At 43.6% G+C, this 72,089-nt stretch overlaps 3 protein-coding genes, 1 long non-coding RNA gene and 1 pseudogene across 5 annotated transcripts; 4 read left to right on the forward strand and 1 right to left on the reverse strand.

Moving 5' to 3' along the window:
- Positions 1-2,842: 2,842 nt before the first annotated feature.
- LOC128310556 (uncharacterized) lies at positions 2,843-4,340 on the forward strand. 2 transcript variants are annotated; one of them, XR_008288880.1, is made up of 4 exons: positions 2,843-3,044; positions 3,148-3,252; positions 3,778-3,902; positions 4,152-4,340. It is a non-coding gene; the product is annotated as an uncharacterized LOC128310556 (long non-coding RNA). The 2 variants fall into 2 exon arrangements; XR_008288879.1 differs by having other exon boundaries at positions 3,781-3,902.
- A 6,346-nt stretch (positions 4,341-10,686) lies between these two features.
- LOC128297897 (uncharacterized) lies at positions 10,687-25,281 on the forward strand. The gene is made up of 4 exons (XM_053033617.1): positions 10,687-10,941; positions 11,009-11,086; positions 12,212-12,632; positions 25,181-25,281. Exons 1-4 carry the CDS (start codon positions 10,687-10,689, stop codon positions 25,279-25,281), a joined length of 855 nt encoding a protein of 284 aa, XP_052889577.1.
- Positions 25,282-30,798: 5,517 nt separating this feature from the next.
- LOC128297908 (uncharacterized) lies at positions 30,799-31,505 on the reverse strand (annotated as a pseudogene).
- Positions 31,506-34,812: 3,307 nt separating this feature from the next.
- On the forward strand, positions 34,813-36,073 carry LOC128298829 (uncharacterized). Its single transcript, XM_053034628.1, has 4 exons — positions 34,813-34,836; positions 35,153-35,393; positions 35,473-35,568; positions 35,631-36,073. Exons 1-4 carry the CDS (start codon positions 34,813-34,815, stop codon positions 36,071-36,073), a joined length of 804 nt encoding a protein of 267 aa, XP_052890588.1.
- A 10,860-nt stretch (positions 36,074-46,933) lies between these two features.
- On the forward strand, positions 46,934-56,076 carry LOC128297918 (putative uncharacterized protein DDB_G0271606). The gene is made up of 5 exons (XM_053033637.1): positions 46,934-47,107; positions 47,288-47,417; positions 50,959-51,527; positions 51,675-51,773; positions 55,918-56,076. The coding sequence occupies exons 1-5, from the start codon at positions 46,934-46,936 to the stop codon at positions 56,074-56,076; spliced, it is 1,131 nt and encodes a 376-aa protein (XP_052889597.1).
- Positions 56,077-72,089: the final 16,013 nt, after the last annotated feature.

Here is a 72,089-nt window from a genome sequence, read left to right on the forward strand (position 1 = left end):
ACGCATGCACCAACCTTCACGCATGCCGGAGGGTACCCTAAATTAGAACACCCCTCAAAGTTCGACAGTTATGGAGCCCTCTTCAAATATATTTTTTTCATTTCATCTCATTCGAGGAGTCCCTTAGTTCGTTAAGCTGAAATAAAGTGTCTTTAGGCCTCACTCTGCCTCCGAGGGGCTTGATCCGTTACTAATACATCCGAGCAGATTAAGTATTTGATTCAGCCAACTAGCCAAGCAGGACGAGCACCTTTTCATTGATTACGACTCCTGGATAGTCAACACGCGGTGCAACTATCGTATTCTTCCGATCAATGTAATCAAATAACAAACAGAAATATTAATAAAGTGAACTCACCTTTACAAAATCTTCCAGTACTTCTATAAGAGCATCGCAAACCTCCGACACAATCCTTGATATTGCTTGCTTAGACACCTAGAACGATTGATTTTTTTGTATAATGTCTTCGTCATTGAGTTACAATTTTGCTTTTTACTTACGTGAAATAGCAAATGAAGACTCCCAAATGAATCTCCTGTGGCTAAAAACCGTAGTGTTATTGCCAACCGTTCTTTTGTTGTAATTGCCTTGCGCATCACCGTATCCATACGATATATTTTATCCTCCAGCAGCGAAAGCAGATAATAGAAATCTGCTTCTGTCATCCTTATATACTGTTTTATAGTTTTATAAAGATTTTCCTTTGCTAAAAGCTCGAACAATTTGTTCCCATCCTCGTCTCGGTCCAAATGAATTGGGTGCATCCAAATTCTTGATCGCATTTTGTTTTTTTGTTTCTGTCGAATCGCTTGTATAACTTTCACAAATGTTGCGTTATATAACGGCAGTTGATTGGCAATAGCTAAATCCATACTAAATAAACGCAAGAAACAATAATTAATACTGTTACTAAAATTGTACCCAACATTTTCACGGATAGTCTACCTTGCGTTTTTATAAATTCAAACAATATAAACAAATGAACTGTCAAAATCCACCCATTTCCCCCTAGACATTTCGAGTAGTTTTTCACACGTTCCTCAACCCGCGCACCTCTCTTGGTCCACACATTTCTGGTCGCACACAAGATTTCATATTGACCTCTCTTTCTCGAATATGTCGGTCCTACTCTAAAGACGACCAACGACCAGTTTCGATCCACCCGAACGTGTCTGTACACAGTGATTTCACGTGTATGTTTGTGTTGGTGCATATGAAACGCGAGTTGCTGAAAATTTGACAAGTCCAAGGAAGCCGGTAAGCAAAACAATAACAATCGCGAATCCGCACTTAAATTTTATATCTTTTTAGCAAAACAATTGTTCCGCACGGATTAAAATGTAAGTCGGAACCATCCCAGCATCTGCGCCGTCGCCGAAGATACAAGAAACGCCGTAAAACTCTACGCATTGGCGTGTTCCGGTACAGTTTCAGTGCCGGCATCGACGGATATGATCTTGGGTAAGTTAAATCGTTTTTATATGGTAAATATAGTTAATTAATTAGTGGAAGTGTTATACAATGTGTTCCAGAATGTGTTGTGGATAGTTTTAAGCTATTGTGGGTGGAAAAGTGGGGTTATCGAGATCATTGTGCTGCAAACGCGCACTCGCACACACAGAAGATGAATCCCCTAATTTTGCTTTCAGTCCATACAAAAATCCCCTAATTTGAATCTGGTTCTATTTTGATACCATTATCGCTGAAAATAGTGTAAAATCAAGTGGGAAGTGATTTACTAGTGTTATATCAACACAGTTGTGCATTAATTTGCGGTTTTAACCGCAATAAATCTATTATATTATCAACGCTTAGTTTGGTGTTGTGGGTGCAAAGTGAGGTTAGGTGAACGATTCCTCGACCGAGTGAGATGATTCTAATTCGGGAACCACAGCAAATATTGTCTCCTCCATGACCTTTCTGAATGATAGAGAAGACGCTGTTCTTCAATATCCGTGTGTGGATTGGATAGTGAGTTTCCGTGACTTGATAGTGAGCTTTTTGTACGTTTGCTTTGTTATGTTCGCTTTCCGAATTGCTATCCGCGACGCTCCGTTTTCAGAATTCGGATTGCGGTTCCGTCGTGTGTGATCCGTGGTTAAACTTTCTTTTAGCGTGGGTCAATTATCGTTCAATCCCTTGCCAAATTACCATTGGTTTATTGTAGTCTGTAAAAGCACTGTGGTTAAAGTGTTACTCATTGTACATGGCATCAACCGTGTGAAGGGTTGTTTCAACCACATAGTATTAGGTTGCTTGCATATATACCCACTTTTTAAACATGATTATTATTCCTACCAGCACCACATTATCTAAATTCTGCCTTTTCTTTCAACAGGGGATTTCCGGTAGTACGATAATTGCTCCGGACTCTGGAGCTCCTGTCGGGTTGCGGCAAAACGCGTACAATGATAGACAGCGTGTTCCACCGACTCCACCACCCCAGGGCATCGGCGACAGACCGGGGACGACGTGAAACCCAATCGGCACAGGTACTCACGGAATAATCCGTGCCCAGAGAGCACCTGCAACAGCTGGAAAGTCACGTCTCCGTGATTCCGGGACTGCCATGCCCTAACGTCCGGAATGGTGCGGTGCGCCCATCTGGTGAAGCGGCTGGCGTCGCTGCACGATGCATCCGCATCCCACCGCTCCTGCCACAGCTGCAACGTCCGCTCCCGTTCCTCGCGGCGCACCTCACTGCTGCTCACTGTTGCTGCTCCGTCGGCTCCTCGAAGGCGCTGGTAGACGCGGTGGTCTTCGTCCACCAGTAAGCAGATCGGCAGAAAACCCGACAGCATCACCGCCGTCTCGTTCCGCGTGGTCCGGAACGATCGCGACACCCGCAATGCCGTCTTCCGCTGCACTCGTTGCAGCAACCGGCGACACTCCTGGATCTCCAGTCCATCGCGCCAGATTGGCGCAGCATAGCGGATCGCGAACTCACAGCCCAAAGGGTTGGACTAGCCCACATACCCAACATTGGACATACGGAAGCATATGCTTCAGCTGCGTACAACGAGGACAGAAGCATAGCTTAAAAGTAAGTAAATATCATTTTACTTTTACTTAATGTGTAATTAATATATTATTATAAATTATCTATTTAATTATCTTATCCTCTTATAATTTCATCCTATTTACAGAACACGAAATCTGTTGTTTGAACTAATCCAACGGCTGTTTGATCTAATACCTCTGGCTGTTTGATCTAATACAACGAATAAATTCATCGTTGCAGATCGTAAAAGGTAAATATGATAACTAAATAAATCTTTGCATCACAGTGGTGGAAGTGTGAAATAATTTTGATTCGGGAACCAAAGCGGAATTGCAACTATTCCTAACTATTCTAACTTTTCCCTGGCCGTTCGGAATGAAAGATAAGACACTGTTCTTAATTATTATTGTGTAAACAGTACGTTTCCGTGACCCGAGGATGAGCTTACGGCATGTTTGTGGTGTTATGTTCACTTTCCGGATCGCTATCTGCGACACTCCGTGAAATGCATTTGGATTGCGATTCTGTCGTATGTGATCTGGAGTTCAACCTATTTTAAGGTTGGATTGATTATTGTACAATCCGTTGCAAAATGTCCTTTTGGTTTACCGTAATCTGGAAAAACACTGTAGTGCTCATTGTACGTGGCATCCACCGTGTGATGGATTGGGACTATTGAATAGTTTAATGTTGTTAGCATAGATAAGCAAATTTATAATATAATTATTATTTCTACCATTAAAACAATAATTAATTCTACCTAATCTTTCGACAGCAGATGTTCATCATGCGCTCATCGTTGTCCGACCGACGCTTCCAAGGAGGTACTGGACAGTTGTGTGAACAAACTGAATTTTTGAAACGAATTCGCAATATGAAGCTCGTCTCGTCATACAAGGAGTAAGTATATAATAATGAGTATTTTATTCAACTATCAATACCAGACTAACTTAGGTTTATGGATCTATCGAGATGTATAACACGGGAGCATCCGTCTGCTGTCGTTGCGGAACATTGAGTTATGATATTATTGTTGTAGTGTCTGATGTCCACGTGTTGTATTGGATCGTGTTGTAGTCCGGCATGGCGTTGCGTAATTACATATCATTTAATTCTAATGTTCATTTTATCATTTTATCTTATTTACAGAATACGGATTCAATTTGCTCTGCGCTGAAGTCCCTATGTTCCTCTGGAGGGTCTCAAGCTGACGGCTTGGTAGCTCTGAAACCTGGAGTATCCACTCCGTCCTGTTTTGCGTCCTGTCCGCCCAAGGGTTTCGGATTACCTCGTACACCCACATTCGAACAATACATTCGAATCCAGACCCCATTGCAGAGCAGTGTAAGTATTTATCGTTTAAATTGAATTGATATCTAACTAATTTTCGTTTAACAATCATCATTTTAATTAATCCATCTCATCCTATTTACAGAATGCGGGATCAATTCATCGATCTAATTCAACGGATAATTTCATCGATGCAGATTGTAAAAGGTAAATGTTATAACAACGTAAATCGTTGTAACACAGTGCTTGAAAGTGTGTATAGAGAATTTATCTTTTTTTCCGTCGTACAGTTATCCGATAATTGTAGTATTTTTTTTATTCAAAAAGAACGGCCAGGCCGTATTACTTGGTAGTTACAGTATTATAATTATGCAATTCGTTTCACCATTGAAACCTTTTCTTACCATTCTATACATTACGTTTTCATGCGTCGTTGCAATGATAGCACATAATTTATCACATTCGTTGTACTAATATATTACGATGTTTTCTTTTCTATTTTAGTGAAACCATCCTGGGCAATGAAGAACAACGAATCGTAATAATTTAAGAAGAATGTTTCTCCTAGAAGATAGATTCAGATAGTACATATCATGCGAGATATTTAAAAGCTGTTCGGTGGTATCTGTTGCAAAGAGAGTGCTACGAGGCGTTGGATAATCGTTGATTAGGATACAACTTCGTTTTATTTAGGCTAGGAGATCGTAATGTAGGGTTTAACGAAAAAGATTATTGTACAGAATTATTAATGCATATTTCAGTAAGGGATAACATCTATATTATTGCCTAACATTCAAAACAATCATCTGCGCTACGTTAGGGTTTCATCTGCGCTACGTAGAATGTTTAATCAAAATTGAAAGAGCAACGAAAGCTTAGGATTGTTGGCTTAAATCGTCTTTCTTAGTAAAATAGGTACGTTAATATATTTCATTAGGAAAAGGTTGTGCGTAATTGTATCCTTTGCAGCATTGCAGGATTATTGTAATTATTTATTTTTTCAATATTTTTTATCTCACATGTTTGTAAAAACAAAATGTAAAAATCGTATCAATAAAAAATAATCATCTTTTTTTATTAAACTGACAAATAAAATTTAATCAGCTGGGCGAAAGAAAACGAAAATCACCACTACATACACATTCCGAGCGATCTCACACACACATGCATACCCCTGGGCTGCAAACGCTCACTCACACACCCTCAGAAGCACGTAGCAGAATCCCCTAATTTTCCCCTATTTTCATATAACGAATCCCCTAATTTTGCAAGAGGCTGAAGCCATGTGAACCGAAATTAGGGGGTTGCATACAGGTTCGAGCGCTTGTTTGACCAGGGGGTTGAAACGGCGATCAAATGAAGGTGTTCACACGTACGTTGAACGATTCGGAGCGTGAACGGCCCGTTTGACAGCGTTCGCGCCTAGTTCACGTCTGTTTCTACATACGTTTGAAAACCGCTATTAAAATTGACAAAGACGTTAAACGGAATAAAAATAAACTAAATCGATTAAGAAATTAGGAAATAGGTTGTAGATTTTTCTTTTAGTTAAATAGGGATAGCGGATTGGATTAATTAGATAGGTTATGCGAATTTTATAATTAGTTAGGAAATTTGAAAAAAATGTAAACATTGTAAACACCACGGAACGACAGCCGCTTTTCTACTCGGCGAGAGTTTATTGTCCTCACTTAACACGAACGAGGACGTCCGTCTTTTTGCCCCGGAAGAGTTATAGGATTGGACCTCATCCTATTAACACCCGTACGCACAAGCGCGTTAGCTACTTACACCGCGAGGGAGGCCACATGCGTGCTGCCAACTAAGAGCGTTCCTCTTTTACGTTCCGGCTTTCGAGGTGTACACTTGTCTGCGATAGAATAAATCCTCTCGAGATTTTTCGCAAAATTTGTAATTGTTCGGATGTCGTCATTGCTTTGTTATTAATTATAACATTATTGATATTGAGTGATATTTTATTGTATTGTTATCGCTAACCGTGTATCACCATGGGACTTGGTACGCTAGCGGGTACGATAGGAGTTTCTCATAAATTGTGGTGGACCAAAAAGCAGGGTACCCTGACTAACGAAGCTGGAATGACTGCTAGGTGTAGATGTACGGTAAGGCGAAACTTCCACCATTAACACATTAGTATCACCATTAGTACTGAAACCTGGAGGCGCAATCAGAGAAACATTTCCTACGACAGAATCCAACACACAAAATCACATCATTTTGCACATATGTAATGTTCAATATAACGTGAATGTTGCGTTAGAAGCCTGTAGGCACTGGTAGAGGTGGTGTATGCTGGTAGAGGACCCCAATACGATTACCGTTTGCCATACACCACAGCCACGAAAGATTACTATACCGCGTTGCATACTTACTGAGAACATTTAATTGTTCTCCGATCTCATCCCACGCTGCTTTCTTTAGCCGGTTGTCCTTGTATTTCGGATCACTTAAGTCCCAAATTAGCCGGCATTCTTGCACCACGCTAATCAGTCGCTCTTCGTTTATTTTGCTGCTCAATCTTTTAAGCAATCGCTAATATTGCGGTGGTTTCTACAGTTATGAGCAGTCGTACATTCGCCAATAACATTTTCATTGTCGCTATCAGAGGAAAGGTTACTCGCGTAATCGTCCTCTTCGACAATTTCTAAACTAATATTCCCACCACCTTCTTGATCTACGCTATAACTAAGTCATCTAGAACTGCATCCCCATGAACACCACCAGCAGAAAGATTAAAACTAATTTCGCTTGTGACGGCAGGGTTTGCAGTCTGCGACGAATCTTCTATCTCTTGGGACTGCCTGCGACGTTCAATCTGTAAAACGGATTGAGTTTATTAGTTACCCTTTATTGCAATAAAATGATATTAACAAAACTTAGCGGCTAATCGTAATAAGGTTTCTGTTATTTAATTTTTTTAATTTATTTATTTATAATTCAATATTGTTGGCCCTATAGGTTAAACAGTTTAATGTCTTATGAACTTATTCACAGCTAGCGCGGGTGGGGATTAAAATAAGGGACAGTGAGCGAGGGAAATGGTTCTGTGATGGCAGGGTTAAGGAAAGAATTACGAAGGCTGAGTCTAAAGGAGGAGGGAGATAGGTGGAAGTCGAACAAATGGGAAGCCGAATTGAAGCGTCTCATCGCTCTCACAACCGGGTCGTTATGTCCGATAGGAGTTCGCCGCTTTGGTAAAACGAGAAGTGGACGAGGACGTAGGAAGTGCAGCGGGATGTGAAAGAGGATACCGGAGAGTAGGGCTGGCGAGTCGATCAGGTTGTGAAGCAATGCCCCGATAAAATATGCTTGAGCGATAGCTCTGCGCCTCTCTAGGGATTCTAGGCCTAAGAGTTGGCACCTGACGGCATAGGGAGGAAGTGAGGAGTGCCTAAGGAATTTGGAAACAGCGAACCGCGTGAAGGATTTTTGCACCCTTTCAACTCGCGCTACTGTGGTTTGGTAGGTGGGTGACCAAACTATAGAGCAATACTCCATAGTCGGTCTGACCAGAGCACAATAGAGCGACTTTAGTGCCAATGGATCCGAAAAATCTACTGCTGTTCGTTTTAATAGACCGAGGGATCTCCTAGCCTTGGAAACGGTAGCGTCAATATGCTCCTTAAGAGACAAATTGCAGTCTAGCCATACCCCAAGGTCTTTTACAACATTTACCCTATTGAGGCGATCACCGTCTAACACATAATGAAACAAAATCGGAGAACGCGAACGGGAAAAGGAGATGGTGCAACCTTTAGTGGTACAGAGGAGGAGGTGATTCTGGGAACACCAGTGGGAGAAGCTATCGAGGATTTGTTGAAATAGGGAGCAGTCTGAACGAGTGTTGACAGGGAAAAAGATTTTCAGGTCATCTGCGTAGCATAAAAAGCTATCGGCAGGAAGCACTGAAAGGACATCATTTACGAATAACACAAACAGGAGAGGACTGAGGACACTACCTTGCGGTACACCGAATTCGGAGGAGAAGGGGGACGAAAGAGTGGAGCCTAATTTGATACGACAGGAACGCTCAGTCAGAAAAGCGAGCACCCAAGATACCACTTTTCTGTGGAAGCCTAGTTTCTCAAGTTTGGCTAGAAGAAGGGAATGGGACAGACGATCGAACGCGGCCTGAAAATCGGTGTATACACAGTCGACTTGTGCGCCAGCATCGAGTTTACAGGACAGATAGGACATAAAACACATAAGGTTTGAGGTAGTGGAGCGGTTTGGTACAAAGCCATGCTGTTGGGGATTGATGTAGCGGCGTGAGTGGGGAAGCATGAAGGAATGGACGACGGACTCAAGGACTTTAGCACATGCACATAATATAGAGATTCCTCTGTAATTAGGTACCTCCGATGGATTACCTTTTTTAAATATGGGAACTATCCACGAAGATTTCCAAATAGAGGGAAATGAGGAAGAGGAAATTGAGAATTGGAATAGTTTTTGAAGGAGAGGTGCAAGAATACCGCTACACTTTTTTAATACCGAGGATGGGATGCCGTCAGGGCCGGGGGCGTAGGATAACTTAAGATTTTTAATTGCCTTAAGTATAGAGCAATCGATCTCAACGCCGATATTTGATGTAGAGTCGGAGGAAAAGGAGAAGCTTGCAGGCGTAGCTACTGAGGTAGCGGGCGCAGAAACAATACTCAAGAAATGTTTCGCGAATAAGGAGCAGGATGAGGATGGAGTAGAGGCTGTGTCAGACCCAAGCCGGACCGATGAAGGGATGACCCGGGTCTTGCGTCGCTTATTAATGAAGCCCCACCAAGATTTAGGATTTAAGCGAAAGCGGAACTGCAGTCGGAGAACATAGCTTTTGTAACGTGCCCGATTGTAAGAGCGATATGCTTTTGCGGCAGCTTGGTATAAGCTGCGATTAAATAGTGTACGTGATCCACTATACAGACGTTGGTACCGATTTCTGTCTCGTCTCAGCGCTCTTAGAGTGTTGTTCGACCAAGGAGGGGAAGTTTAGGGCTATAGGGCGGGGAGCATAAGGGGAAAGCTGTAGTGATGGTATCGATAAAGTAGGATACCGCATTTTCTAAAGAAACCGGGTGATCGAGAGGTGACCAGTCCGCAAGCTCGATCAGACAAGATAGCTTGTTGTAATCCAAACGGTGGAAGTTAACGTAACTCGGCGCGGTTGTACGATGTCTTCGAGCATAAGGCAACGTGAGCGATAATTCCAAGGATGGATGATGACTGTCTAGCTGCAGCAGCGAGAAGGACGATGGAGCGATGATAGGCGATGCATCAATCGTGGCGAGGTTACCGAACACAAGGTCAAGTTGACGGTTGTTTGAGTTTTTCACGTTCGAAAGCTGGAACAGACCACTTTCAGCCATAACGTCACAGAATAAGGAGTTGGACGGAGAAACATTTTCCGGAACAAGGAAGGCATCATGTTTTACCCAGGAAAGTGCAGGAATGTTGAAATCGCCAAACAACATAATTAAATCGTTTTGTTTCATGCGATTTTGAACAGTCGAGATGTAGTCGGACAATGACAGCCATACATCTGCATGCGAGCTACGATCGGGCGGTACGTATATGTTTTCGATAAAGAGCGAGAAACCCTGTAATAGAATTTGAGTCCATACCATCTCGAGGGCCGTATGGGTATCCGGTATTTGCGATGACGTGTAAGTGTTAGTACAGGCAATTAAAACGCCTCCGCCGCGCTTCGTAGTACTTGTAACGGCAGAGCGATCGCAACGGTACACATTGTAACTCTTATCGGCGAACAGGGATGACGGGATATCGACGTCTAACCAAGTTTCGGTGAACATAATTATGTCGTGAGATGATTCCGTAAGAGCTAGGGAGAGATCGAGGAGTTTGGTTCGTAAACCGCGGACGTTTTGATAGTACAAAGAGACCGATGTATCACGATCACGAGCAGTGCTGTGTGCGTTCTGATTTTGGCTTGTGGACGGTAAACACGAAGGTAAGCGTAACCGTGCGTTTACACGACGATTATAATTAATTTTTTTGACAGATTGAATTAATTTTTTCCTCCGAAAAATTAATTTTTTGACAGATTGAATTAATTTTTGCTCCGACAAATTAATTTTTTGATGGACAGATAGTCCTCTACTCGCGATCTTGAACTGAATGTATAAACGCAATTTTTGTCAATTTTATCTTTGTTGTGTGAACTTGCGCGCGTAATCCAAACAAAAACCAACGGTGTTTATTGCATAGTGACTCGAGAAACGGTGTGAAACATGTTTAACTGCTCTCTAAGCTATCTAAGCTCTGTGAAAAAATGAATGAAGACGGTGTTGTACCGGTCACTGATAATGACCATACATACGGACGACGAGAGCGTAAAGCACGTCGATGGTGGGCAATCGAAATGTTCCATCGAAGAGATCAGGCTGGGAACCGATTGATGGACACCATCATGTCAGAACAAGTGAATGAGACGATTAAAACATTCCTACGGATGACGAAGGAAGATTTTGATCAACTTTTGTCGTTTGTTGGGCCGAGAATTCAGTGGATGGACACAAATATGCGTGAAGCAGTCACGGCCCAAGAAAGGTTAATGATAACTTTGCGCTTTTTGGCAACTGGAGAAACATTCACTAGCCTGCAGTTTATATTTCGTGTAAGTAACAAACGTTTAATAATATTAATAAACAAAATTATTAAAAGTAATGCGGTTATTTTTTTAGGTTTCCAAGTCGTTAATCAGTAGCATTGTGAAGGATGTGTGTGCGGTTCTCAACGAACAACTACGGAGCTATGTAAAAGTAAGTATTGTTTTTTGTTCTTCTAAAGAACGTACATGTAGAGTAACTTATGAATTTTTACATCACTCCGTTACATGGTTTTAGTTTCTTAAAAGTATCATCAAATATGTCATCAAAAGAAAAGATAATGTTATTGCAATGATTGCTTATTAGTTAACAAAAATATTTCTTTATTTAAACAGCGTATAAACTCATAACAGCCTTTTTGCGATAGAATAATTATAATCACAAAGTTATAAAAACAAAATAATTAAAAGTTAACGTTTGCTGTAAAGTTGTTTTGATCACTTATAAAAATATCATACGTATGTGAGGAACTTAAAATTTTCAAGACTCGAACACGACGGGCAGGCCGTTCTGACAAAAGGAAAACAATCGTCCATAGTCATGGAACTTTACCGGACATGTTAAAGTCTATTGGTACAGTTTTCTGTGTCGTTCGACTTCCAGCTGCTCGACCTGAGGCCTAAATGGAACAAAAAAAAAAAGTATTTTCGTATTATTGATTAATATTTGCTTACTAAATATATATTTTACCTCTGCTCAGTTGTTGCGATTGCGATAGTACTCTTCGATTGCCAGCTTTGCCTTCTCCACGTAATTTATTGCCAGCAGCTGATCGGCACCTTCGTAAGACTTCAGCCATGCGGTGATGTACTGACCGAAAGTGTTGGCACGATCACTATCTATTGCGGAGGAAGAAAGTGGTTGGGAGTAGGATGTTGATGTTGTTGGTTGGGTAGTTGGTGGTGTTGGTGTTGGGTGGATGGTTGGTGGTGATGGTTGGTGGTGTTGGATGGGTGATGGGGTAAGTGGATATTGCGAAATTGAAATGGGAAGAGGACGGTTCGGGAGCTGAGAAAAATGAGGATGGTTGAGAATGTGATGAGGAGTCAAAGGATATTTGAGATGATGTTGGGATACTTTGGGAGGAGTGCTGTTCCGATTGGTCATCGTCGTAGAACTGAAATTAAATAAAACAAATACATTTAATCTTAAGGTATGTTAGTATTGTTTAAATATGAAATTATAAAATACATATCATTAAATAACGGGGTAGTGGTTTGCTAATCAATAAATATCCAAATAAATAAACTAATGTTAAATGTTATGTTCTTCTTTTAGATGCCGTCAAATACACAGCAATGGCGAGAAGTATCTAAAAAATTTGAAGACCGATGGAATTTCCCCCATGCCATAGGTGCCATCGATGGCAAGCATGTTCGAATTCGGGCACCAAGCCACAGTGGATCGGAGTATTACAACTACAAAAATTTGTTCAGCATCGTACTACTTGCGGTAGTCGACGCTGACTACAATTTCTTGCATGCCGATGTTGGAGGAAAAGGAGGCATTTCAGACGGAGGTGTATTCAAGAATAGTTGTTTCTACCAGCGTTTGGAAAACAACAGTCTTAATATCCCAGAACCTGAGCCATTGTGGATTCCCTACACCATCCGCGTTCCATACTTCCTGTTAGGAGACAAGGCGTTTGCCTTTACTTCATACTGCATACGTCCCTTCGCAGGTGAACATCCTACAGGAAGTATGGAGCGAGTATTTAATACTCGTCACTCTCGAGCTCGAGTGGTAGTTGAAAATGCGTTCGTGATTTTAGCAAACCATTTCCGCATTTATAAAGGAACGATTCCACTAAAACCCGAGAAAATAAAGACCATCGTAATGACTACGATTTACTTACATAACTTAATAAGAAAACGTGGTTCAAGCTCCATTGACACTCCTCCACCATTGGCCAACAGACTGGACAATGGAAGAGTGGAAGGCGAAAGATCGACGGGACGAATGATTGGCTTGCAGAACTTTTCGACCAGAACGTCCATCCGTTTGCTGGAAATTCGGAAGCATATAGCATCCGATTTTGTTCGCAACAATCGTCGGACTCGTTAGACGGTACAAACTTTAAAAGGGAAACCTGCACGGCCTTGAACACAAATCAGTGACTTACTTACAGTAAGCAAAAACCAATGGGCTCTTTTTACAGTCACCACCAAATTAATTTAAAGAATTACATACTAAATCTGCAAACCAAACCCCGTAAATAAATTCATATTTTTAATATATGCAAGATGGTTACATACCGTATTCAGATGCTCATCGTCGGTCATGGTGTCGTCTAAAAACATCATTGCTTCGTAGGCGAACCACTTCGGCCGGAAAACATCCGCAGAAGCTAAAATAAACGAATGTTTCGTAAATTAATCAGTTTTTAATTACGACCCACTATCAATCACCTGATCCAGTTTGCTGGCTTCTTTTTATCTTCGCCTTGTTTACCCGGTAAATGGCAACCAGCTTCTTCCAACACCTCTCCGCCACCTCCTTTGTGAGGTTTAGAGCTTCGCCCACCTCTGACCAGGCATCTCCTCGTAGCGTACTATTTTTATACGGAGGGCTACGTTTCGACCACAGGATATGTCTGGTCTCGACCTCATTCACCAGCCGTAGTAAACGCCCCATAAGGTATCGAGAGAGCTGATCGATGCGGTGTGGTGTGCGTGTAGTGAAGAACAGCTGTCGTTAGGCGTCCTGCGGATTAATCGGTGCTTTTGACAAGTGCGGGGTGACTGGAGATTAGTGTTGGGCGGATCAGATCGGATCGGATTCTGGGATTGGATCCTTCAGTGGATCAATCCGGATTCGATCCCAAATCCAGGATCCTCTGGATTGGAATCCCAAACAATCCTTTTCGATCCGGATCTGTCATGACGGGAATCCGGGATCGAAATCCAAAACAAGAGTCCGGATTCGGATCCTTCAGGATCCGGATTTGTCAATACGAGAATCCGGATCGAAATCCAAAACAAAAGTCCAGATCCCGAATCCGGATCTGTCATGATTGAAATCTGGGATAGTGGTAGGGATTGTTTTCGGATGCGGATATTTTGTGATTTATTGCTTTTTTATTATTAGCACGTACAACGCCGTGTCAACCTCATGCAAGACGATTTTCATAAACAACAAATGCGGGTGATGTGGAGATGAAAATGTTATGGTTTATATGAAGTTTGAAGGCAGAAGATATTAATAACTTGATTATTATATTAATACGGTGAGAGCCGTCATCATGGAATAAATAAATAAATAAATAATTATATTTTTTTGTTATTCATTAGAGCACTGTTGGAATTTGTATCATAATACAAAAAAAAGACTTGAAAAGGGTTACACAAAAACAAACAAAATTTGATTCATGTTGTTTTTCTTCACTAAAACCACAGTTGAAAAAATAATATCATATAATACTTAAGCATTGCTAAGCGTTATGTATTATTTTTATTTAAGTTAAACAAAATAAAAGAAAGAACTGTGTATAACAACGTTTTATATGATATTTATTACACACGTTTTAAAAAACACGAACCATAATGACAGCGTTAAGAATCTTATCATAACTCGACCGCATCCGCATCTACCGGATACGGATCATATAAGGTCCATATCAAACTTTTTTATGTTGCCGAACGGTAAATGAAATTATGAACGTATCATTCCATACAAAGGCATGCCGCAGATGCCGAGGCGGCAAAACTATGATCAATCCCCAAGAAACAAATACCATAACTAGATAGAAATAGAACTAGATCAGTAATACAAAAATACCATAAAAATATGGAAATTTACAATTTTATATATAAATACATGAATTGTACGTATATAAATATATACATATAAGTAGTGGTAAAGAGGCTTTGGCGATATTGAAGTTACATATCACCGCATTGGAAAAAGGATATAAATAATCCAAACTTTCAACTGTGAGGAAGACGTTTCGCGTTGTTGAACATAGTGAATCCATGTGACTGTGAGGTGATCCTGCGACAAAAACGTTACGCACTGTTGAACATCCGTGAATATTGCTGCATCCGTTTGACTGTGAGGTAATCCTGTTTTATATAATTTTGAGAATTCTAGTGAAGTTCAATTATTTTTTCGTTGAAAGGTATGTAGCGACAAGTTAGCTAGGACACGAAAACGCGACACCTAGGGAGAATTGGATGAACTAATAATATGATAGTTGGGAAGTTTGTCAGGTCAACGTGAGAACAATAAGATCCTTGTTTGTAGGAGAATCACCAAACTAGTACAAAGGGATAGCGAAATACGTATTTCGTGGAATAGGAGAACAAACGAAAACACAGACAGGATCGAGCACGAATTATGCGGTGATAGGAAAGTTCGAGACATGGCCAGCACAATATAAAAGCGGTGGCATGTCCGAACAAAATTAGTTATCGTTCCGCACTCCGACGAGCAGTTATCGTTCTACACTCCGACGAGGAGCTATCGTTCTACACTCCGACGGGGAGGTTCCATCCAATCCAATTCGAAAGTCCAAGTCGTGTAAGTTGGTTAAAAAAGTGTGGCACTCAACGCAACAACCAGGAAGGGTCAATAAAAGTAGGATCGAACTTCGGTTCGAGAGAACCACAATATCCTAAAGGTATGTACTTATTAGTCCAACAAATAATAAATTAAATCCACACTGAGAGTTGATGTTCGAGAAAGGTCAAATTTCCCACTTTTTCAAATTTCAGTATGAAATATAATTTGGTTTTCTCTTGCAGTTTGAATTTAAAGGCTCTGGATTTGATAAATGAAAACCAGTATGTTTATTTCGTTTGAAATTAATCACCCCACTGACACTTGAGTCTTTAATAGCTCTGACAAAACAAAGCTCTGAGAAGAGCTATACGCTTACTATTGCCTGGTTTGAAAGCAATTCTGTTTTGTTCTTTGTCAACTCTCAATGTGGATGGATAAAGAGTGAATAACGCGACTAAACTGTTTGTGTTGAAACAGTGAAACGAACATATGAATGTTATAGTAACATGAACGCGACAATTTCCATTTCAGAAATACAAACATTGAAACATCTTAGCATCGTAATACTGAAGCATCGTAGCTTAGTCCAACGTTTTTTCCGGAAGTGAATAGCGAACAACTACTGTAAGTAAAAGAAAAATGTTCCGATGTTTCTCGACAGTTCAATTCGATACATTCAACATGGTTGGGGTTTTGTGTCTTTATAGATTGTGTCATTTTCCAAAATGGCCGGCGATTCTGAGGTTTGGCGACACTTCACGGCCGAAGGGAAAGCGGCTAAATGTAAGCATTGTTCTGCTAAAATAACTAATAGTATTACATCGAACATGTGGCGACACGTAAAACGTGTACATTGCCAATATATTGTTAAAAAAAAATTACCTGTGTCCATCCCCCCTACGATGGAAGCAGCTGAATATGATACTTCCCAAAGATTAAATATTCCTGCACCTACTCAAGCACAGATAAACAAATACTTTCCAGTCAGCATCCCAGTTTCTGCTCATTTAAAAAAGGAACTAGATAAATTGCTACTAGTTATGATTTGTAAGGAATATTTTCCATTTGCAATAGGCCAATAGGCCATTTTTTTCAGTTATTTTTAAAAAAACTAAACCCGAACTACGCTACACCAAGCAGAAAATCACTTAGTAATAGCCTTCTGCCAGGAATTTATCAGGATTCATTAGCCGTAATCAAAAGTAAACTTTCGGCAGCCACAGTAATTTCTTTAACCGCAGACGGTTGGACTAATTTGAACAATACTTCTTTTTATGCCGTTACCGCACATTTCATAGATAACAATTTTCATCTTTCGTCTTTCATGTTAGAGTGCGAAGAGTTTACTGTACAACACACAGGCAGTAATATCGCAGAATGGCTTAAATCGGGTATCCAAAGATTCGAAATTTTTAATAAAATAACGGCTATAACAACAGACAATGCGTCTAACATGAAATCGGCAGCATCCATATTAAAAATTCAACACTTCTCTTGCTTTGCACATTCGCTCAATTTAGTAGTACAAAATGCAATTATGAAAAGTATAAAACTAGTAGTAGAGGATGTAAAACAAATTGTCATGCATTTCAAAAAAAAGCGCTATGGCAACGGAAAAACTAGCTGAAGTTCAAAAAAACTTTAACATGGAAATATTAAAACTTAAACAAGACAATCCAACGCGATGGAATTCCACATACGATATGCTTAAGCGTTTTTTAATAAATAAGGTTGCGTTAGGAGTAGTCATGGATACCATTAAATTACCAAATAATTTACAGACTCAGCATTGGAAAACAATAGAACAATCCATTACCATTCTGCATCCTTTTTATGAAGCAACTAATACAATATCAGCCGAAAAATCAGTTACGTTCTCAAAGGTAGGATTGCTAATTAAAACTTTAAAAGATAAAATGAAAAACTTAAGCTCTCACGAATTAAATGAGGACTCAAAAAAATTAGTTGCTAATTTGATTGACGGTCTAGAGGAAAGGTTTCCAGCCACTAGCAATAATGACATAATAAGAGAAGCTATGCTTCTAGATCCAAGAATAAAAAATATTCCTTTCAAAAATGAGGAAACTGTATATAAAATGTTAAAAGAAGCAACTATTTCCAAAATAACTCGTCTTTATGCCCAAGATATTGAATTCACTACCAGAGAAAGAGAAAGAGAAACAGAAACAAGTATTCCTAATGAAAGTTCGATATTTTCAGAATTTATTGCTGAAGTGAATCAGTCAAGAGAGAGACAAAATCCTAGGGCAGCAGCAATAACTGATTATGATTTGTATATAAAAGCAGCTATATTACCATTTGAAGGAAATCCCTTAGATTGGTGGAAGCAGGAACACCAGCGTTATCCAAAACTTTATAAAATAGCTCTTAAGCATCTAACTGTGCAAGCTTCATCTGTTCCATGTGAACGCATTTTCTCCTAGGCAGGGCAAATTTACACGGACAGAAGAAATAGGCTGCTCCCCAAAATATTAAATGAAATTTTATTCCTAAAGCATAATTTAAGCGAGGAAGATATAGAAATAATAGGGTAATTATTATGAATTAAAATTCATAAATAAATAGTATAATAAATTATTATCAACTAAGAAAACTCGAGTACTTAATTTAGTTTCCTGTTTGAGAAAACTAAAACGTACAATTTTAGATGTCCATTCCTATATAAAATTGTAATATGCTGATAATCTTCTGATGCTGATAAATGATTATGAATGTTGAGTAGCACAGAAATCGATACACTATTCACAAAATAATGCATTTAATAAATGAATTTTAAATAATGAATAAAAACAAATAAATTTAATTTCCTTTTATTTATTTTACAAAACTTCAACTGTCAACCCACTTTTTACATTAAGCAAAAAAATGTCGTATTAGCATGCCCACGATGCATTTTCTTTGTTTACACAGCGAAGAGTTTTTTTGTGGTCATAAAAAAATCTAATAGGATTCGGAGGATCGATCCCAAGGCGGATCCGGATCGTTCGGATCGAATCCCACATGGGAGCGATTTTTCCCATCACTACTGGAGATGGCCCGATCGTTTCTGATGTGGTGCATGCAGGGTTTGGTGCTATTATTGTGGCAGCAGTGTTCGTCCGATGATCCACAGATTCGCGGAAAACGATCCCTTGAGGCCAAGTGGAAGGCGAAAGAGCAAGGCTCTTTATGGTTGGCGACATACCGATTTTGTATGAAACAAAAGTCACTGTTATGCCTGTTATGCTAAACCTTAGCAATAACTCAGCGGTCAAGCTTTTATTCGTTTCTCTGCGTTTCTCCCACTTCCAACCCTCGTTGGCCTATACTTTTCCGCATCGACACATGCTATCTCTGTTTTTTTGTTCGTCAAGTATGTACTGTCTCGCTCTTTTCGAACTTTACGAAAGTTTCGCACCGTCCGCGATGTGTATGTACACGTTGAACTTATGGAATATCCATGAGTGTGTGTTAAAAATTATTTTGACAGGACCGGCCTTCTGTGGCAGCCATACTTTGTTTTGATTGCTATCGAAGTAAACTTATTTTTGCCAAATCACGACGAAATAGAATTTTATTTCTTTGCGATAAAATGAATTCAGATCAAAACAGCCAACAGAATGACAGATTGAGAAATTTAGTACTAAATCAATCACATCTTCAATCTTCCGTTTACAAATTTTGTTTTACATTTTAGATTATGCTGCTTCCAATTTTGCTAACGTTAGTGATGGGAATTTTAATTCACACAGTTGTGGGGAATGTAGTGCAGACAATGTGATTATTAATAGTACAACCATCGGTTGTGGAAATGTAGGTTGTTTTAACACAAATAACTTAAAAGGAGAGGTTAATGTAGAGGAAGTGCAGTTTAGAGTAGATGATAATTACGAAGATTTAGTTGAGGATCCTGATACTGATAATAATGCATTACCTGAGGAGTTAAATAAGTACAATTATTTGGATAGCTACGTTCGAAGAAACGTTGAAATACTTTTTTGTAGTAAGCCACCTCTCCCGTGAAAATGGGAATTTGCTTTTGGCAATCTTGAGGAAGTTTTTAAATTTAAATCTTACGAAGGATTACAGAACTACGGTTAAGACACCCACCACGATTAGCACAGTTAGTCCCTGTTTCAGCTGGTTCACTGTGGTACCAGGAGTGCAAACTGTGCTTAAAAATTATTTGAAAGAAGTCGAAACTGAAATAACAGCAGACCATTTTACTATTCAAGTGTCTGTTGACGGTCCTCCTCTCCACAAGAGTTCTTCCACTCAGTTCCGGCCAATACTAATTAAGGTGTTGGAATTGAAAAGTGCTCCAGTTATGCCCGTTGCAATATTTTGCGGGCAAACAAAACCGGGAAATGTTCAACGAACGGGTGAAAAAATTGTTGAAGATATGAACATCCTCGTTGAAAGAGGTATGCGAATTGGTGGAAAATTGATTACTTTTTCAATAAGTGCCTTTATTACTGATACTCCAGCACGGGCATTTGTAAAATCCGTAATGCAATGCAATTCATGGGTGCATGGGTTCATTGGGTGCAATTCCTTTCACGGTTGTACGAAGTGTACCGTGGTTGGAATAAAACAAGAAAATAGGAATATATTGAATCCGTAGATGCCCCACTAAGAACGGATGCCAGTTTTAGATCAAGAGCAGATACATCCCACCACAAAGAGCTTCGTTCCCCTTTGGAAAATATTATAAATTTAAATATGATAACCCATTTCCCTTCTAGTGACCGCCTTCACTTCATTGATTTGGGGTACAGTCGCAGATGTTTGAAAGGTTTACTAGCTCATTCATTTCAAAATTTTAGTCGGTGGACTCCCCGCAAGCAGCAATGGGTGTCTCAATATTTAATGCAGTTAAAGCTTCCTTCCGAAGTGCACCGTTCTTATCAGTCTTTAACTAATATTGCATATTGAAAAGGCACGGAATATCGGTCTTTTATGCACTACATTAGTCCGATTATATATAGTGATTTTATGTGCAAAGAAGCATTTACAAATTATTTGCTTTATTTTGGTGCTGTAACGATATTTTCATCATCGACCCATCAGGATTTATGGCCATTGGCAAAAAGATGTTTAAAAATATTCGTTCAGGAGTTTCAGGCGCATTATGGTCGCTCCTATCTTGTTAGCAACGTACATAACCTGTTGCACATTTATGATGACGTTGTGGTCAACGGACCGCTCGACAGTTTTTCTTCGTACCCGTTTGAAAACCACTTGCAATGCATCAAACGATGCATTAAATCGGGTACGAAATGTTTGGAGCAGGCGGCAGGTCGATTGTACGACTACGCTCCAACACATGCGGCTGCTACTTCTGTTTCGCAAGTATACCCCACTATCAAAGCGAACGGCGAAGGGGTCCATATAAATGAAAGTTTTGTTCTCTTGCCAAATTGCAAGGACCAATGTTTATGACCAACAGTTTTGGAATAGTTAAGTTTTTATCAGCGAGGCAGAGCCGTACGAATTCTGTCGCGTTAATTGGTGATCAGTTCAATATTATGAAAGAGATGTTTAATATTAAGATAACTGACGAACATGGCGAAGAGGAATTAACATCCGCTAAATTAGGAATTTTTAAAGTCGACAACGACACTCCTTGCACGAGAGTAGAAGTACCTTTGAGTTTGGTTAAATGTAAACTAGTTAGGATTCCGTTGCCTTTTCAATCTCTTGCTTGTTCTACATTCAAACCTCGTCAATCTGTTGCATGCGCTTTCTTTCCTTTATTACACACTTTCCTTTCCTAGACACGTCATTTTCAGTTAATGATATTAAGGTTGTGGGATTAACATAATCAGATAAATTAAAAAGATGGTTTTTTAGGTTTAATTAGTTGTGGTAGATAACATCAATGATGATGATGCTATTTTGTTTCAATTTACTTACAGTAAAAAAAGATGACGTGATTAGTTTTGAGATTCGCGCGCGTAATGTTGGAAGCATTCTCGTTTTTGAATGCCTATTGTTTATTTTTATTCGTTAACAGCTCAAGACTATGCATGGGTAAGAGGGCGGGCCATCATCATCATTTCAAAAACATTTATCTAGTTATGTTAATGAATAACATTGAATCTAACAATAATAATGTAGTGCAATAGTTGAACCTTTCACCTAAGCAAATTATCCTTTCACCTAAACAAATTAACTGATCCCTTCGAGATGGAGCGATAGCATTGATGCGTTCGCCAAAAACGTTGGGGTAATTGACGGACGACAGCGCTCGATCGTGAGCGGTTCAGAGGATCCCGACGAAGTCCCTGATAAGATAGTAAGTTAGTAGTGTAATGTGCATCTTCTAGATTAGCAATTCACTTTTATTTAATAGTTCATTTATAAATTTGTTTGCATTGCACTCCTTCTACGATTTGTTTTCTTTTCTTTTCATACTGCTGAGATCAATGTAAATCTGGACCCGAACGCCAAAACTTAACTTTACAAAGTAAAAAAAACACCACTGATAGCGTGGTGAGTATCAGCATCATTGTGTTATTGCTCAGGAACCCAACACCATCCCGTTGGGTAAAGTGATAATGTAAGGTAGGCGACCTCAATCCCGTTTTATTCTTTTTAATCTCCAGGCTATGTGATGCGATATGATTAATTTCCTCTTTTTGTTGTTTGTTGGTTTGTTTTTATTTTTCATTTTAGAATGCAACCCCTGACAGTATCACATTACCGAGTTCCCGAGCAACGATCGATGATTTCTACGGACACTAATCGATATCGGAAGTCGTCTACAACTAATTCTACACGGTATGTATGGCATAAATGTTCTCTCTATAATAATCGGGAAAAAAATCTTGAAGGGTATAATAAGTGTTTAACTAACGATTCTCGCAGGTAAAGATATACTTTTTCCATGCAACGGTATTAAGAGTTCAAACTGTTATTTATTTTTGTTATTTTTGCGGATATAGGGTTTTTTACAAGAACTTTTTCTTATTTCCTTATACTTAACCAGTCTGCTTTTAGCATTCTTAAATTTTTTGATTAGAATTTTTTTTACTATGCTATCGTCAGTGCATTTTCCTACTGTTTTGATAAGTTTTAAAATTCGCTTGAATTTTTTAAATTCGACATTTGCTCCTTCTAAGTTTCCACTATATCTGGTCCATGAACACTGCGTTACGAAGGATGGTTCGAGCAACACATAAAGTGCATCATGCATTCTTTGCATTATTTTACCCTCGTCTAGGTCAACTTCTGTCTCCAACCAACCTAACACAGCTCGGAAATAGTTTTCCTGCTCAAGTTTTTCGTTTAGTGCGTTGAGCATCTCTTCATTGGAAATTATCTCCAATCGAAAATCCTTACTTTTCATTATAATTTGATTTGCTACCAAAGCATCAACTTTAGCATGCAAAACAGAAAGACATTTCTGCGAAGTATATGATGCCCGTGTGTTTTGCTCTACCATACTTCGCAGCACAGTGTCGTGGCCGGTATTATTGTTGCTATACAAGATACGGGTATGGAAAGAAAATGAAACCAAAATATGTTAATTTAACCATCCCGTATCATTATTATACGAAACATTTCGATAATTACCTATCAACCTGGATGCTAACATTTCTGTAGCTTAGTATTTTTGGCTTATTTATATTTTCCATATTTTCAGCGCGCTTTTACTCCGAACTTCCAGATCGAAAAATGAACCTAATTATGAAACAAGATAAGTATATTCTAATACACAGCTAAAAAATGAATTGAAATAAGTAATTCAGTAATAATTACAGTATTATTTTCTTACAGGCTCTGACGATTCCTCTACTCGGCTGCGTTTGACAGTGTCAAATTCAACAACATTGAATGACAGTAGGAATTCAATGTGTTTTCATGTAATTTATTTTAATTCCAATTGTAATTTCAGTTTTTGGCCTTAGTATCAAATTATGGATTTTTGTTTGAAAAATCCATAACTAATTCGACGTAAGAAAACATTTTATTAATTGAAACTGCATTGATCAGTACAATAAAAATTAAAAAAAAATAAATGCTTGTCCTTATTTACTCATGAGAAAATATATTAAATATGAGAAAATACCACTATCCAACCAGTAACACACCAATACCAACGCAACTCACCGACCATGCCCATGAAACTAACACATACACAAAAAAGCTCATCGTTAAGCGGGCTTCACAGAGGCTTCACTCGGACCGAGTAAAGCCCCTGTGAAGCCCGCTTAACGAAGAAATTGTCCGTAAGCCCACTTAACGAAGAAATATGACCAGATGTTTTCACATTAATGCCCATCGTTCAGTCACTTTTAAATTTCGGTGAGAGTGGACAATTCATAGATTTCGTCGTGCGGTCACCGCATAATCCAATAATCTTCCGAACGGACGAATGGTATCGAACCGTACCTTCACACAAAATGTTCTGACGGCAAACACCGCTAGGATGCTCAAGCCGGCCAGCCGGTCGGCACCTGGGAATCTTCGGGTGTAATTACACAACACATACGAAGGCAAAGAAGGAGAATTCTATCACTATTTCGTCACTGCACTGAATTTCACACACTGTATTACACCAAACAATCCTAAGTGTCCAATTTAGCTAAATAATTAAGCAAAAACTTACCGCTATGTTGAGGCACCATCCGGCTCGTTCCCGGAACTTCCGCATCCAGGCTTTCTTCGCGATGGTGCTCAGAAAATAACTCCGTCAGCTTCTTGTTGGCCCGATTCGTCAATCAACGGCTTCTCTTCAACGGTAGCGAAGACATTTCGATAGTTTTGATTTGCTTTTCTTTGCTGTGTAATGTCCTGTAGGACCATGACCGGTCAAATAGCGTAGTTCAGATAATGAAACGTTGAAAATCTAAGGGTGGTGACATTGCTCGGTCGCATACGACTAGTCGCATGGAAAATGTATGGGATTTGGCAGATAAAGTCATACGACCATTTTGGTCGCGCGACCAAATCAAAAGATTTTCATATAACCTTGAGAAGTTGAACACTCCACCATAACTGCGACTGCCGTATTCGCCCACATCTACGGTTATAAACTTGCATTTCGCATCTGCCACGGCTTGCAAATGCACAGAGAAATATTTCTTGTAGTTATTTTGTGCCAGAGTTTGCCGGAGCCTTCTGACGCACATGTTTGCCATCGATGGCACCAACACAATTAGAAAAAGAATTCTATGAAAAGTGGAATTTTCCTATTGTCTGCAAAGGCATCTGTCGTTGTGAATCAATTTGAAACACACTTAACACAGAGTTTATACTCTTTATATGTTTCGTAGACAATTTTTCTAATCGTGTTACGAGCCTTTCAAAAGGTGAAAAATAGTGATTTGAAGGTTATTCCGGTTGATAAAAACCTGAAAATAGCGCATGAAAAATTGAACTTCGATTTCTGTTTAATTCTTTTTTTCTAATACTGTTATAAGGTATATAATATAGAATTTACTTAAGAGTACAATTATAGCAAAGATATCATATGTTTGATCCAGGAATCGTTGCTAAAAACAAATGACGCAACTTGCGCGAAGTGTTTTCGCGCAAACTGGCTGAAACGCATCAGCCATCTGGGTCTGGATACAAGCATATCCGATGGTAGTTCTTTCACCAAATGTGCTTACTGAAGGATACCTTGGCATCCAGACCCAGAAAGGGCAATCTGGAAGCAGCAGTGGGTTTGTATAAAAAAAAAAAACATTGAAGTAACTATTTTAAAACGTTAACCATTTCTTATGTCATTATCTGCAGAACATGCTAACGAGGAATATCTCGAGGAGTTCCTCGAAGAGGACATTGACTGCGTCGGAGGGGAGTCCAGCAGTCATCAGCCTCCAACCACCAGCCGTTAGCGCAACCGTCAGGCAGTCGGCCAAAACGGGATGCCGATGGTGCGCTGCTGGTAGAGCTGGTGCAGTTAGAAAAGGAGAGGCATGCGATGTGGAAGGAGTCTAGAAGTGGAAATTATTATGCTATGATGAGCCTGGTGTCCCTGATGGACATGCTTACCGTAGAGGATCAGATGGACGCACGGGAAGAAATTTTAAGGTTTGGTCATCGCATTTTGAAAGAAAAGTTGAGTAGTTATAAGGATAGTTAGCAGTTAGATAGTAGGTAGATAGTTAGATAGTTTCATGAATTTTTTAATTAGTTTGTTAGTTTTTAGAATTTTTTCATGCAGTTTTTTTCTTATAGCAGGCGACAAAAAATGAATGTTTCAGTTCCATGTTCCTATAAACCTAGGTATTTATAGGTTGAAAAGCAATTACATAGGTGTTGCGCCTTACGATAGGCAATTCCCGCTACAGTGTCGGAAGAACCGGTACGACACGAGTATTGGTGAGTGCGGGTCCAAGAGAGGTAGAATTACAGTAATAGTAGCGAATTACAATTAATATGAATAAAGCTCGAAGTTGAAGAGGTCACCAAAAGGAACCTAAGTCGAGTATTGAGTTGCTATTAAAACGGATCTGTGGGATTCGTACACAGGAACGAAGAGGCGGATTTCGGATTGCTGAAATTATAAACGTCTTACTCGCTTGGTGGTTCAGGTGGAAGAGGGCGTTTATTCCGGAACAATTTTCCGACGTCTGTTAGGACGAAACGAAGTATATTTCGCTGGTTCCGTTGATCCTTCTGTGTCGAGCGCTTGACACACGCTTGGATCATGTAACGCTACATCAGTTCCCCCCTTTTTTAAGAACGTTCTGGAGCATAGATCATACGACCATATCGAGTTGTATGCAATGGTACTCGCTCGTTCGTCGTTGTAGGGTCAGAGACAGACGGTGTGATGGCTGCTGGAGATGATGCGGATCGTTCTAACGGACACATAAATGCTGCTTTCAAACGGTCTATAGATATTTCCGTATGTTTCCCACGCACTTCAATTACATACGTTTTCTCCTTTCTTTTTACCACTTTAAACGGACCGTCATATGGTGGTGTTAGTGATGGTCTAACTCTATCTACCCGGATGAATACATGCGTACACGACGCAAGACTTGGCTGTATGTAGCTGCTACGTTGTGCGTTGTGGTTTGACGTTCTGGCGGGTTTTAGTTTATTCATAGCTGTCTTTAGTTTGCTGATGTACTCCGGAGTTACGTCTGCGAGTTACGTCTTTAGCGAGTCAGTGGTGAAGAACTCGCCCGGTAACCGTAATATCATACCATACGTTAACTCCGCTGCGGTGGAACCGATGTCTTCCTTGAGTGAAGATCGCATGCCTAATAGCACGATGGGCAATGCTTCTGTCCATTTAATACGACCGTGACTTATGATTGCGGCTTTTAACTGCCTATGCACTCGTTCGATCTGCCCGTTTGATTGTGGGTGGTATGGAGTCGTTTTCAGGTGGTCAATTCCGAGTGTCTGTGACAGTCTTTGAAAAAGATCCGATTCAAATTGTCTTCCAAGATCAGTTGTGACTTTCTCTGGTACGCCAAATCTCGCAACCCAATTTGCAACAAAAGCCTTGCAAACTGTTTCTGCTGTAATATTCGGGATCGGGACAGCTTCCGGCCAGCGCGTAAATTTGTCTATCACTGTTAAGCAATACAAATAGCACTCGGACGGCGGGAGCGGTCCGATAATATCCATGTGTATGTGTCGGAATCTGTGCTCTGGCGTGTCTATAGGCTGTACCGGAGTGCGAATATGTCTGTTAACCTTTGTTTTTTGGCAGGCCATACAGGTGGTTACGAACTGCTTACAATCCTTTCTTATTGCGGGCCAAACGAAACGTTGCGACACCATGTGTGTAGTTGCTCGTATACCAGGATGCGAAGTGTTATGTATTTTGGCTATAATTTGTTTTCTGAACGATTCTGGAACGAAAGGCCTGACTCTGCTAGTGGATACATCGCAGTACATTTCGGTCGCGGAGTGCGGTAGGTTAAGTGCTTTTAATTTCAGTGAACTATCAGTAGGCGGACTAAGTAGATACTTCTTAACATCGTCGTCTTGTTGTTGTTCATTTGCCAGTTTTTCAAAATCGATATTAGCTTCGATTGTTTCTATTCTGCTGAGCATGTCGGCCACTTTATTACTTTCTCCAGCAATGTGTCGTATGTCAGTGGTGTATTCACTTATGAAGGTTAGGCGCCGTTGCTGCGTTGGATTTGCTCGCTCTGGTTTCTGCAAGAATGCTGTAGTTAACGGTTTGTGATCTGTGTATACTGTGAATTCACGTGCTTCCAATATATCTTTAAAGTGTCGTATTGCCTCATAAATCGCATATAATTCTCGGTCGTATGTACTAGCTTGAGTGAGATGTGCGGAAAGCTTTTTTGAGAAGAAGGCTAAGGGCTGTGGTCCCTTTACAGTGATTTGATTCAGTGCTGCACCGATTGCGAGGTTTGATGCATCGACCTCCAGTACCAATTTCGCGTTCGGCGATGGATGCGCAAGCAAGGCGGGAAAGAAGCTAAATCTTCTTTACACTTTTCGAATGCCAGTGTTGTAGCCGCGTTCCATGTCAGAGGTGTGCAATCGTTTTTTATATTACCGACGATCATTGCCTGTAACGTTTGCTGATTGACGATCGCATGCGGGATAAATCGCCTGTAAAAATTTATCGTGCCGAGGAATCGTTTCAGTTCTTTTGCTAGGTTGGGTTTTGGAAAACTCATGATTGCTTCTACTTTATCCGGCTTGGGTCGAATGCCTTCTGGAGTGATAAGATGCCCGAGAAACTCTACACTTTTCTGCCCGATTTGGCATTTACTTGGGTTAATAGCTAGTTTATTGCCTCTTAATCACACCGGTCCAAACCGGTCCTCAGTGCGAAAGCCTACAATAGGCCTAAATTTAGAGTACCCTCCGAATGTCTCTGACCGTAGAAAGCCGTGAAGAAAGCGAAGCTAGTCGTTAAGCCAAAAAGTAGCATTAATTAGTGTAACTATGGACTATAACTAAACGGCGAAGCTGATTGATGCTTTATCAAAAAATCGTAATGACTCAACGTGAATAATAAAAACATACATTTGAAATGAGGAATAACTCACTAAGAGTGAGGAATATTGTAATCCTCTGATCGGATTTATTCACGAAGTCGTGTTTTTTTTGAATGAATGAAACGCGGACGCGACTGCTCTCGGTTGTTTTTAGATTGTAAGTTTTTCAAATAAGGGTGCTTAAGACACAATTCTTTATAATTTAAAGTTTGTATTGGCAACATTAAATTTTTGATTGTCCTAACGTCTTTTAGGTTAAAAGTCTTTTTTGATGCGCCCCTAATTTTTAAATTTACGTTTTGACTTCCTTCTTGGTTTGCTTTCGTACCTTGAGTCCAAACCAGTTGAAGTCCTTGCTCATCAATGTTACTGGTAACACTTGATAATGTGTCGAAGACGGCATCTGCATTTCGTGATGGTTATTAACGGCTTCTTGCTCAACTACTGGAGTTGTTCCTGTAGGATGAAGCTGTAGTGTTCTATATAAGTATGTGTAAGTGTAAGGCGAATAGAAATAATGTAATAGTATTGTAAGCGTCAGTCATAAGAGTATTGTACAGTGAGGATAATAAACAGCTTTAGCTTCTGACTCATGACTAACACAACACACTACACAATATTTGGCGACGAGGATGGGAAACCTTCCATAATAATTCAGCATCCCTAAATATGCTTGTAACTGCATTACGTTTTCTGGCGCTGGAGCATTATCTATAGCTTTAACTTTCTCTACGTTTGGTGTGATTCCGTTTTCTGTTATTACATAGCCCAAATATTCTACTTGCGTTTGGAAAAATACTGACTTTTTTCATTTATCTTTACTTTATGTTTTTCAAGCCTCTTCAACACTTCCATCAAATTTTCCATACATTCTTTTTTCGTTTTCCCTCCTACCACGATATCATCCATGTACGCTATGCCTGGAGTTTGTAAAAGTATTTGATCAATTATTGATTGAAATATAGCCGGTGCAGATTGCACTCCGAACGGCATCCTCGTATACTTATACAACCCTTTGTGCGTGTTTATTGTACAAATATCTTGTGCATTTTTTGATAATTTCACTTGTAAATATGCTCCGGTGAGATCTATCTTACAAAATATTTTCCAGTTTGCAATCTTGGCCAATATATCATCTATTTTTGGCAATGGATAGTGTTCGACAGATAGGTATCGGTTTATTGTCGCTTTCCCATCAATACAAATACGGACCGACCCATCACTTTTTTCCACCACTACTATGGGACTTGCCCACGCCGACGTTCTGGTTGGAATCAATATTCCATCTTCCACTAATTTTTCTAAGTTTTGTTCGACTTTTGTCACAAGCGCGTACGGCACCGCATATGCCTTATGAAATATCGGGGTATAGTTTGGTTTTAAAATCAAATTTGCTTCAAAATCTTTAATCGTTTCATTGTGATTTCCATCAGTTAAACTGCGAAATTTTGCTCTCATTTCATCATCCCAGTTCATTTCTTCGATTTGATTTAATGTAAATGCTTCTCTCCACTCGGGAAATAGTCTAACCCATCTCGGCCTAACGGTGCTAATAGATGACGAGAAATTTCGCAAAATGAGAAAAATGAGAAATCGTGAGCTGTCAAAATTGTAGTTTCTCACAAATTTCGCGGGTTTTTAGCCTTCTCACCGTCTAATTGCTGAGAAGTAGTTTAGCATACACAGCCGAGCTGTCAAAACAACTATCTGCATCGAGTTGCATTTGTTTACGTTTGGAAGTGGAAGTGAACAGAACTGCTGAACACTTTGTGAACAAATAAATGCATTAAGACTTACCCATTTCTCTTTATCAAACTTTTCAAAACACTTTTTTTTGAATACAGTTTTGAGCACTTTACCGCATGCACCGCGTGTTGACGAATGATTGTTTACATAACCGCGTTTCTCAAAAGCGAGAAACTCCTTGTTTGTCAAATTTCGACAAACGCTCATTTCTCAGATTTGCGAAATTTCCCGTACTAAAAAGCTGGATTGTACTAAAATAACATTTCTCATTTTTCTCATTGTGCGAAATTTCTCGTCATCTATTAGCACCGTAACAACGCACTTCCTTTTTCTCCCGTAGGAATGATCACAATTTGTAATTTCAAAATTTTGTTTTTACGTGTCGCGTCCACTAACATTTTACCCAAAGGTATTAACCTTTGCCCTGACGCCGTTATAAAACATAATTGTGTTGGTTCTAACTTCACATTACTAAATTTTTGTTTGTAGATGTTTTCTGGCAATACCGTATTGCATGCCCCGCAATCAATTCCAAATACTATATCTGTACCGTTAACGTTTAACACACACCCTTCTGGTGCACTTAATTTACTCTCCTTTGATATGTGTGTGAGCGCTATTTCTCTATCGTGAGTATACAAAGTTTGCACTCTCCTTTCTCTATTACTACAACACGACGACACATGTCCGATCTTTTTGCAAATAATGCCACGATTGTGCTTTACATGTTTGTGGATTGTGTAATCTTCCACATCTATAACACTTCCTCTCTCTCTCGTGCTCTTTACGTTGCCTGTATGCATAAGCACTGCTCCTTACGTGGTTGTAACGCTGCGTACCGACGCTACTTTTTGGCGCGTGCTTTATTGCTGCCATTTCTCTAGGCTGTACGTCGTAAAAGTTTCGTTCTGCTCATCCGCTGCTTCCCACGTTCTGGCGATATTTTCTGCTTGCTCGAACGACAGATCTGATTCTCTTAACAGACGTTTCCGCAGACCTTCGTCCCGTACACCAGTCACCAACTGATCACGCAACATTTCCAACAAAAACGATTGGAACTTGCACGTTTGTGCCAAAGCTTTCAATTCCATAATGTATTCAGGAATAGAGAGGTCCTTCGGCATACTATGCCGAAAATTGTACCGTTCCGCCACCACATTCACTTTTTGTTCCAATTGCTCTCTGAGCTTTATACACAGCTTTTCATAATTGCACGACTTTGGCTCCTCCGGTGATACCATCTTCGATATCAGGCTGTAAAGTGACGCTCCTCCTAACGTTAACAGCATCACTGTCTTTTTGGCTGCTTCTATTTCATTCACTTGAAAGAAAATGTCCATTCTTTCTAAGTATTCACGGATACTTTCCCCCATGACAAAGGGCTCTATTTCACCGATTAACGACATGGTTATTTTATTATTTTGACTTTATGACTTGACTTTTACACGCGGACCGAATTTTCTCTCGTCGCCAAATATTGTGTAGTGTCTTGAGTCAGAAGCTAAAGCTAACACAACACACTACACAATAAAAGCATTTTGTGATGTTTTGCTGTACATCCATTAATACCACACTGTTGTGCGCTTCTACAAGCTTCTATGGCATGATTGTTTTATTTTAAACACCCTGCACAAAGACGTTTGTTTTGAACTATCTGTTGACGTTATGTGACATTTTTATTCACTAAGGCGTAACATTTGACAGTTTCGTGTGTCTTGTTGCATATTAAGCATTTTGCCTTTGATTTACTGGTTTCCAGTTAGTTGGTTCCTAGTTTTTTCGGCTTTGCTTTAGTTTCGCCTTTTATCTCATGGATGTTAACATGTCCCTTTTGAGTAAGTGATTGTAACGTACTCATAACAGTTGCGGTTTCCGCATAAGGTTTAAGCCATTTGCATAATTCATCTAATGTTTGATTTCTTAAGCTGACTTTTTCCTTAGTTACATACTTGGCTCTATCAAGCTGTATGTTCCCAGTAAGAAAAAATCAGCTTTAGTGGCGAAACAGCGGCTTATTGCCTCTAAAATACCTCCTCCGAGCAGAATTCAAGCTTATCCACTCTTAAACTTCTCCTCCGATTCTACCTCTAGCAACTGAGAACTTGTGTTATACTTTGAGTTCTACCTAACGGCATCCAGTTGCTAGCGCGCTACTGCAGAGCATCAAGTTAGCGCTTTTAAGCTGGCGTTATACTTTGAGTTCTACTTAAAGGCATCCAGTTGCTTGCGCGCTACTGCAGAGCATCCAGTTAGCGCTTTTAAGCTGGCGTTATACTTTGAGTTCTACCTAACGGCATCCAGTTGCTAGCGCGCTACTGCAGAGCACCCAGTTAGCGCTTTTAAGCTTGTATTATACTTGGCATTCTACCTAACGGCATCCAGTTGCTAGCGCGCTCTGCAGAACTTGCTCCGTCAGCCGATTGACGATATAGAGTTTGAAAAGGAATTGAGAGAGAAATAGAGAGACATCGAGAGGTAGAGAATGGAATAAAATAGTTCCGATTTTGCATTTTGCATTACCGTGTTAGTGTCTCAATAATTATCATTTGTTTGGTCATACAAAGAGTGTTAACACCGAAAATTACGTACGGAACGTTAAAATGTATTCCAAGAGGATTAGAAAATCTGGACTTTTGTACCGAAAGCGAGCTAAAATAGCTTCAATGTTCACATCGTCAAATGATAAACAGGAACTTACACCATCAACCCGTAAGATAAACTTTTTCCAGTCTGGAACTATAATTCTCTTTAACATATGAATTATTTTTCAGCCACAACGACTAGAGTAACAGAAACAACCTTTGCTGACGAATTTGTATCCAGTAGCAGTGATGAAGAAAGTGATAATGATTCGATAGACGAACATTCATATGATTCGAGTGATGATGACAACCAAATGTATTGTGAAGAAAACTTTGCAAACATGTCAGCCATGGATTGTTTGCGATATTGGGCACTTGTGACAAATCAATCGCATAATTCCATACGAATGATATTGAAATTTTTTAGATGAAAATCGAACTGCGTTTTGCCAAAAAGTGCTAAAACATTATTGAAAATACCAAAACCGCACCAACCCATCAGTGCAATTAACGGAGGAAAATATTGGTACCATGGAATTGCAAAAAAATTGACCAACTTTTTCAGGTTACTATGCAATGAAAAATCCAAAACAAAATAACATTTATTTTACATTTAAGGGATACTCCACCAGTCCAAAGATTTTCGCTTAACATATTCATTGATGGATTGCCATTACACAAAAGTAGTAAAACTCAGTTTTGGCCTATTATGATTAACATTCACGAAATGCCTACGGTTCCGCCGATGATAGTGGCTATATTTTGCGGCTCATCCAAACCTGGAGATTTAGAAGCATATCTACGTCCTTTTGTTGATGAAATAACAAAACTTATAAATGATGGTATTTTAATAAACTCCAGGAAAATTCCCGTAAATATAAGAGCCATCATAGCGGACTCTCCGGCTAGATCATTCATTAAAGGTAATATATAATGATTACTATAAACTAATGAGTCTATGAGGTTTTGAAAACAGATGTTATCATAAAGTTTTCTTTTGTTTTAATTTTAGGAGTGGTTAACTACAATGCTAAGAATGGTTACATGAAATGCAATTGTGAAGGAGAATACAACTATGAGTCTCACACGGTAATTTTTAAAGAAATTTCTGCTTCCAAGAGAACTGATAAAGAATTTCGTAAGGGTATTTACGGAAAATACCATAAAGTTATAACGCCATTAATCGACATTCCAAATTTCGATACGATCCATGATGTAGTTACTTCTGACCCGTTACATTTGCTAGATTTAGGATGTAAACGAAAATTGCTTTTAGGGTATAGAGATGGATCGTTAGGTTTGAAAACAAAATGGTCTATGCAACAGTTCAAACAAGTTCAGTTCAGACGGTCTCAGTACAATTAAGCTTCCTTCTGAAATTCACAGAGATTCCTCACTTCGTAAAATGGAATATCTACGGCATTGGAAAGGTAGTGAATTAAATTCATTTTTGCTCTATGCTAGTATAGTGGTTTTGAAAGACGTGTTGGCTAAAAAAGTGTATAACCACTTTTTATTATATTTTTGTGCTATAACTATGTTGTCTTCTGAAGTATACATGCAAAATTGGCACGTAGCTGGCAAGATGCTTGATAATTTTGTTGATGAGTTTAAAAACATCTACCCGTGCAATTAGACATGCAGCGATTTTTCTCAGTGCGAAATTTCGCAAAGTAGCTCAATCTTGCAAAAAAAACCACATCTCATTTCGAGACAATTTAGCGCCTACTGAGACTGTCAAACCATTACATTGTTTTGCAAGCCGGCTCGTTTGTCACACACACATACCCGAGTGTCACGAATTTTCATGAGTGAAGAAAATTATTGAAGTGAGTATGTTTTATTGCTTTTCTGCATGAACTTAACTTAATATTGTTATATAATTTTAGCTAGTAGAACAATGTCTTCAAAACACAATGAGGAATGTGATAAAACTATTAAAAAGAGGGTAAGTATATAATGTGTACAAGACATGCGTTTTCGCAGCGGCAGTCTGTGGACCGGTTCATTGATTTGTTTGTTCCACCAGTAGAACAAACAAGATTGCATCAGCAACGAATTCGATTTTCCTGCTCGAGCTAATGGCCTATATTCCGCAATGCTACAAGAAGTAGCACTGGAGGTATTTAAAGTTAGATTAAAACACATCGCTGTTTTCATCCATACTTTAATTTTGTGTAGCTGTAGCTCCGCACGTTTTTAACTCTGGCAGTATTCTAGCACTATATAAATACTAAATTTTGCTTTAATATTACTAATTGCACTTTTAAACGCTTAAACATATTATCATTTATCAACATATAAAGGATAAAAGTATTTAGTTCATTTAGCGAGAAGTGTAAACTTAAGAGTTCTATGCTGTACATAATACTTTTTATTTAGAAACAAAATATTTTCTGCGTGAACAGTTATTCATAATTTATTGTTTATATTTTCAGACCGTTGTTATGTCCCAAGAAAAGATGTTGGCTCTTATAAGCTGTATAGAAAGAGCAAAATGCCTGTGGGACCGGAGTGACAGTGATTACAAAAATGTGAACAGGCAACAGGATGCATGGGAGTCCATTGCATCGGAAATGGAAGTTCCCTACTCCCTGTTGCAGCAGAAGTGGAGTTCCCTTAAAGGGTCCTACAGGCATTATAAAAAAATCTACGAAGGCAGCTTAGTGACCGGTTCTAGTAAAGTATCACGCGTTGGTTCATCGTTATTTATTTTTTTCTTTAATATCTCATGCCATAATCCTTTTTTTATTTTTAGGCTCCGCCGAAGTATGCAGACCGAAGTGGTTTGCATATCAGTCAATGCAGTTCCTGAATGGAGTCACCGAGGGAGGTTCCAGAGTTGATACTGTATGTATAACTTAGAATGATAATCATATGTAAGAACTATCAGCAAAGCTTCATGTTGTCAAAAAGCTAAAAATGAAAAGGACAACACTCAAGCTACAACAAGTTCGTGCAGTATTCCTATTCCAGAACCAGTAGCCACCATGGAGGAGCCTGATGAATTTATCAGCTTGACTGCGCCAGTTTCCAGTGATAACAACAACCAAAATCAACCACAAACATCACAGACATCGGTCAGACAACGAACTGCGTCCGCTGCTTCCAAGCGTCGTTGGCATCAAGCCAACTTGCAATATAACGAAGAAGTTCTGGCGACGCTTGGAAGCATCACACAGGCATCTCAAGAACTGAGATCTGTCGCCATTGAAAATCGTTTGGCTCCATTATACCACGGTATGCGGGATTGGTCGCCGGTACGACAGCAAGCCATGCTTGTTAAAATACAGTTTATGATTGCTGAGGAGAACGTTGCTCGGTTCGTGGAGCGCCATAATTTCGATCCGCGCAATTAGTATTAAGTTTATTCGTTTAATGTTGTAAATATAAGTTAGTTTGTTATGGTGGTTGGTAAGTTAGTTTTATGTTTGCATGAAATGTAGGTTTAAGTTAGGTTAAGGATTACATGAATAAAATTCCATCAACGAATCCCATGAAACGGGTTAGGTTTTCGTTATTATACTTCGCTTCGTTCTTATCACCTGTCATTGATGGCTTTATTTGACCATCAGGGATACCAACCGGGGTTGGTTTCTAATTTTATTATTCCTTTCTACTTGCTTGGTATTTCAGTCACAAACCAGTTATTAAACTTCCCAACATTTTATTCGGATGACAAAATATTTAAAAAAATCCAAATCATTTCTATGTCTTTTATATTGTTCCATTTGCAAACCCATTTGCCAAATGTAATCGGATTTGCATTAATTGATTTGCAGTGCGTTGTGTAATTCCACGTAACTCAGTAAGATTACCATCAATGCATTCTGGTTCTCTGCTGTGGATTCTAGACGACTCAGCACGACGAATGAAATTGTGTAGGTATACAGTTGTCGGAACTATTTTACGGGCAGTTAATGGGTTCAACTCCATAGGTTTTCTTAGTACTCGAAATCTAGCACTCAAAATTCCAAAAGCCATTTCAACAGTTCGGCGTGCCTTTGAATGACGATCGTTGAAGACACGTTCCACGGATCCGCTTGTCGTCGTACCACCGAAAGGGCGAATACAATAATTTGTAAACGCAAACGCCTTGTCTCCCAAGAGCATATACGGGATTCTAAGGGTAGAAGAATCTAGTAGTATTTCTGCTTCTGGGATGTTTAATTCATTTCTTTCTAGCGAACCGAAAAGACGTGAGCTACGTAAAATGCCACTGTCTGAAATTCGGCCTTTGCATCCGACATCTGCATACATAAAATTGCAGTTTGCGTCCACAATTGCCAATAGCACGATGCTAAAAAACTGCTTGTAGTTGTAGTAATCGGTACCACTTTTGGCAGGAGCTTTGATAGCAACATGTTTTCCGTCGATGGCTCCGATAGCATGGGGAAACTTCCATTTGGTTAAAAATTCCTCAGAAATCTTAAGCCATTCTTCACGCGTCGATGGAAGCTGTAATACCATAATAAAACGAGTTAGTAATTAAGCATTGTATGCAATAATAAGGCAAAATACCTTAACATATTTGCGCAGAAATATGATCAAACTGTCGCACACTTCCGGAACAAACAACGATATGGACTGTTCTGAAATCTGTAATTAAATAAAATTAGTTTCGTTTTATTTTTCTACTCAAAGGATCATTAGTTACTTACTCGATATGCGTATTCTAAGCTTCTATAGCTATCACCAGAAGCCAGAAATCGTAGTGTAACTATAAGTTTTTCTTTGGGTGTTATAGCATCCCGCATGTATGTATCCTGTCCTCGGATACGGGGTGTTACGAGCTCCAATAGATATGCAAAATCTGCTCGTGATAGCCGCATAAAATTCACAATTGTGTTGTCCAGCTCCTCATCCAAAATCGAACGCAACAATCGGTTCGCATTTTGGTTACGCTCCAACAGCATCTGTCTTGCCCAAATGCGTGTCCTCGGTCTTCTAGTTTGGAGGATGTGAAGACGAGCGAAACTGGCCCAAGCTTCAGTCCAATTAATTAAAGCCAATATGTATCGCTCTTCCATTTGTTGAATATATTTTTTGAACCTATAACTTACAAATGCAAAGCAATTTTAAACGCAACCAACACCAATATTTCATTTGTGTTTATGCATCAATGACAGCCAAATGACAGCCAAATGACAGCCAAAATTGAGCTATTTCATACATGCGATGAAAACGACGAACCGTTTTTTATATATGAACTTATCATCGCATTTCATCGAATAGCATTGCGAAATTTCGCACTGAGAAAAATCGCTGCATGTCTATTTGCACGGTACCACGAAAAGTATCTTACCAGTAATGTGCATAATTTGCTACATGTTTTGGATGACGTGAAGAGATTTGGTGTCCTTAGCTCGATTTCCACATATCCTTTCGAGAATCATCTTCAATTCTAAAAAAAAAATTAATCGAGGTGGAAAAAATCAACTTGAACAGGCCATAAACCGTATTACAGAACTACAAAATTATCTGATGATGTCGTCGAAAGAAGAACTATTCAAACCTTCGATAAAGAAAAAACAAAATGAGACGTTATTACACTTGAGTAGGACATGTACGTTAAGAGAAGGCAATCGCGATGGTTGGTTTTTATGTACCAATAATACCATATCATATCTTTTCAAATCTTCCGTCTTACACATTTATAAGACGCAAATGTCAAATCTGTCCGTAAAACATTATGATTTTAAAAGTGAAAATGTGAAATGTAAACTTGTTGCTGTACCAACTTCTAAAACAGGGGAAATATTATTTGTTCCGTTGTTACACTCATTTTTCAAGAAATGAAAACATATTGGTATAAGTACGACTGTAAACAAATTCATTGTAGTCAATCATTAAATAACATATAGACAACAACAAAACAACAAATACAAATTGTAATTTTTCATGTACCTTGTTTTACTAACTTTATTTCATGTAACTATCAACAATTCATTCAACTGTATCACCTCACTAAATTTACATTATTTGTTAGAAAATATTCACTCCAGCTTTGGAGTTTTAATGAAATGGGATGTGCTTTTTCGCAGTCCCTTCGCAAGCAATCTTTTGGGAGCGTTTTTTAGTTTTTTCATAAAAAATTCTGCCACTGATGCTCTGTTTACAGTTACTAAATCCGTCGTTCCTATTATTTCAAAAAGCTTTGTAATTCTAGTGTGTCGCATCATTGCTATCTTTGGTCCGGTTTTACCAATTCCTGTCCAACTTATTTCTGCGAATAATTGTTTCGAAAACAAGAGGTCGATTGTCTCGGTCATCCTATTTTCACTTCGCGCTTCCGTGATATTCGTTTGAAGATACAATATTTTTTCCTGATACAGTGGATTGTTCAAATTTTCATCCAACAATTCCAGCTGAACGCGATCTTCGAGAGGAACGAAATTCATTTGATCTTCTGCATCTAAACGCCGTTGTACTTTTCGTTTTGGTCCGATTGTATCTAGTAAAATTTGAATACTTGCAAGTATTGTATCAATTTTTTTCGCGTTTTGTTCATTTTGAGCCTTTATCTCTAGCACCTCCTTTTCTATTCTTTTACAATTCACGCATTCTAACATTGTTAGCGGTACAACGTTGCTGGTATTGTTCATATCTGTAACAAATAAAGTTACTGTTGCGTCCAGCAACAAAGGTCGCGTCCAGCGACCGCTTTTCTACCGCAAAGGCGACACTAATAGCTTTTTTTAACACTTTTATTCTAAAGGAGAGTGTATCTCTCGTGTTAGGTTAAGAGAGGGAAGAGGGCGGGTTAAAAAAACTTCTATCCTTTGCCTAAGCTGGTATCGAAAAAGACCCTAGCTGTCCCTGCGCGCTGCTTTTATCGGCATTCTCTCCCGTTTTCCCAGAACGGGAATACGTGAGAAGAGCGCACGATCCTGCTACGCGAGCGCCACCTAGCGTAAACCTACTAAACGGGCTGCTGTTGGTCCAAATGAACCGTTGCTCGCAACAGTTACTATTATTATTGTTGTAAACAAATGTATAAACGTATAAACGACATACCGGCTTTAATAAATGAGGTTTCGTTTTCCATAAGGATTCTGGGCGACTGCTCCGTTTCGCACGTTTCCTCATTCTGGACGAAGAACAGCTTGCGGACAAATGCTCGCAATTTTCTATAACAGACAGGCATTTAATAAATCACTTATAGAGTTCTTTACGTGGTGATTTTCATTTAAATACCTTCATCAATAAGCCAATTTTGGTACGTTTCCATTTTTTCTGTTGCCGATCGTTTTTTGATTTTGGTCTTCTTTACATTTTCAACTTGGGATAAAGATTCACCGCTCATTCCTTCTGCGACCTCGTCAGCCAAAAACGAAGAACCTATGTGCCGGCGCTTTACGACACAGAGCATTTTGTTCCAAGAAGTAGACGCCACGCTGTCTCCGTCTTTCAACATTTTGTTGATTGATGGACCGTTCTTTATATTAGGCCATAAAAGAGTTGTATTAGATTTTGTGGCATCTAACAGTCTTCCTTCTGGAACCACCGAAATTTCCTTTTTTCCATTGGCAGAAACAGTTTGAACCACCGCAAAAGGCATTGTTAAAACCACGTGTTTTGCTCTTCACGAAATGCGAACAAAGACTGACCGTAGGAATAAAGGTATGCTCATAAGCAAACACAATTTGCACTAATAGTTGCATTGTCTATCTTGTTGCAACATGTTCACCGCCGTGTCAAAAAAACACACAAACTAGTAACACATTTGTCCAACACGCATACGGTTATAAATGGTCAAAAAATATATTGCTGAGCGGTTAACAGATTGAAAATGCAATTTTTGCTTAAGTTGGGATTTTAACGAGAGGTTACCAACACCGATAAACAGATCAAACGGTTAGGATAGATAGAAAATTTCAGTAGATAAATGCAGTTTGTGTTCGATTCCCGAAAGATGCTAACTAATATTGCGAATGTAAAAAGATTATCATCAGAGAGCAGAGCGAAGGATGGATGAGGAGAGATAAAAGAGTAAAATGATTGCAAATATGAGAGAGAAAGATCGCAAGATGAGAAAGATCGAGAGAGACGGTATCGATAAATAAGATGTGGAAGGAAGAGAATAGAGTAAATAAGAGAGAGAGCGAAAGAAGAGGGAGATAGAAGGGAGTAAACTTTTTTTTTCATTTTCTCTCAATTCTATTTTTAGAATTGCTAATGTGAGAGAGATTCTTTTTCTGTTTTCTCTCAATTACATTTTAGGATTCTTTCAGTTCTACTTTTCCATTAAGCAGCGCCGAAGAAGCGATCTTTAAGGCTGACGGTTGCCGCTAAGCATCGCTGATTAAAAATGTTGTATGCTGTTAGGCAGCGCTGCTTAATGACTGAAATTATACCGCTAAGGAATATCGATTTAAACGATGCTTAAAGATAAAATCGTTCATATTTTCTTACTGGGTTATAGGGAAGTTTTGTTGTTAATTCGAGCACCAATCTATGATCGTTAAGATAAGATAGTTCATCCATGAGTTTTATTGTATGCACCAAATTTTCTAGTGCATTTATTAAATCAACGACTATATTCTTTGAATCCTTTTTTAATCGTTGCAAACCATTTAAGGTCGTCTCCACATGGGCCGCGGCCGCCACGGTACCGCGGAAAACGCGTATAACTTGTATGCCACCTCGCCGCGGTCGGTTGTCAAATCTCCGCGGCAGGCTGTCAATCTCCGCGGTTGTGAACGGTTCCGCAGACTTGTCCATGTTCAACAACGGTGCGTTTCCGCGGTAGCGCGTTTCCTGACATTTGATTATTGTTTACATTCTGCTCTTTGGTGTTTACTGTTTTACTTTGGGTTTTATTTGGTTTTTACTTTGAGTTTGTTTGCGAAAAATTAGAGAATTACAACAAGAATATGGGTAAATGCAAAGCAATAGCAATAGCAAAACGGTTTGTAATCATTTTTCTATTTTTTTAGATTCGATAAATATGCAGAAAATCAAGCAAAAGGTAAGTTTTGCTTTGTCGTTGTTCTGATGCGAAAGAACAGCGAAAGCTACTCGCGCAAGAAACCGTGCAACTTGTTCAGTGCCGTGGCGTTGTTCTGCTTTCATACGGGTATACGATTGATTCTTTTTGTATACCCTATTAGCTGGCTGGGTAGATTTCGAAACACAGCTTTTTGTTAAAAACCACCTCGAATAAGGGTAGCGTATCATGGAGCATAGAGGAGCATCGGAATGAAGAGCTTCACCGCTTGCACCATACGCATAGGTTTCTTTGCAATCTTCCAGTAGCCCTCGACATACTAAAACTTACCATAAATAGTCTTAATAACTGTATTAACACTTTCTTTCAGACGATTCAAATGAGCGAAGAGCAGACATTGCTGTTCATCGACATGATGTTCCGGCAAACTGCTTTTTGGGACCGCCGGGATGCTAACTACAAGAATACAAACAAACGACACGACGATTGGTGCTATCTGTCGCGACGTATGGGGCATACGGTCGACTCGCTAAAGAAGAAGTGGGAATCGCTCACGTCAGCATACCGAAAGTGCAAGTCGGCGTACAATAAGAGTCTGGTTACTGGTTCTGGTATGTGTAATAACAAATATAATTTTGTTAATGCTTTGTTAATGATGTCTTCTTCATGTATTATTTTCAGAAGCTCATCAAATTTATCGCCCGACGTGGTTTGCTTACGAAGCCATGAGTTTTTTGGATGCAACCACAGCATGTGGGCAAACCATGGATACCGTAAACATATATATATATTTTCTAGGTGAAGGTCTAGGTTAGAATTTGTAGAATTTCAATCCGATTGCAGTTTTGATATAACCGTATGATGCGTTAAGCCAATAAAAAAAACATTAATTGTCTGTCATCTATTCAAAAATTTTTTTTTCATAATGTCACAATAGTTTAGAAAGGTAGATAGTAAAAGATACATTTTAATGGGTTTAATTTGCAGCATTTCGTTTCCGGAGCGATTTCTATTCGAGTTAAGGTTTCGTATATTCCATTCGTCTTGGTTAGTATTAAATCGTCTAGCGTCTTGGCTTCGCACATTTGCATCTCTACGAATGAAGTTATGCAAATATACTGCAGCCATTACATTTTTTTTTGCATTTTGTTCTTGGAGCTCAAATGGCTTTCTTAAAACCCGGAACCGTCCACTCAGGATTCTGAAAGCCATTTCGACACAGCGTCTAGCTTTTGAATGTCGCTCTTCTTTCCGTCAAACCTCCAAAAGGGCGAAGACAATAGTGTGTTAGGGGAAATGCCTTATCTCCTAAAAACATATAAGGAACCTGGATGTTTGATGATGGGCTTAACGGTGCTGGACATGGAATGCAACACTCATCTCTCTCTAGCTTGTGATAGAGTAGTGTATTTCTAAATACACCTCCATCAGAGATTCTTCCCCTGGAGCCAACATCTGCAAATAAAAAATTACTGTTGGAATCTACTACTCCCAACAGTACGATGCTGAAAAATTTCCTGTAGTTATAGTAGTTGGTTCCACTGTGGGGGGGGGTGCATTGATTCCTATATGTTTGCCGTCAATAGCCCCGAGTGCATGAGGAAAATTCCATTTATCCTCAAAGCCTTGTGCGATGTGCATCCATTCTTCTGTACTTGTAGGAAGCTACGGAAAGAAGGAAAAAAGATAAGTTTATAAATGTTATTTGATTAATCTCACTTTGGTATGGAAATAGAAATTAATTTCATCTGTTTATTATTCTTAATTTTTTTATTATTCATTTAGCAATCGCATTTTGAAATAGAGGTGCTGGACGAGGAAATTATTTCGTCTCCACCGACTCTTGTACATTCATCGCAACCCGGACCTTCCCGTAGTTCTCCTATGCCAGGACCGTCACGAATCTTATCGCGGCTTACGGCTTCATCTAACCACGGTGACGAACCGCAATCGCCCCGACGTTACGCCACATCTCTACCTCCCAGCACTCCACCTGCAGTGACTGTGCAACAAAGAAAGCGTAAGCGGCAGGATATAAATATCGCCTACAATGAGGAGGTTTTGAACACTCTCACCACTGTTGCCACTACCACGGCGAATTTAATAGAACAATTAAATTCGCCAGAAGACGAACTGGATGGTGTGCGCAACACGATCGCACAATGGACACCCGAACGTCGTAGACGTATTTTAATGCGATTGCGGCGCATGGTAACGGAAGAGGAAGAAGAGCGTTTTGAAAAACATTTCGGTTACCGAGCTTAAGTGTTTCAGCTTAAGCATATCAGACGACGTGCTTTGTTTATAGGCCAGATTACCATGACTTCTTGCTACTACTAAGGGTCTGCGCCGAGGGGCATAGAACGCAGAAGCAACGATGGAGAGAGGGTGCACAGGGGCGCGGCGGTAATGGACGCAGCGGCGTCGCTGGGACTGGTCCTGTTGAATCGGGGCAACCATCCAACATGGAGCGGTCACAGTGGTCGCAGCTCCATCGTCGACGTATACTTCTGCAGCCCGTCGCTCATGGGAGACAACGACTGGCGCGTCTGTGACGAAAATCCGAGCGACCACAACACCATCAAGTTCACGGTCGAGCGGACGACGGCGCAACAGAACCTGGGACAGAGGGAGCAGCAAACGGCGGAGTGTAGGTGGGCGACCCGATTCTTCAACAAGGACCTCTTCGTTGAAGTGATGGGCTCGCTGGACATCTACAACCACACCCTCTTGGCGGACGAGCTGACGCAGGCCATGACAACCGCCTGCGACGCGACGATGCCGAAATTGCCTGCGGCCCGAGGAAGACGACGATCGGTGTACTGGTGGAACGAGGAGATTGCCCAGTTACGCCGCAACTACATCGGGATGCGGAGACGGCTCAGGAGAGCACGGACGGACGACCAGCGAGAGGAACGACGGCCGGCCTGTACAGCAGCCAGAGCAGCATTGGAGCAAGCGGTCAAGCGAAGCAAGAGGGAGTACGGCGAACAGCTACCTGAACAGCTAGGGCCCCACGGATTCGGGCCGGGTTACAAGATCAGGAAGCAGCAGTGGACTGGAGCGCGCGTACCGATGGAACGGGACCCAGCGAAGCTCCAGCACATCGTCGGCGAACTTTTTCCGGAGCGACCGCCCATGGATTGGCCCACAGCGGCCAGATTGTCGGAAGAGGACATCGACCGGGATCCCGTCACCGAGGAGGAGCTGTTGAGCATTGCAAAATCGCTCAACCCGCAGCGAGCCCCGGGCGACGACAATATCCCGAACGTGGCCCTGATAGCGGCGATGACGGCCTTTCCCGGTGTCTTCAGGAGAACGTTCCAGCACTACATCCGGACAGGCTACTTCCCGGACGAATGGAAGAGGCAACGGTTAGTGCTGTTCTCCAAGACGGGGAAACCACCCGGGGAACCGTCGTCGTACCGGCCAATCTGCCTACTGAGCGTCCTCGGAAAAGTACTGGAGCGACTCATTCAGCGCAGACTCACGGAGCATCTTGATGCGACGGGTCTGTCTGACGCCCAGTACGGATTTCGAAAGGGTCGCTCTACGATGGACGCCATCAACAGGGTGCTCGCCAACGGAAAGATCGCGCTCGACAAGAAGGGCAAGGGCGACCGTCTGTGTGCGATGGTGAAAATTGACGTGAAGAACGCCTTCAACACGGCCAACTGGACAGCGATCGGAGAGGCTCTGCAGCGAAGGAACACGCCACCGTACCTCCTGGCGATGCTGCGGAACTACTTCGAGAATCGCACGCTCCACTACGAGACGGACGAAGGATTGGTCTCGCTACCAGTGTCGGCGGGCGTGCTTCAGGGTTCGGTTCTAGGGCCAACACTGTGGAACGTCATGTACGACGACCTTCTCCGTCTGGAGCTGTTCGGGAAGCGTGCGGACATCATCGGGTTTGCTGACGACGTGACGTTCACCCTCGTTGGACGGGACACGCAGGACATCAGCGCCCTTGCTACGAGGAACCTGGAGACGATCGAGCGTTGGATGGGAGGAGTGGGATTGCAGCTGGCCCATCACAAGACCGGCTACATGATCTTCTGCACCCATCACACCCCGCAGATAGGCCAACTACGAGCGGGGACACACACGATCGAATCCACGGAGACGCTCAAGTACCTCGGGGTTGAGCTCTGCCGCAAACAGCACCACGGTCGACATCTAGAGGAGGTTTGCAACAAGGCGACTCGTATCACGAACGTCTTACCGCCCTGATGCCGAACAAGTGTGGCCCAAAAAGCAGCAGAAGGAGACCCCTGGTGAACGTCGGGAATAGCATTGTCCGCTACGCTACGCCAGCGTGGGGACGGAAGCTTCTACAGAGGAACATTCACCGCACCACAGTCCAGAGGTCGCATCGCACCGGAGTGCTTCGAGTGGCCAGCGCATTCCAAACGGTTTCATACGACGCCGCCTGCGAAGTTGCAAGCACCATCCCGTTAGTTCTCCTCCTAGAGGAGGACATCCGCTGCCACGACGAAAAGTTCCGGATGTGCAACCTTCTACTACGTGCGGTTCAATGCATCCACCTGATCCGTCATCTCGTGACGTCTCAGACCTTGCTAATTACGTGTTGTTAGCAACTGTTGCGGTGCTCATTCAGGATGGCCTGGGGGAGTGGCAGCGGATACGGTGCCTGCCAGATTCCAGATGCCATATCCAAGCCATCACAGCGTTTGCCGCGAAACAGTTACTATTTGGGAAAATTACTTTAATGGGGATAAGTGGTAAACTCCCTGTATCGAATAAAATTCGCACTAAAATAATGGCAATTAATGGATCTTACCGTTTTAGCTCCAATTTCTACGTGATACCGGAGCTCGGTGCGCAGCCTTATCGCTCAATCAAGCAGGACTTATTCTTCCTGCATTCTTGTCTTCCACCTGGCAAGCTACTCGCCGAGAACTTCAGCCACCCAGGGCCAGTCGATGCGATATTAGGGGCTGGAATATACTATGACTCGCTCAGTGCAGGACTTCATCGCTTACCAAATGGACTCACATTACAATACTCCAAATTTGGTTGGATAGTAGGAGGCCTACTGTGCAGTATGACCTCTAATCTCCACACGCGGAGTTGTCATAAGGCTACCAGTATCGACGACCTGAAAGTGAGTCTGGAGCGATTTTGGAAGGTGGAAGAAGTGCCACCGGACGCCCCGGACCGATTAGCTTTACAAGACCACTAGCTCGAGGAACACTTCAAATCCAACACGAGGATTGCCGAGGATGGTCGATACATTGTACGGGAGATGGTCGAGTTGACACAACTGGGAGACTCCATCGAACAGGCCCAACGACGGTTAGTATCGCTTGAGCGGAAGCTGTCTCGACATGAAGACACCTACGAGGCGTACCGAATATTCCTGCGCGAATATCTGGAGCTAAAACACATGATGCCTGTAGCGACCGATGGACTACACAAGGTTCGATACGTAACCCCACATTCGTGTGTGATAAAACCCGAATTGACAACCACAAAGCTGCAAGTAGTCTTCGACGCGAGCGCGAAGTCTACCAGTGGAATTTCGCTCAACGACCTGCAAACCATAGGACCAGTGATACAACCGGATCTTCTTCACTTATGGTTGCACTTTCGGACACAGACAGTAGTGGTTACAGCGGATATTGTGAAGATGTATCGCAAAATCTGGGTAGCTGAACCCAGCAATGCATACTATGGCGTGAAGATGCAAGATGGTACGGAGCCGATGAATTTGATCCCCGTCACCTACGGTGAGGCTTCCTCGTCGTATCTTACCTGTGGAGCGTTATAAGATGCGGGCGAGGAAGTACGTTCATCCAATTGATGCCCAGGATAACCTGTTCCTGGGTGCTGCGACTTCGGACGAATTACGTGTACTTAGTTCCGGGACAGAACGAGCACTTACGAATAGAGGAATGCCCGTACGAAAATGGGCATCCAATGTTCCTGCAGTATTAAATGATGTACCTTGACGCTCCAGTGCAAAACGGTGATAGGCAGGCTATCAAGATGCTAGGTCTAGCGTGGTGTCCCTAACCAAACGATGCTTAGTGGCAAGAATTGCCAAACTATACGACCCAGTTGGAATTATGCAACCCGTGATCATCTCTGCAAAAATCCTCATGCAAAACCTGTGGCGCGACAATCTTGCATGGAACGAGAGTGTACTACCTCACGTGTTTGCTAAGTGGAACGATTTTGCTGTTCAACTACCGATCCTTCGCCAGCTACAAATCCCAAGAATGGCGCTGCCAAGTGAAGCCGAAAATGATGGCACATCTGTGGTTTTTGTGATGCCTCAACAAAAGCATACGGGTGCGCAATATACGTTCGCTACTTAGACGGTAAAGGCGAAAGACGATCGCGACTCCTGTGTTCCAATTCGAGAGTTGCATCTCTAAAGAAACTTACTTTGCCCAGACTAGAACTCCAAGCAGCACTGTTGCTGGCTGAACTCTACGTGAAAATAAAGGACTTGTTTGGCACCCGTATCCAGCACACTAGATGGTGGACGGACTCGCAAGTCGTATTAGCCTGGATACGTTCCGATAATTCGAAATAGGACGTCTTCGTGAAAAACCGAGTAGGCAAGATACACGCTGCAACTCTAATAACAATTTTGTCACAAAATTCACCAAAAACTCCTCTGCGTTTTAGCGTTCTAAGAGAAAGATGAATGATGAAAAAGGAAAAGGGGATGGTGTATAGCAGGTTGCAAACAACACTAAAATCGGTAATCTGACACGTAGAAATCGAAAAATTGAAATAATGGCTGTTCCTTTTTTATGAAGTTTACAAAACTGCCTTTAGTTTTTTCAGTGTTGACTTCGATTTTTTTATTCCATTGTCTGTCTCTTTTAACATTGGGGCCCCTGTTGTGTGGCGGCGTTGCTCTTTTGTTTCTTGCTGTGGATGCTTTGCATTCTCTCATCGGTATTGCGTCGCGGTTTTGCTCTCAAATTATCGTGTATATTATCGTTATCGTTTGCTCTCATCGTACATTATCGTGTTTGCTGCTCAGAGAGGAATGTTCAGACAAATTACAAGGTTAGTATTAGAAATATTCATGTTAGGAATGCTGAATCTAGCCAGCCGACGGAAGCACCCGAACCTCTAATATATCTTTCTGCTGCTACTTCCAATCCAGCTGTTCCTAAAAGAACTTTGCCAACTCTTACAACTCCTATAGTTCGATTACCACAACTACCCAAACTACATGTCCAATTTCCGATTTCTTCTCGTGATTCAGTAAAACCTAGACGACCTTTGCCCGTCCATCCATACCTGCAAAAGCCGCCACCAGTTGCTCCTAAACCAAAAATTTTTACCTTAGTTTCTTCCTCTAATCCAGGAGAAAGTAAAAAAAAATACTATCCTTTCAAATCCTAAAACCCATCCACCATCTCCACCCCATCAACCAAATATCCAAATGTGTCCCACATGTTTACAACCGATATCATCCTCTTCCTTACCCATTCCGTCGTCTACCGTATCTACGCCGTCATCTATGGTATTAATGGACACCATGGCAGTAATGTTAACCGACGTGTCCACCAAAGTAGATGTAATTAGCTTCAATTCTACTAAAGTAGAAGTAGATGTAAAAAACATTGTTCATTGTTCAACATTACAAGGACATAGAATCAAGAATTAATGCGGCATTAGATGTGCTTATTGATCGAAATGTTTTGAAACTGTGTTGGCCAGGGCGAAGCGGAGGAGGAATAACAAAATTAGAATTTTCCAAGTTTACAGCTATTTTACGATTGTTACGATTCCGTGTTCCGATTAAAGTTTGTAACCTGTACCGGTTCATCTTAGAACATAAACTAAATTTTAGCTAGACAGCTAACGTATGTAGTAATGGACTAATATGATAGGTTATACGATTGTTTAATGAAATGGCTACTAGTTTACACAGTACTCTTTCGACATTACAACTCGCTCGATAAATCTTCTACTTGAGCATCAAAATTAAATATTATAGGTGAACTGCCAGGTGCCAGGTTTTTGGTTTTTAGTGTCCGGTCCCCGATTTTGGTCCTTGACCCGTGTGCCAATTTTTGGCCACCTAGTGCCCCAGGGGGGGGAGTTTTTCGAGAGCAGGTTTTCGATTTTTAATAAGGTTGTTTCTGAACCAATCGGGACGGTCGGGGTGTCGAAAGACGCGGGCAGTCGAGGCGCGTGTTTGGAGGTGTCGGGAGGGTGGATTACGTTGCGTTTGCGGCCTCCACATTCGTTTGAGTGAGATTGTTTATAGTGCGTGTGTGTGTGAGTGAATCGGTTCCAGACTTGGCCAAAGTGTGCGTTTTTGATTGGCGCAACTTTTGAGCCATCGTGCGTGAGAATCGGTCTACTGTGAGAAAAGTTATAGGCGATTATTAGTTCCCTTGGAACCGTGTAGAATCTTTTTACGAACGTTTCAAAGGTAGCTTTGATCATACGGTTTTTCGGTTTTTCGGTTTTTCTTCATACCCCGTCCCTTAAACATTGTCGGTCGGATTGTCGTGATTGTCGGAGCGTGCGTGTGTTGTTGCGCGAATCTTTATTTTGTCGTGCGTGATTCTATCTACGCGCGTGTGTGTTTCCGTACGAGTTTGCGTTCGCGTGTATGCGCAGTCTTTTTGCGCAAGTGCTTGCGTGTGCGTGATCCGGTGATTTCGTGCTTGCGTATTCCTTGCCGTGCGTGTGTGTCCGTACGTGTTTGCGTTCGTGCGTGTGCGCAGTGTTTTGGCAGTGGTTTTGCTGTACGGGGAAGGGTGCTTGCGTGCTTCGCTTGAGTAATTTGGTGTTTTTGGCTATTGTGGCCGCTACGGTAGAGCTAGGCGGCTGATTTTTGGTGTCCGGTCTTCGATTTTGGTCCGCAACCCGTGTGCCAATTTGTGGCCACCTAGTTCCTCAGGGGGGGGAGTTTTTCAAGAGCCGGTTTTTTGCGAATATTAAGGCAACCGCTCATCCGATTTGGGCCAGCGACGACTCGTTTGAAAGGTCTTGTTGCGGCGCGTCGCACAAAAATCTGGGATTGAGAATCGGTCCAGCCGGTGAATCATAAAATAAAATTTTCGATTTTCCAGGGTCGTTTTATGTCATTTCTATCATCTCTGTCAATATTTGTCAATTCTGTCAATTCTGTCATGTCGTCGAATCGGGTTTTAAGGTCTAGGTTGAGATCAACCACCGTGGATGGTCCACCGCAGAAGTGTTCATTGGATAGTGTTAGTAAAAGTGATAGTGTGTGTGTCTCTTCCAGTGATGAGGATGATGACCTCAACTCAACGGTTGTTCCTGTAGTGCTTTTGGATCGTTTGCAGTCGGATGTCTTGGAGCAGGCAGAAAAACCTTCATCGGTGCGTGCATCATTGGCGAATGTTGTCAATAATCAACCATCAGTAGCTGCGTTGCTTGAGCAACTGAAGAGCCGAGATGAACAGGTGGTGGCAATGCAGGCGAATGTGGATCGTTTAACTGTTCAGTTGGCAGAGCTGTTACGAGAATTGTCTGACACGCGTAAGGAGCTAGCGTTGTTCCGGCAAGGTTCAGGGGCGGTGCAGTTGAAGCAATCGACACAGCAACAAGCACCTACAGCTGCTTCTACCGATGTCGTTTCTTCTCTCAAAGGCAAGCGTAGCCGTGGAGGTTGGCGGATGCAACAGAAGAAGGCGCGTAAGCAACAACAGCAACAGGTGCAGTCGCAGCAACAACAACAGCAGCAGCAGCATCAGCAGCAGCATATGAAGCAGCAGCAGCATATGAAGCAGCAGCAGCAACAGCTGCAGCAGCAGCAACAACAGCAGCTTCAGAAGCAGCAGCAACCTCAGATGCAGCATCAGCCGCAGAAGCAACAGCAGCAGCAGCAGCATTCTCAGAAGCAACTACAGAAGCAGCAGCAGCAGCAACATTTGCTGAAGCATCAACAGCAGCATCAGCGGCAGCAACAGCAGATTCAGCAGCTGTCACAACCACAGCAGCTTGAAAAGCAGTTGAAAAATGTATATCGTCCCCCACAGGTTCGGCATTTTTACCAGCAGCAACAGAATCAACAACAACGGCAGCAGCAACAGAAGCCGCAGCAGCAACAGAAGCCGCAGCAGCAACAACACCATCAAGTGCAGCTGCCATCTCGTCCTGCTTCGGTTCCGTTGATGGAATCGTGGTCCACGGTGGTGAAGCGTGGCATTCATCAACAACATCAGCAGCAGCAGCAGTCCACTCTTCAGCAACAGGCTCTCCGCAAGAAGCTGCGACCAGATGTCATCCGGGTCACTGCGGTGAATGGTGCAACGTATTTGGAGATGTACGCTAGCATTCGGCAGCATACTGATGTGGAAAAGGATGTGGCCCGAGCGAGACGGACTGATGATCATACATTGTCCTTATACCTGCGTCCAGGAGCAGATGGGATTGCTGTAAAGAAGCACATTGAGAATTGCTTGGCCGACAAGGCGCAAGTACGGTTGGTGTGCGACATGAGTCAGCTGCTCATAACAGGGATCGATATGCTCGCGAAGTCAGTCGAAACAGCGAACGCCATCTCTGCTGTGGCTGGAGTCACTGTTGGAGAGGAGGCGGTTGAACAATGGCGTCGTCTGGAGGGCACTCAGCGGGCTCGCGTGAAGGTTCCGCGCATTGTCGCCCAACGGTTAGTTGGCAGCACGATCTTCATTGGTAATACACGTTGCCTTATTCGCGAACTGGAGGTGCAAAATAACAAGGAAAAGCGCTGCTATCGCTGCCTGGAACGCGGACATGTTGCGGCGAATTGTGGAGGCGTCGACCGGCAGGCAACTTGTTTGAAGTGCGGTGTTGTGGGGCATCAGGCCAGGCAGTGTGATGCCATGCCAAAGTGCATCATTTGTGGGGGGTCCCATGTTATTGGGTCCGCACGGTGCTTAGGCGTTCGTAATGTCTAGTTCTGCAGTTCCGGTTCAGTTGCAGGTTTTGCAATTGAATGCTTCTCGGAGTAGAACGGCGCAGGACCTCATGCTGCAGTTCGCGCGTGAGGAAGGCGTTGATGTGGTAATTGCGTCTGAGGTGTTTCGATGTCCAGCTAATGACGGTCGTTGGGCGGTAGATTCGTCCGGGAAGGCAGCCGTTATTGTCACCGGCATGCGTCCCATTCAACGCGTTTGGGGGAGCTCTGTGCCTGGGTTGATTGCTGCAGAAGTGGGGGGCATAACCTTCGTCAGTTGCTACGCTTCTCCTAGCCTCTCTGCTGATGATTTTGCAGCTTTTCTGGATGCGGTCTATGTCGAAGCCAGATCCCACACGCATGTTGTTGTTGCGGGGGATTTCAACGCCTGGCATCAGGATTGGGGGAGCACACGCACCAAGGATAAGGGAGTTGAGGTGCTTTCTACCGCCAATCTCCTGGACCTTGTGCTGTTGAACCGTGGCAATCGACCTACATTTGTGGGGAATGGAGTGGCCAGCGAGAGCGTCGTTGATGTTTCCTTTGCGAGTTCATCGTTGGCGCTTCTCAGCAACTGGCGTGTCATGGATCAAGCTTCAGCTAGCGATCACCGTTACATCCGGTATGCTGTTGGTGCTTCTTCTAATGATGGCTCCAATCGAAATCTGGCCTCTCGTTCTCGTTCTTCGACGACCGTCCTACGTTCGGGTGTGATGTGGAAAACTCGCTAATTCCAGCCCGATCTGTTCAAGATTGCGTTGGAGGCTTCTCATTTTTCTGAATCCATTCAAACACCGGAAAATCTTGTGGCAGGGTTGACTAGAGCGTGCGATGAGGTTATGGTGCGGGTTAAGGCTCCTTCATATTGCATTCGTCCGCAACTATATTGGTGGAATGAAGAAACACAACAGCTTCGAGTTGCCCTGCAAGCCGCTAGCGAATATGCCCTTTCCCGAACGGATCCGGTTGAGAAGGCCGCTGCTTCTGAACAACTACTGAGGGCTAAGAAGGAGCTGACTCGTGCCATTCGTCGTAGCAAGCAACAGGTGATGGAAGATCTTATTACGCTCGCTAATGATCACGTCTTTGGTGATCTATATAAGATTCTCCAGGCACGTTTGCGGGGAAGTCGTGCCCCTCCTGAAACGAATCCTGCGGTGCTGAAGCGCATTGTGGACGATCTCTTTCCGCAACATCCTCCTTTCCAGTGGCCGTCGGGAGACAGCAATGCCACCGTTTCCCATCAACCTGTTCGTCGTGTCTCTGATGAAGAGCTGCTGAATATAGCGGACAATTTGCAGGCCAGGAAGGCACCGGGGTTGGATGGAATCCCGAACATCGTGCTACGTACGGCAATACATCAACATCCGGGAGTGTTCCGAAGGGTCTATCAGGACTGTCTGGACAGCGGTCATTTTCCTGATGCATGGAAGCAGCAGCGTCTCGTATTACTACCGAAGCCGGGGAAACCGCCTGGTGAATCGTCATCTGTTCGACCACTGGGAATGATCAACGGTCCGGGTAAATTATGCGAGAAGCTGGTGCTGAATCGTATCAACGATCATATCGAAGATCCGGCTGCTCCACAACTCTCCCCTGCCCAGTATGGGTTCCGACGAGGAAAATCCACCGTGATGGCGGTGCAACGCGTCGTGCAGGCAGGAAAACAATCGATGCAGTTTCACCGTACAAACGGCCGCGACAAACGGTGCTTGATGGTGGTTTCGTTGGATGTGCGGAATGCTTTCAACACCGCAAGTTGGTCCTCGACAGCAGCAGCGCTTCAGCAGAAGGGTGTTTCAGTTGAACTTCAACGAATACTTGCCAACTGGTTTGAAGGACGGCAGCTGGTCTACGACACTGATGATGGTCCTATCACACGCAGCCTCTCTGCTGGAGTTCCACAAGGGTCCATCTTGGGCCCCACCCTGTGGAATATCATGTACGACGGAGTGCTGAATCTGGAGCTGCCTGAAGGTGTGGAAGTTGTTGGTTATGCAGATGATCTGGCATTGCTGGTTCCTGGAACTACTCCGCAACAGGCATCCGAACTGGCCACTGCAGCAGTACGAATCATCGGTGAGTGGATAGCAGCGCATCGGCTGGAGTTGGCACCCGCCAAAACGGAAGTCGTCATGATTTCTACCATGAGAACTGATCCCGAAGGTTATCCCATTGATGTCTTGGGCACGCAGTTGAGGTCTGCGAAGAAGATCAAGTACCTGGGGATTATTTTGAGTGAGCATTTATCCTGGCGACCACACGTCGAATATGCTTGTGAAAAGGCACTTCGGGTGGCCAAGAAGATGGCGCTGATGATGCGGAATCATAGCGGTCCAAAATGCGCCAAACGTCGTCTTCTCGTAGCAGTGGTGGATTCGGTTTTGCGATACGGTGCTCCCATCTGGCATGCGGCGGTCGAACGGAGGGCGAATCGTCGGTTACTGGTGCGAGCACAGGCGGAGTGTCTTCGGAAGGCGGCGTTTGCATTCAGATCGGTGCGGTACGAAACTGCAGCGGTTTTAGCTGGGGTTATACCCATCTGTCTACTCGTGAAGGAGGATGCCCGTTGCTACCATCGACAACATGCTGCTGAAGGCTTGAATGACACCGACAATTCTGTTCCAGCACAACAAATTCGGCTACAGGAACGTGAGGTAACGATGCGGATGTGGCAGAATCAATGGGATGCGGATGCTGCAGCGCCGAATGCGTCGCGTTACGTTAGCTGGACACATCGTCTCATCCCCAATATTGAACAATGGCATTCGAGGAAGCATGGCGAGGTGAATTTTGCGTTGGCGCAGGTTCTATCTGGTCACGGTTTTTTCCGTGATTACCTGAATCATCAGCAGTTTACTTCGTCCCCAGAGTGTTCCCGTTGTTTTGAAACTGCAGACACAGCAGAGCATGCTGTGTTTTATTGCCCATCGTTTGCAGCTTACCGTCAACGGCTTCTGAACGGAAGAGGATTTGAAAATTTCAACCCGGACAACCTGGTTGGATATCTTCTTCGGGACCAGGCTTCCTGGTCCATCATTACAGAGTTGGTTGGACACATAACATCGGTGCTTCAGCAGCAGTGGAATGAGGAGCGTGCTAATCTGGCGGCCGCTAATGCTGCAAATAGTCAACCGGAAGATCCGTCCGTTCGTCGGGCAGTTTTGATTGCTCGAAACCAGCGGCGAAACGAAGCGCGACAACGTGCTCGAACCCTTGCCCGGGAAGAGCGGCTACGTGCTGCACCACCTGTAACACCACCAACATTGGCGATCCTGGCTAGGCGTGTCATCGTAAGAGAGCGAGTGCGTAGACATCGTGCACGGGTTCGACTTCTGCAGCAACAGCAGCGTGAGCAGCAAGAGCAGCAGCAGCAAAATCAACATTCGTTCGAAGGATCACCTAGCATTGCAGAGAACAACATCGATGCATCGCGGCGGCGATCTTTATCGTCGGACGAAGAAGCAGCAGTCACTGCTGCAACAACATCCGAACGGTAGTCTACTTCAACCTTTATCAGAGTGCGGTACAAAGGTACCACTACAGTGTAAAAGACGATAGCGAAAAAAGACGACAGTGACATTTGGATGGCTTCAAGCGGAACAAAGAGTCCGAGCGTAAATGCCCGTTATAAGGGCCAGACCCCTTCCTTCACAATGCTTCGCGGCTATACGTGAGGGAGATGTGGGCTGCGCACATCGTGGGGTTTAGTCGGTAAGAATCCGGCATGCGGTCTCACCCGTATCTAAGAAGATTCCCCACGATGTAAAAAAAAAAAAAAAAAAAAAAAAAAAAAAAAAAAAAAAAAAAAAAAAAAAAGCCAGTTATCCCTGTGCTGGGGGTCGGACGTCGGACCATGCGTTCGCGGCTGGTAATGGACGTTGCGAAGGGAGCAGATACGACCGCGATCCTCAAATGCGTGCAGGAGGTGTGCGCTCGGGGAGACCAGCCAGCTGCCGCCAGACTGGTGACGCCAATGGTGGAGGTCCGGGTCGACGCTATCGACCCTTTAGCGAAGGAGCAGGACGTGGCGCTGGCTCTAGCCAGCCTTGCACAGTCGCCGGTGGAGGAGTCTGCCGTGCAGCTGAGGAAGGCTTGGAACGGAACGAAGGTGGCGTTCGTTCGCGTTCCGGAGAAGGCGGCGGAGCAACTGAAGGACCGGCATGTACTCATCAAGTACACCTCGTGCCTTGTGCGGACGGCACAGGCTCTGACGGCGCGAGAACAGCGGTGCTTCAGGTGTCTGGAACTCGGTCATCTTCGAGCCAGCTGCCGGAGCGAGGTCGATCGGTCAGCGTCATGCATTCGCTGCAGCCAACCGGGCCACCTGGCCCGAGCTTGCACTGCGGAGGTGTGCTGCGCTGTGTGCAAGGGCCCTCACCGGGTGGGACATCCGTCCTGCACCAGGGGGTAAAGGTCCTGCAGATCAACCTCGGGCGCAGCCGGGTTGCACAGGACCTGATGCTGCAACGGGCAAGGGAGGCTGGGATACAGGTCGTGTTAGCGTCCGAACTGTATAGGGTGCCGCGGAGCAATCCGAACTGGGCGGTCGATGACGATCACAGCGTAGCGGTTATCGCGACCGGAGATTATCCGATCCAGAGGCTGTGGGGGAGTATTGTGCCGGGCTTGGTGGTGGCTACCATTGCTGGAGTAGCTTTTGCTAGCTGCTACGCCCCCCCGAGCATAGGTCTCTCGGACTTCACAGAGTACATCGGAGCGGTGCAGATGGCTGCGGCGGGACACGCGACGGCGGTTGTGGCGGGCGACTTCAACGCGTGGAGTCAGGAGTGGGGCTGTGCTCGAACCACAAGAAGAGGGGAGATTCTCCAGGGAGCGATGGATCAGCTGGGTCTCGCAACGCTCAACCGCGGCACCGAGCCCACCTTCCGCGGGAACGGAGTGGCTCGCGAGAGCATTGTCGACGTTTCCTTTGCGAGTTCTTCCCTCGCACGCCCTAACTCCTGGCGGGTCTGCAACGAGTACTCGGGAAGCGACCACCGGTACGTGGAGTTCGTACTGCAGCAGGGTGGGCAACATCAACATCATCAGCGGCCTTCCTGCAACGTCCCTGTGAGCAGTGGAGCGGTCTTGTGTGCTGGTACCAGATACAAGACTGGTCAATTCAACCCGACCAGCTTCAAACTGGCGCTTTCCGCCAATGGTTTTCCGGAGGCAGACTCCCCTCAGCTGTTGATGAACAGCTTGTCGGCCGCCTGCAGCGAAACAATGGAGACAGTCCGCAAGGCAACACACAGTCGGTCGCCTAGGCTGTACTGGTGGAGCCAGGAAATCCATTGTATTCGCGAGCAGTGCGAGGGGATGGAAAGGCGCCTGAGTGCCGCAGTCGACGCAGCAGAACGGGATGCGAGCCGGGCCCAGCTTGCTGATCTCCGTAGGACGCTCCAGCGCGAGATACAGGACAGTAAGGAGCGGTGCATGCAGGAGCTGATCGACAGCGTTGACAACGACGTCTACGGGCTGGCGTATAAGGTAGTGCTGGGCAAGCTGCGAGGCCGCACTCCTCCCGAGACGGATCGTTCGGTCCTTGAACCGATTGTCGACGCCCTGTTCCCGAGCCACCCTCCTTTCGAGTGGCCTGCGCTGATGGACATCGAGGAGGAGGACGCGGTGCGCCCAATAACGCGCGAGGACGTGCTCGCAGTTGCTGAAAGGATGCCCCTATCCAAGGCTCCGGGTTTGGATGGCATCCCGAATGCGGCCGCGAAAACCGCGATGCGTGAGCACCCGGAGGTGTTTGCCCGGGTGTATAACGACCTCCTACAGCGGGGTGAGTTTCCCAAGGCGTGGAAGGAGGCTAGGCTGGTCCTGATCGCAAAACCGGGCAAGCAACCAGGAGAACCGTCGTCGAAACGGCCGTTGTTGGTGATGGGGGTCGTCCCGAAGGGATTCGAGCGTTTGGTGCTCGATCGCATTAACGACCACCTGGAGGACGAAAGTGCTCCCCGCCTGTCACCGAACCAGTATGGCTTCCGGAAAGGTCGATCAACCGTTGAGGCCATACAGCGGGTTGTAGCTAAGGGCGAGTTCGCGAGAACCTTTCATCGTACCAACGGGCGTGATCCCCGGTGTTTGATGGTGGCGGCGCTGGACGTAGCCAACGCTTTCAACACGGCCAGCTGGGAGGCGATCGCCCTGGCCCTCCAGGAGAAGCGGGTTCCGGCTCAGCTCCAGAGGCTCCTGAGGAGTTATTTCTCAGAGCGGGAGCTTGTATACGAGACCAGCGAAGGCCCGGTCCGGCGCGAAGTGACAGCTGGCGTTCCACAGGGGTCAATCCTTGGCCCGACCCTGTGGAACGTCATGTATGACGGAGTCCTTCGGCTGGAGCTTCCCGACGGCGTGGAGACAATAGGGTTCGCCGACGACCTGGTGGTGCTGGCCAGTGGAACCACACCGCAAGAGGCTGCTCAGTTGGCAGAGAGCGCGATAGCCGTCATCAGCGAGTGGATGACATCTCACCGTCTGAAACTCGCCCCGGACAAGACGGAACTGGTGATGGTGTCCACCATGAGGGCGGGCAACACGCTGTACCCTGTTTCCATCGAGGGGGTGGAGCGGATGCCGACTCGCAGCGTCAAGTACCTTGGAGTGGTGCTGCAAGACCACCTGTCGTGGCGGCCACACGTCGATTACGCCACGGACAAGGCTGTCCGTGTGGCTCAGGGGGCTCGCGATTATTGCAGAACCACGGCGGTCCCAAGAGTGCTAAACGGCGCCTCCTCGCGTCTGTGGTGGACTCCACTCTTAGATACGCGGCGCCGATCTGGAGCGGAGGACTAAGCAACCGGGAGTGCTGGAAGCTGGAACGCGTACAAGGAAGCTGCAACGCGTACAAAACATCTACGCTAAACCGGTTGCCCGCACCTTCGTCACGGTGCGGTACGAGGTGGCGACGGTCCTTGCTGGCGTCATACCAATCCGGTTGCTGGTCCAGGAGGATGCCAGGTGTCACCAGCGGAGGCAGAGCGGCATACCCATCGGCGAGCTGCGAGCGGAGGAGCGAGAGACCACTATGCGCCAGTGGCAGCTAGAGTGGGATGAGTTGGCGCCTGCAAGCAGGTTCACCCGTTGGGCGCACAGGGTGATACCTGATCTGGAATCATGGAAGGCCAGACGTCATGGTGAGATGACGTTCCACCTGGCCCAAATTCTATCCGGGCATGGCTTCTTCCATGATTACCTGCATAACCAGCGATTCGCGCCATCACAGGATTGCTCCAGGTGCCCGGGTGCGCCGGAGACGGCGGAACACGCGATGTTCTTCTGCCCCCGTATTGCGGAGGTAAGACGGGACTTGCTGGGCGAAGACGAGGAGCCGGTGGTAACACCGGACACCATCCAGCAATACATGCTGGGCAGCCAGCAAAGATGGAGCGAGGTGTGCGAGGCCGCTCGTATCATTACCACCACACTCCAACAAGAGTGGTATATCGAGCGGGCCTCTAGCGCGAACGACGACATGCTGAGTGCTGCACGCCGGTTGGACGCTGCGCAAGAGGAGCTGGTGGCCTTGCGCAATGAAAGGCGCAATGAGGCTCGCCGGCTACTCACCATCGAGCGACGAGCTGCGCGGGGAGATCCTCCACCACCTACCCACCCGGACGGACGTTTGATGACGGTGGATGAGATCCGTGAGCGGGAGGAACGGCAGCTGCACGTACGGAATAACGTCCGACGCTTCCGTGCCCGGCAGCGACTGCAGAACGAGGAGGTCGTCGACTGCCGGACGTATCTGTGGGCCCTCTTCGGGGTGGAAGCGTTTGAGGAAGATGAACCTAGCGGGGAAGTTTTGCCATCAGGGCAATGATAAATAAGGCCGCTAAGGCAAAAAGAGGCGCGAACGCCCACTAGCGTCAAGCATACTGGGCTGGGTAAATTTTGAACAATGGCCACAATGGCACAAAAGAGGCGCGAACGCCCAGCTAGACAATAAGTACTGCTCATAAGCTAGGGCGGAAAACTAGAACAAGTGGTCGCTAAGACCATATTAGGCGCGAACGCCTACGCAGGCAGTAGGGCCCCCGGCAGTCCATCCCTCGCGGGTAACGGCTGTCGGGGGGGACGTCCCGATTTTTCAATTTGTTGGAATAAACGGTGACATTGTTTATAAAAAAAAATCCAGTTATCCCTGTGGTAACTTTTCTGACACCTCTTGCTAAAAACTCATTAATACCAAAAGGATCGTAAGGCCAAGCTTTCGCTGTCCCAGAGTGTACTGAACGTTGGGATCAAGCCAGCTTTTGTCCTTATGCTCAGCGTGTGGTTTCTGTCCACACTGAGCTGACCTTTGGACACCTCCGTTATCGTTTTGGAGATGTACCGCCCCAGTCAAACTCCGCACCTGGCACTGTCCATGACATGGACCGAATAATTTGTTCAGATGTCTTCGAGCCGAGCGGCGCCAGGGACCGGGAGCGAAAGCGATCGCCGCAAACGATCGAACGGCGACAGAACACGCGGAACACCGACGTACGCACGCTTGTACCCTTGCGGGCCACGGCGGCGGTCGGTGACCAGGCCAACCTTCGCGTGGTCAACCTACGGCGGCGGACCCAGCAGTCCGACTTTGTTCCCGCATCAACATAATCCATTCATATTCCAGCCCCGTCCAATGGCGTTCATAAACTCTGAAAGACAGAAAGGGCTAAGTGGAATAACCTTACTTGCAGTTGCGTAAAATGTTAACAGCAACGGGATAACTCTCAGCTGTTCAAATGCAGCTCAACTGGGTTAACGTTATTTGTGTTTTTTTTTATTTTTTTTTCGGAGTAATTAATCGGTTTCCCCTTACTCTGATGGATTTAAAGCAATGAAGCTAGCCTACGGCTGGTGAATAAGGTCGAGACCAGACATATCCTGTGGTCGAAACGTAGCCCTCCGTATAAAAATAGTACGCTACGAGGAGATGCCTGGTCAGAGGTGGGCGAAGCCCTAAACCTCACAAAGGAGGTGGCGGAGAGGTGTTGGAAGAAGCTGGTTGCCATTTACCGGGTCAACAAGGCGAAGATAAAAAGAAGCCAGCAAACTGGATCAGGTGATTGATAGTGGGTCGTAATTAAATACTGATTAATTTACGAAACATTCGTTTATTTTAGCTTCTGCGGATGTTTTCCGGCCGAAGTGGTTCGCCTACGAGGCAATGATGTTTTTGAACGACACCATGAGCGATGACGAGCATCTCAATACGGTATGTAACCATCTTTCACATATTAAAAATATGAATTTATTTACGGGGTTAGGTTTGCAGATTTAGTATGTAATTCTTTAAATTAATTTGGTGGTGGCTCTAAAAAGAGCCGATTGGTTTTTGCTTACTGTAAGTAAGTCACTGATTTGTGTTCAAGGCCGTGCAGGTTTCCCTTTTAAAGTTTGTACCGTCTAACGAGTCCGACGATTGTTGCGAACAAAATCGGATGCTATATGCTTCCGAATTTCCAGCAAACGGATGGACGTTCTGGTTGAAAAGTTCTGCAAGCCAATCATTCGTCCCGTCGATCTTTCGCCTTCCAGTCTGTTCTTTCCAGATTGTCCAGTCTGTTGGCCAATGATGGAGGAGCGTCATTGGAGTGTGAACCACGTTTTCTTATAAAGTTATGTAAGTAAACCGTAATCATTACGATGGTCTTTATTTTCTCGGGTTCTAGTGGAATCGTCCCTTTATAAATGCGGAAACGGTTAGCTAAAATCACGAACGCATTTTTAACTACCACTCGAGCTCGAGAGTGACGAGTGTTAAATACTCGCTCCATACTTCCTGTAGGATGTTCACCTGCGAAGGGACGTATGCAGTATGAAGTAAAGGCAAACGCCTTGTCTCCTAACAGGAAGTATGGAACGCGGATGGTGTAGGAAATCCGCAATGGCTCAGGTTCTGGGATATTAAGACTGTTGTTTTCCAAACGCTGGTAGAAACAACTATTCTTGAATACACCTCCGTCTGAAATGCCTCCTTTTCCTCCAACACCGGCATGCAAGAAATTGTAGTCAGCGTCGACTACCGCAAGTAGTACGATGCTGAACAAATTTTTGTAGTTGTAATACTCCGATCCACTGTGGCTTGGTGCCCGAATTCGAACATGCTTGCCATCGATGGCACCTATGGCATGGGGGAAATTCCATCGGTCTTCAAATTTTTTAGATACTTCTCGCCATTGCTGTGTATTTGACGGCATCTAAAAGAAGAACATAACATTTAACATTAGTTTATTTATTTGGATATTTATTGATTAGCAAACCACTACCCCGTTATTTAATGATATGTATTTTATAATTTCATATTTAAACAATACTAACATACCTTAAGATTAAATGTATTTGTTTTATTTATTTTCAGTTCTACGACGATGACCAATCGGAACAGCACTCCTCCCAAAGTATCCCAACACCACCAACCATCCACCCAACACCACCAACCACCCACCCAACACCACCAACATCCTACTCCCAAACACTTTCTTCCAACGCAATAGATTGTGATCGTGCCAATACTTTCGGCCAGTACATCACCGCATGGTTGAAGTCGTACGAAGGTGCCGATCAGCTGCTGGCAATAAATTACGTGGAGAAGGCAAAGCTGGCAATGGAAGAGTACTATCGCAATCGCAACAACTGAGCAGAGGTAAAATATATATTTAGTAAGCAAATATTAATCAATAATACGAAAATACTTTTTTTTTTTGTTCCATTTAGGCCTCAGGTCGAGCAGCTGGAAGTCGAACGACACAGAAAACTGTACCAATAGACTTTAACATGTCCGGTAAAGTTCCATGACTATGGACGATTGTTTTCCTTTTGTCAGAACGGCCTGCCCGTCGTGTTCGAGTCTTGAAAATTTTAAGTTCCTCACATACGTATGATATTTTTATAAGTGATCAAAACAACTTTACAGCAAACGTTAACTTTTAATTATTTTGTTTTTATAACTTTGTGATTATAATTATTCTATCGCAAAAAGGCTGTTATGAGTTTATACGCTGTTTAAATAAAGAAATATTTTTGTTAACTAATAAGCAATCATTGCAATAACATTATCTTTTCTTTTGATGACATATTTGATGATACTTTTAAGAAACTAAAACCATGTAACGGAGTGATGTAAAAATTCATAAGTTACTCTACATGTACGTTCTTTAGAAGAACAAAAAATAATACTTACTGTAGGGATTATGAGGTATAGGGAGAAGAGGAGCAGGAGTTATTAAAAAAGAGAGAAACGAGTATATACATCAGCGGAATAGGAGAAAAGATATGAAGACAAAATAAACGAGTCAGTTGAGTTAAAACTGTCAGCTGGAATAGATGTATACTGATTGTGTGGCGTCATTTGGACAGAGTAGCTTACGCCGTGTGTCGTGTGTACAAGTTGTAGACAGTGGTGACTAATCAAAGAGTCGGTTGTTATAATCATGTGGACAGTTGTTTTCAGGACTGTCAGACGCTGTACAGTAAACAATATCTGATTCTTGTGTATTATAGTATGATAACTTTTGATTTCTTTGTCTTTTGTAATGAACCATCCATTCCTATTACCTTGTCTTAACAAAAAATCGTTATGCAAATAACAAATTACTTCTTCTGATTTAATTTTCAACTGCGGGTACAAGTTTACCTTTTGCGAAACTGCCACGTCTACATTTCTGAGTTCGGTAAGCCGGCAAACGACCTGTTCGTGTTCGAGTGTCCGAGCCCCTGTTCTAACAAGTCTCTTAATGAACTGCAACTTATTTTCGTATGGATATGAAGAAATAGTTGGGAGAGGTCCAAACATGCTAACAACATGCATCTGCTTGGACGTGCAACAGATTGTGAACATTTCTTGTTAAATGTTGTATGCCGTAAACAGTACTAATCTCTGCAACATTTTCAAAGCGGAATGAGTGATTTTATACGACAAAGCCCATACTCTCAAACGCTTAGAGAACGCAGTATGAGTTTGGGTACTATCATCCTCAACTTCATTCATCTTCATCCTCATCGACATCCGTTATGGACAAGGTCAGAAACATCACTATCCTCGTCGTCCTCGAGAATTTGTACTTCCTGCTCATCTTCAATTTGTAAATAATCCATGAATGTTAAATCTTCCAAGGACGGTGCATTGCTCGGCCACAGGAAGAATATCTTCCGGATCTACAACAATATAAAAATATGATCATTTTCACCAGTTACCATAAAACAAAGTTCGCCGAGCATAAAATGTTTGGTATTAAATAGCAATAACGCGGTACACTCGAACAACGAATGTTTTCTTCAACACTCTGAATGATTTCGTTTTTGATTTGACTATCTGCACGTGATTTCGCAACGGCCCATTGCGCCTCGCGTTTAGTGTGTTTTGAGACTATCCTGCCATCATGCCTCTCGCGCTTAAAGTGTTCCAAAATGATCTTGAGAAGGAAGAATCCAGTCAGGAACACTCAAGCGAATCCGCGGTTCACTTAATTACGTGCGGCAGCCAGTACTGTGACAACGAGATGGATGCAATGCGGAGTGTTGGTTTTTTCACTACTGTCGCACATCTTAGAATTTTTGCATCATCATCACTCGTGTGGGCCTGAAATCACGTTCAATTTGTTATGCGTGGGAGGTTTAATCTCACTTACCTTGTGCTTCCTTGCTTGTACTTGGACCGGGTTGGTTGGTTCAACAACTTCCGGATCTTAGCCATTTTTGCCAAAGATCGCTTCATGAACAGGCTACTCTTCTTTCCACGCTTGATCGCATCCATTTTTGCAGAATTTAACTAGATTTAGACCGCGTCAAACGAACGTTAATGATTGTTTTGAAAAACACCAGATGAAGCAAGAAAAAAGAAGTGAAAATACGAAAACTGTCAACAAATCAACCGAACTTCTGAACAGCTTTGACAAGCGCTTCAAATCCACCATTCGATTAATCATTCAACACATTCGATTTTGCTTGCGAATCAATTCACCATTGTTATTAGGGACGCAGGTGATAGGCACTATGTGCCAACAAAGCTGAACCCAGCAGACATCGTCTCCAGGGGATTTCCAGCTTACAAATTGGTGCGAAGGGAAAACATGAAATTCTGGTTAAACGGTCCGAATTTTATCATTAAACCACCACACCTGCCCACAACCCATTGATGGTGACGATACACCAGAAGACACCAGACACCAGAACACCAGAAGAGGCTGCAGACCCTCCACAAGCTTTGACGGCAATTGTAGGACCCGACTATGAGGACTTGGTAGCTCAATACGAGTACCACAACTCTTTCACTAAGACGAGACGACATTTCGCATGGAGAGCCATACACAATTTCGAAGCTAATTCAGCCGCTTCCGCAGTGCAGAGAAACTGGACGTCACATTGGCATTCGGGCTTCAACTATTACTACGGGTAATGCAAGCCACAGCGTTCCCTAATGAGATACGAGAAATTCACGAATCTGGACAGGTTACCTCAAAAGGTCCTCTGCAGCACCTTAACCCGATCGTTCCAGAACACCTGATACGCGTGCAGGGACGATTGGGGAACACAGAAATGACGGATGATGCAAGATTGCCGAAATCATATCTTCGGCGCACAGCAGTATAGCATAGCTGTCTACGTGTGCATATTCGTCTGTTTCGCTACCAAGGCGATTTATCTGGAAGTAGTGGTAAACCTTTCAACGCCTACCTTCATCTCAGCGCTGCTTCGTCTCGTATGTCTTCATGGGAGACCAGACACGATATATTCGGACAATCCCAACCAGCAATTGGACTCCGCCTATCCATTTTTTATTCGGATCTCTCGTTCTGGCCTACATGCGACGCGAGATAAAAAATCGAACACACACGTGATACACACGCAAAATCCACGCCCTCCATCGCGCGTATACGGATATCGCAACGCACCAACACATTCAAAGCGACCGACCGACAACGCGTGTGTCGACAGGTACCTGCGTACTGTGCTCGCGTCTGCCGACCTAGAGTCGCACTTTGTCCTTGCAGCTTACGCGCCTTGCAGCTCAGCATATTCGGCTCGAAGCCCACATATTCAACCTCTCATTTAAAGCTTCTAAGTGACTGGCGTGTGTGGATTTCTGCATTTAATCGTACTTAAATTATTATTTATTTATAAACCATCGGTTGTAAAGTATTGGCAACACTTTAACTAAACAATTGGAACACTTTTTCCTAGGATATTTGAAGGACAAGCGCACAAATTCAATGATCAAAACTAGGTATAATTTGATACATTCGAAGACATTGCTTTGTGGCGATCGGTAACACACGGGAGTATTTAACAATAGCAGGAAAAGTTTAAGTGTTAGATACATACATTGTTCTACAAAGTGGTTAAGAATAAGAAATGTAGTTTTTCTATACATATCAGTGGTGATTTTTCCACAATTTTTACATATTTTTAAGAATAACTAGAAAAGTAGCAGAGATAGATAAAAATGATGTTCTACAAAAATGTAAAGAATAAAATAATACATCTTTTTATGGTGTTTGAAAAGTTCTAAAACTTATACCAAAATTTTTTTTTTCATTATTTTTCAATTCAAAAATTATTTCAAAATGCCTTAAATTTTATGTTTTATTTAAAAACAGCCAATCGCCAAGCCATTTGAATGATTTTCAAAATTTTCAATGACAAAAGTCCTTACCGTTAGGCTTTGTTTATAAACCGTTAGCAACGCACGTGAGCCAAGCTACTCGCGCGACCCTGAAGGATGTACCTATTGCTGCTGCTCGACCGACTTAATCCAATATTCTCTTTCATTACAGCACTATCGCCACGCAAATAGTATGGGGAAAAAGAGTATCATTCTCTGATAACGGCTCTCACGAGAGAGCCACAGAGTGGTGCTAGGTCCCCCACCCCCCTTTTTTTGCATAGAATCATATTTTTGCTACGACCCGGCGTAGGTCCACACGCTGCAAAAGCCGCCGGGCGACTGAAGCGGGCGTGGTTACGCGCCGCTTTATATACCATGCGGTGAGAGTGTGTGCGTGAAGGTCCCTAAAGTCTTCCTGTCGGTTGTCTATTCGACGTCGCATAGACCTATATACGACTATGAGAACAAAAGAACTGCGACCAAGAAGCTCCGCCTTTGCATAACTGGGATAGCCACAACTTCGTTGGAGTAGCTAAAGAGTTGAACCAGTTGCGTGAAGCTTACAATAACCCTTCGATAGTGCCCCCCTTTCCAGAACGAGATAGTGGATCTAGCTGCTGAAAAGCGGATTAGGTTCTCCTTCATTCCGCGGCGCGGGGGGGGGGGGGGAGCCAGAATTTCGGCGGCCTTTGGGAGTTCAACATTAAAGTGGCCAAACGCCTGAAGCCAGGGGCGCCCAACTCAAATTGGTTGAGTTGCAAACATTACTATATCAAATTTCATCAATACCGTTCAACCCTGGGTTCGTCGAAGCGCTCACTCCAGCACACTTCTTGATTACGCGGGCCTCATTCTCTATTCCTTAGGTTCATTCCTGCCTCTATCCAAAACCATGATGCATACGCCGCATCATTCAACTCCAAACTCAACCTAAATCTAATCCTCAATCCGAAAAAGTACAGTGCAAAGTGTGTAGCGTGCCGTGCGTGTAGAGAGAAAGGGACTGTCAGTATGTCGTGACCGAGGAAGGCGAAGGGAGGAAGAGAGAAGAAAAGCAGTGCGCGTACGGCTAATCCTACGCAGGATTACTACCATCAAGAAGTGCAGATGGTGAAATGCGGAAAAAAACGCGTGTGTGTATGTGTGTGTGTGTGTGCGAAAAACGCTTCACGGTACGGTGCGTTAATCGCGACGGTGCTAACCCAGTGCGTAGGGCGGCGGGCAGAAAAATCCTCCTCGGGGTTCGCCCCAAAAATACTTGTTTTTATAAACATATTTGTTGTTGCGTGTGCGTGTGTGCGGGAAGGACGATGGACAATCCAAATCGTGACGGTGTTTCGGTGCGTGGTGCATCGGGCAGCGAGAACCGTGCGCGTACCACTGAAAAGGTGGCTTTCCGCTGCCGGTGAACGCGTGCGCGAAATGATGCACGAATCGCGACGATGCCCAGTGCGTGGAGCAGCGAAATCCTCCGCGGGGTTCGCTAAAAAATACTCTTTTTAAAAACATAGTTGTTGTTGCTGCTGCTGCAAAGATCAGAAAAACAAGGGCGGTGACGCAAAGCAAGCCGAAACCCGTCACTACACGATGGGTTAACTGTTGGGGAAGTGAAGTGACACACGAAGTCATTGAAGATAAACACCAAGTGAAAATACTGTGCTAAGTGCATCGCAATTGTGTTTTTTTTTCTCGCGCACGGATCGCGGTTCAATGTGCGGCCATCGGCGGTTAATCGGCTTCGGTGTCAAGACGAGATGGAAGCGCGTACAAAAATTGGCTCAACAAATACGGTCTCTCTGACTAGCCGATTACCTATCCTAGCTACGATGCCACGCCAAATGGACAAAACGGAATCCCAATGTGCAAGTTGGGCAGATTGTACTGGTTGGCGACGACAACCTACCGGTCGGTCGATGGTCCATCGGGATAGTTACGAGAACCTACGTGGGACCTGACGATATGGTACGCGTTGCTGACATTTGCACAAGCAGCGGTACTTACAAGCGAAACGTGAGGCTGTTGGCTCCGCTCCCGATAGACGCCATAGGGAAGGACGTTAACGAAGTACCGGCTGACGTGCCGGCCCCATCCACCAAAGACGCGGAGAAGACTGGCCAACTCCGAACCCAGTATCCGTTGCATCATACGCATCCGGAACTTAAGGATGACCAACCACCTTCATGCAACGTTTGGGACGGCCGACTGCACCCCAAAGGGGGGGGGGGGGGGGGGGGGGGAATGGACATAACGATTGTCGGAGCCATCAACGGCGATGCAATTCATCGATTTGAATAGATTCCTTCGAATGCGTTTGACCCGGTTACCTCGTGTTGGCACGTCAGGTTACCGATACGTCATTTGAGAGCGTGCGAGAGAGAATGTTTTGTGCGTAAATTCTCTCTCAGCATCCTGTGGAATCGTTTGTTGATCCCTGTTGAGAATGCCGCGAACGTCGAATTAAATTCTATACATATCGGTATATCTTTGGTTTAACAGAAATATCACAAAATATTTATTTTTTCTGCTATCATTCGCGGTTAAAGAGACCGAGGGCGCGTCCTTCGGTTCTATTTATCCCTTTTGCCCAGGGCGCCATCGCAACCGCCGCTATAATAATCGTGGGCACTGTCCCATCGTCGTTTTGCTCTGGAAGCTCTACAACAGCAGACGGCTGTTGTAGGGCGTAAGCGCTTCCAACAAACGCATTCACAACATTCTCCCCACCAGTGTAGCGCTCCTAGGCGTTATACACTTCTAACGTTTGTTTGTTTATCTGTCACGAATCCTAACCTGTCACGAAACCACGCGGTTTCCCTATCTCGCGCGCGCCTCATTTTTGTTCGTTTTGCGTTTCCCGACATCCAGGACCGCTATCTTAGTTGCCGGTCTTTCTAATATCCCACTTGTCGTTTGCACCGTTGCCCTTCTAACCTGACCGTCTTTAGCACGGGCCACTTCGAGAACGCGTCCCATTGGCCAGGTATTCCTCGGTAAATTCCCGTCCGCGATTACCACTACGTCTCCCACCTAGATCGGCGGCACCGGGTGGAACCATTTCGTCCTGCGGGTGAGTGTTGGTAGATAGTCTGCAATCCACCGCTTCCAGAATATATCCGCGTTGGTTTGCAGGGCACCCCATGACGACCTCATTGAGGTCGGCGAATCATCAAAGAAAGCGGCTGCTTTACTACCATCGGCACTACCGAGCAATAAGTGGTTCGGCGTTATTGGACAGTCCAGCTCATCGTCGGTCGTTAGGTATGTAAGTGGTCTGGAGTTGACCATCATCTCTACTTCTGTTAGCGTGGACAGTAACAGTTCATCTGTGGGCAACCGTCGTAAATTGAAGTTACACAGTATCTTCTTTACCGACTGGACTAGACGCTCCCAACTACCACCGAAATGAGGTGCTGCCGGCGGGTTGAAGTTCCACTTCAACTCAGGACTATTGAACCTTGACTTAAGCGTGCTTTCGTCCACTTCCGTCAAGGCGTCTTTGGACTCTCTCGCCGCCCCGACGAAGTTAGTACCCCGAACGCTTATTATCTCCCTCGGCGAGCCTCTTCTTGCGATGAACCGACGGATGGCTAAAATACAGGAAGCAGTTGTTAGTGCATGAGCTACTTCGAGGTGGAACGCCCTTGTAGTGAAACAAGTGAACAGCGCTCCTCAGCGCTTCTCCGAGTGACGTCCCACGACTACGAGTATCGGTCCAAAATAATCTAGACCGGTATACGTGAAGGCCCGTTGATACACTGCTAACCTCTGCCGAGGAATGTCCCCCATCAGGGGTGGATTTGGCACGGCGTTCCGTATCTTACACTGCTGACAGTCTCGTCGTACCCGGTTAAACTCCACTAGCAGTTTCGGGATATAGTACCGCATCCGGAGTTGAGCCACCACTGTTCTGTGGCTCTGATGACAAAAGCGCTCGTGAAAGTCTCTGATGATCAGATCTGTGACTTGGTGTCTTCTTGGTAAGATAACTGGCTTTGCAAGCGAAGTCCCTAACAACGCAACGCCGCATACGTAGTACACAGTTTTCGTCAATTTCAGGCAAGAGCTTGTAGAGCACACTGTTCCGGTTAATCGCCTGTTTCCAAGGATGTTTCTTCCGCGCATCGTTGCGCAGGCGTTTGATATCGGCAGCAAACCCTTCCGACTGCACCAACGTGTACAGTGTCCGTTCCGCAGCTAGCAGTTCATCCTGTGTCAGTGGCCCTGTTACCTTCTTCACTTGCCTAATCCGTTGCCGAGTGTTCCCGATATACCGAAGAACATAACCGACCGCTCTCAATAGTTTCTTCCAGCGTGAGAAACGAGTGAAGTCGACTACAGCATCAACCACGGTATGGTGTAACACGCTCTTGCATATCTCTTCTGCTGTCTCACCCGGATCATTTCTATTGATTGGCCACTTTTCTTCAGATTCCCACAGGAACCCTGGCCCTCGGAACCATCTGCTGGATGAGGTTAAGTCCGGAACTCCCTGCCACTTCGTCCCGTCATCCGCTATGTTGACCTTAGTGGAAAGCCACCGCCACTCGTTAATCTCTGTCGTCTCGACCAGCTCACTCACCCGAAAGGCGACAAACGTGCTGTATCGCCTATGGTCCGATCGTATCCAGCTCACAACTTTCCGCGAGTCCGTCCAGAACACCCTCCTGATAACTTTCCTGGGCTCCGCGAATCGTGCTCCTATCACCGCCGCTTGAAGTTCCAACCTTGGTATGGATAAAAGTATCAGCGGTGCGACTCGTGTTTTGGATCCAATTAAAGCACACTCTACTATCCCGTCTTCCTCGAAACGCAGGTAAGCCACAGCAGCCATTCCACTTTCGCTAGCGTCGTTGAAAACGTGCAGTTGTACGTTCGGTGCCTTCGATGACGTTGTGATTCGGTAACACCTCCTGA

The sequence above is a fragment of the Anopheles moucheti genome, chromosome 2, assembly GCF_943734755.1.
Source record: "Anopheles moucheti chromosome 2, idAnoMoucSN_F20_07, whole genome shotgun sequence".
Lineage (NCBI taxonomy): Eukaryota > Metazoa > Arthropoda > Insecta > Diptera > Culicidae > Anopheles > Anopheles moucheti.

What these genes read in the sequence shown, in the direction of transcription:
- LOC128297918 (XM_053033637.1), top strand. Translation starts at nt 46,934, where the DNA reads ATGGTCGAGTTGACACAACTGGGAGACTCCATCGAACAGGCCCAACGA. An exon ending in CGACCGATGGACTACACAAG is followed by an intron (nt 47,108 to 47,287) that starts GTTCGATACGTA and finishes TTTCGGACACAG; the next exon opens with ACAGTAGTGGTTACAGCGGA. An exon ending in TTTGATCCCCGTCACCTACG is followed by an intron (nt 47,418 to 50,958) that starts GTGAGGCTTCCT and finishes TTGTTCCTGTAG; the next exon opens with TGCTTTTGGATCGTTTGCAG.
- LOC128297897 (XM_053033617.1), top strand. Translation starts at nt 10,687, where the DNA reads ATGTTCCATCGAAGAGATCAGGCTGGGAACCGATTGATGGACACCATC. An exon ending in GCCTGCAGTTTATATTTCGT is followed by an intron (nt 10,942 to 11,008) that starts GTAAGTAACAAA and finishes TTATTTTTTTAG; the next exon opens with GTTTCCAAGTCGTTAATCAG. An exon ending in AACTACGGAGCTATGTAAAA is followed by an intron (nt 11,087 to 12,211) that starts GTAAGTATTGTT and finishes TTCTTCTTTTAG; the next exon opens with ATGCCGTCAAATACACAGCA.
- LOC128298829 (XM_053034628.1), top strand. Translation starts at nt 34,813, where the DNA reads ATGCTACAAGAAGTAGCACTGGAG. An exon ending in TACAAGAAGTAGCACTGGAG is followed by an intron (nt 34,837 to 35,152) that starts GTATTTAAAGTT and finishes TTATATTTTCAG; the next exon opens with ACCGTTGTTATGTCCCAAGA. An exon ending in CAGCTTAGTGACCGGTTCTA is followed by an intron (nt 35,394 to 35,472) that starts GTAAAGTATCAC and finishes TTTTATTTTTAG; the next exon opens with GCTCCGCCGAAGTATGCAGA.